A 72,089-nucleotide genomic window follows, 5' to 3' on the forward strand; every position below is an offset into this window, starting at 1 on the left:
AGCCATGAGCAGAACAGACAGCAACACATTATTTAATGCACAAGGAATAAACAGAAGATCAATAGGGGAGTTAAGACAGATAATCTTGGCTACATTGTAGGGGTGATTGTGGGTGTCATTGTCTGATTCCTCCACACCAGTGTCCCATGTCACACAAGATGGTCTAAGGAATCTCACCCAGCCCCAACTGCTGCTCCAGAAGAGACCACCTTATGTAATAACTTACTGATCTGTAGGATATCTTGATCACCTGAAGGAATTTCAAATGGCTATATGTTTATTTTTAAGAAATAGAACCAAATATTGGTTGCAAAATTCCCATCAGAAGAGGAAAACAGCTACAGCTGTCACTGGCAAAGTAAGGATCCTGGATCCACTCAGTGAGATCCCCAGAAGTTCAAAGGCCAATACATCTCCATTGACTGACTCTACTGACTCAGTCTGCCCTACTGACTACATCTCTGCATAAAAGATGCTAAAGCATCTCACACAGCTGTAGTCACCTACAAATAGAATCCATGAATTCATTGTCTCACTTCCATGACAAATTGTATTTGGGGAATCAAATCTCCCTCTTCTATGGCACTTGCAGAGGTCTAAGCCCAAAGCAGATATTGGCTGCTTGGGTGTCCTGGCCACTCTTCAAAATCCCTGGATTGCAGTACTGTGTAGCCTCACAGAAGGTGGCTCAGCTGCCAGGATGGTGAATTTGGCCTCAGCCCTCACGTGAATGAGGTTGTACCTAAAAAGCATTGCTGAAGATGATCACACATGGTAAAGAATACAAGGGAGGAGCAAGAGCTGTTACAAACATGCTCCTTCACAATGCAGTAGACTCTGTCACCCCAATGCTCCAAGGAAAGTACCACTGCAACCAGTTAGTGACAAATGCCTCCAGCCAGGCTTCTCATATCCATTTCTTTTTCCTCATACTACAGTCACTTCTCCCCTCATGTCCCATAGGAAAGTCAGTTTCTGTGGGGCAGATGTAATATTCTTCCTCTAAGCAGAGAATTCCATTAAAGTTATGGCTCTAAGAAACATAGAGCACTTCACAATTAAACACAACTAACTTTTGTGTCAGCTGTCATTCCTTCCTATCGCTACAGACCAAAGGAAAATAAATGCAATAAAGTGGAAAAACAGAAGTATGAATCTTACCATAAACAGCATTTTTGTTGTCTTTTTTAGAAGTCTTGTATTCTTGATGAGATCCTTCTGTAAAATACAATGTGCTAGTATTAATTAATCTAAGAAGAGGAAGGGAGAAAGAGCTTTTAGTCTAATTTGTACAAAACTTAACTCTGTACAGTAGTGTTTCCTACCAGGGTGTGTTCTAGTCATGGTAATAACAATAATCTTATTCAGATGTAGGATGAGGATTCCATAAGTCTGTGTTCCAGTCCCAGTCTGTCTGCCTATGGACTTCTTCCATGACCTTGGCAAACTCATTCCACCTCTTCATACATCCTCTTTTTTCTCCCCATCTTTACTAAAGGAGTAGAAGAAGCGTTATCCTTTCTCTCAAGACCATCATTCAGCTTATTGAAGTGTCCAGGTGATCAATAACGAAGCTGCCAAAGAAGCATCCATAAATAAAATAAACTTCAGCTAGTGGGATCAACTTACAGGAACAGATGATTTTAAACTAGATGCCTTGGTATATAGGTTCTCTGTCACTTGGGAGAGTAGTCCTTTCCGGCAGGTATGCTTTCCTGTAGGTAACTTTTTGCCTTCTACAGTGAAAAGACAAAGTAGAACTAACAAATGCCCAGATCTGAAAATAGATTGTACTTTCATCTTCGCTCCCAAATCTTCGTGCTCTACAGTCACAGCAGCGTATGTGATACAGCAAGACTGGTTAGATGACAGAGGTTAACCTAATTTTGTTAACCCTCAATGCAGCTTCTGCACTGAGATGCTCATGTAGATAACCTAATGCTCGTGTGCTGGCTCATTAGTATTGTTGCTGTGCTTTTTTATACGTGTTGCTCCACTTTCAACAAGTTTTACCACAATCATCTGTGACGTTTTCTGAACGATATCTCCATATTTACTGGCAGCAGGGCCAAGGTTTCCAAGAAAGTAGAACTTCCCTCTCATGTGAGAAGTCTTTCTTTTAATTGGTGGTCATTTGAAGGAAAAGTACTTGAGCTGGTTAGTTTGGTTTCGTAACAAATTATACCAAACATGAATTTTTAAAACTTATTTTTTCCACAAAACCTTTTGGCAGCAATTTTCTAACAGGTAGTGGCCCAGAGACAGAAAATTATTTGCTTGTTTACATTAAAACATTTTAGAAAATTGGTTATGTATAAGGAAGCTGGATGACATTGGTTTTAATTTTTCATTGTCTGGTCCATTTTTAAGTGCTTTTTTTCAGGTATACAGCAGCTAGTAGTAAAGGATTTTGCTACTTATTTTAATGGCTTTTATGAATCTTTTGCTAGGGCAAGATTTGAAATTGTAGTGCCAGCAGGTTGCACATCATGGAAAGCAGGGCTCCATTTGGGACTCTCCTCATGGACCAGGGCATGCCTGGCTACCAAGCTGCCTTAAGAGCCCACCAAGAACCAAAGGAAATGGCATGAAAGGTTCCAACTCACCCACCAGGAAGGTTATCACACTAAAACCATGGAGACTGATGCTTGCTTTTCTACAGTCATGTCCAAACAGATATCGGGCAGTCTGTATCTGCGGCCTGCTTTTGGCCTGCCAAATGCTGAAAGGAACAGAGCTGCCCATCCCAGTTGGATGGCCAGGAGCAATTCACCTCAGGTATCACTCCATTCATAGAAGGAACATCACATCAAAGATAGACTTGGAAATCCTGAAGTGATACCATCAACATGAGGCTCATGAGTTCATGAGTCATGAACTGGTGTAAGTCAGCCATGAAGACCCAATGGCCAGCTGTGTTGTATGACAGAAATAGGAGAAAGCAGCTTTTGGTCCAGCGTACCGGTTCTACCACCAATAGTGACAGCAGGTTTGGGAGAAAGGATGAGACAACCTAGATAATAACTTTACTCCAGCATTGATCCCATTGGCTATTTATGCAGACAAATGTGTATGCATTCTCCAGGTCAAGATGGACTCACATCCAGCTCCAGGGATCTCACTTGTAACATCTCCTGGAAAAGGGTTTTACTACAAGTCCAATCCACATATTCCAGTAGGTTCACTCTATTCTTCTGATGCTCAGGACGAAAGAGAATTGACAAGAGGAGGAGAGCTAAGACCTTTGGTAAGTGGAGATGATAGAGACCTGAAGCCCTGTGTGCACTATAGTGCTCATTTGATCTCTGGTCTGTGTTTAAGCTCTCTAAATGCTGTCAGATTTGTTTTTTGAGATACACTAAAGACCAGCATACAAGGCATGTGGACAGCAGATTAACCACTATCTTTTAGCTTGCTCCTAGAGAAGGATCTCAGACAATACCAGATGAAGTGTCAGAATGCAGAACTGCCTCACTTTCCCCAAGGTGTGGTATTCACTGGTCAATAGTTTTACTCTAGATGGAATAAATGTGTCACGTAGTCAGTCTGTAATGGCTTTTCACAAGAAAATCAATAATTTTAAACATCTCCGAAAACTCCTGTTGTTGCTGGAAAACCCTTGAACCCACAAGTTTCATTTTGTCTGTTCTGCAAGCTCCTACCACCGTGCTATAGTAGTTACACTGCTGAATTGGGCTTTAGAGAGCTTCCATGGTGACTCAGCACACGTCTTGCTGAATCCGGCTAACTTTTCCATAGGGTGGTGTAAATGGATACAGATGGATGTAGATGCATGGTGTCCATATTAAAAAATAATATAGGATATAGGTTTTCCTGGTCTTTCCTGTCATAGGAGGATGGTGGGTACTGTTTAGTATCAGATCCTGTAAAGGCAGTTAACTTTCTGTTACCTGTTCAGAACAAAGATTTTTTTTAATTTGTTTTCTTTTTGAGTGGAGAGCCTCATTTAGTGCTCCATGCACTGTATTTTAATGCCACTTCGGCACCTTATAGTGATGTTATAAATAATATAGAACACAAAAGAACTGATATTACTCAGTGTTCTTAAGTTGTGTGAAGTAGAGGAAGAAAGACATTCAGGGACATGGCTCTTTTGGAGATGAGCACTGAAAAGTACTGCAAAGCTTTGTGTGCATGGTAGAACTGATACTTCCTAAGCTATCCTGAGGACAGCAGCCAAACACACCACGAAGCATGCTGACTTCCAGATGTGAGTAGAGCACTGTAGGAATTTAAGGAGATCACCCAAGTGCAAGTGGTTTCTCACAGTACAGACAAATTTAGGTGCATATCATCATGAATACTTAAGGAACAACACAATACTGATAGAACATGAAACTTACTTTCATTCATTACTTTAATACAAATTATGTAAAGTTTAAGGTCATCTGAATAAAAAAGAAAGAAAACCACTAAGAACAAGAAAAAACTAACAGAGTAGACAACATATTAGAGAAGAAAATCTTGCCCAATTTGCCCTGGCTAGGGACTGAGTTTCAAAGAGGGCTGCGTGTAATTTACAAATGCAGCAATCCACTTGAATGCAGGCTCAGTGCACAGGAGCATCACTTTTTTTCACCATTTTATTGTTAACCATGGAACTGGCTCCAACTATATGAGTTAACTAAACATTATTAATATTACATTCTCTTGGTCTGTGTAAAGCGAACAGATGCATCTACCACTGCTACGAAGTTCCTTGTCAATTTAAGTTAACAAAACACATCTCATTGTTTTGCAGTTTAGTTGGCTTTTTGATCTGTATCCATAAAATACCCTGTCTAGTTTCTTACTTCTGAATCTTCTCATCTTTCACAATTTCTGTTCATTTTATTTCCTGTTAGTGTAACTAGAACTAGAACTAAATTAGTTGTATGCTTCCTATGAGCAATTCTTTTTCAGTTAAGTTTGGCCTTGTGAAAAATAGTAGGTCTACGTGAAGAGTTGTAGTATTTATGCTCCAAAATGTGTTTTGATGAGTAATGATGAAGACCGTTGAGATTTTCCCAAAACTGAAGGTTCCAATACCTGTAGAATACAAAAAAAATTAAAATAAAAAATAAAATTAAAACAAACAAACAAACAAACAAACAGCATTTATTCACTCTATGACTTAGATGAACTTAATAAATATTTAAGATATTAGGTAAAGCAGAAATCATAGTCAAACCTAGGTGGAAAAGAAAAACCAAGCAAAAAAATAAAATAAAACAAAAAAGAAACCCCAAACCCAATTACATTTCCTCTGGGCATTTGCATCTCTTTGCACAGTATGAGTAACATCTCATGAATAAGTCTCAAATGTGAATTGCTATAAAACATACTGGTAATGTCCTCTCATCTTCAGGAAAAGACACAGACCGGCTCACATGCTGGGTCTCTCTGGGCTACTGATCTGGCTCTGTATTTCAGCTTGGTGGCAGCCAGCAGTCGTCTGCCAAGCAATTCTTACTTCAACCGCATTTATCATGCTCAGTCTCCCCAGAGACAGTGCACAGAGGGTCCAGTTTGAAATCACCAAGGTACTAAAACTGATCTTTTCCCTCTACACACAGAAAATAAACAAGGGTATTAAACATATAAACAAGATTTCATAGCAGTTGTGAACCACTGCACCCACTGGTTAGGTACCTTGGAAGAATGCTCAGCACTCCGTGGATATCTCAGGATGCTGTTCAGTATCTCCAGCTGTGTAACTAAAAATCAGTAATCACTTCATGGCTAGGTAAGGATCAATATTTGCCATAAAACCTTTATATAGATAGTGTTAACCAGTTATGCTCTTGTACTCTGATGGACAAATTGCCATTTGAGAAAAGCGACTACAGAATATAAGGAAATGTTCAGACACATTCACATTGCTCCCATCAACCAGTTAAGTGATCTTGCTTAATAACAAGTTTAATTCAATCTCTAACCTCATTCTAAAATGTTAGTCTGATGCCATCAAACTCTCATTAGAAAATTTCAATACAGAGGAATTATTGCTTGGTTTACAGATATACTGGGCATTAACAGACATCTCAGCTTCCCCACTTTGGTAGATGTCTATTCCAAACTTTGCTTGCTATTGCACATAGAGGAATATTCACACATTTGCGGCTTGCTTTCTCTTGCAGTGTCATCACAGCCTTATTAAAAAGCTGTCCTAATCTTGTAAAAGGAAAAACCAAACCACGTGGAAGCCTGGGCATGGCTTTGGGAGAGGAGGATGCCAACAACCGCTAGGCTGGTGGAAGTGGGTTGGTTTGTACAGTACCACATTCACACTGAAAATCTCTCTCCTTCTACCTTTGTACCTCTTTTTTCAGTTCTCTCTTCTCTTGCTGCTGTTGTTGCTCGTTTGTTTTTTACCTTTCTTGCTTTGTGTAATTTTTTTTTTACTTCTAAAATTTAGCTTTTAAAGTGGTTTCTCTCTGTTCTCTCCTCCCAGTCTATCCGTGATCACATTGGCAGTGCCAATAGATCGTGCTCAGAGGGCTCTCTGAGCCGTGACAGCTGGGAGCTGGACTAGAAGACTGTGGGCAAAGGATGTTGTTCAAGGTGTGAACTCCAGTTGCTGTTGAACTGACTGCCACTGCATACCTGCTTTCTTTGTGAAATATCACTTTGAATGAATCTCATCAGTAGGGTTTTTTTTTTGAGGGAAACATATATATGTAGATATGATTACATCTGGTGTTTATTTTCCAGCAGAAGATATAGGAGCTGAATAATGAATTACTCACACTGAATTTATTTACCAAAGCATGTAAAATCCTGCAGGCATAGGTCATATGGATAAGCACAGATAAGTACCTGGAGGTGGAGTAAAATCTACATTTCTTGTTGACAGTATTTAAATAAAAGAGTTTGTTGTAGAAATTCTATAAATTACAGATAAAAATATCACAAAATATGAGTATCTCATACATGGATGCACCAAATATCAAAACATACATTAAGATTTTGACTTACAATATCCTATTACAATAAGTACAACCAAATCTAAATTATGATAATAATTAGATCTAAAAATCAGAAGATAATGCATTTCATATTTCCTACAATATTTAAACTGATTTTAGAAAGTTGACATAAAGTAAAACGTGGATTATATCTAACTTTGCTTAACTCTGTTCTCTGAACTTTTCTGTTTATTTCACTATTTGGTGTGAAGCCCAGTATTTCAAATGGCAAATGGGGTGATTAATTCATTTAAGAAATCGGAAATATTCCAAATTTTATTGTTTGTAGGCTTACTAAAGCTTTTAGGGAATCCTTATGCTCAAAATGACAACAATAGACATGAGCCTTGGCTTTAAAAATCCCATATATTTTATTAACTTTGTATCCGTAACAGAAGTTTGAAGAATCCCAAATGTTTGTAGGACTGAATTTGAAACTAGTTCAAAAATTGTTGAACTTTCACATGAAAATATTTTCAGTTTAAAAGAATAAATATCCACCTTTTACTGTGAACCATCATTGAAAACAGGTTGGCTTTTTTTTTTTTTTTTTTTTCCATATTTGAACAGCACTATGTGGTTTTCCAGGAGAAAATCAATGCTTCAGTAGAAAAGTAGCAAAAACTCATTTCTTCACAAAACCCGTCTTCTACTGGTGGAAAATGAAGTAAAATATTCCAGTGGAAAAAAAAAAGTCCATTATTAAACAAGCATTTAAAGAAGGAAAGAAAAAAGAAGAAAAGAGTAATCCTTTATCATCATTCTTCTTTTTTATACCCCGATCATGCAAGATCTGAAAAGCACCCCAGGTCTGAAATATTTGACAAGAGCTCTGAGTTCTACTGAGGTTTGTTCTTACTATTCTGTCACTTCTGAAAGCAAACATTTAATTTATCCCTGCAAAGAACAGGAGATAATTTGTCAACTTGCAACCTCTCTCTTACCTCAGTTCTGATAATGAGGTTACAGCATAAACCCAGCCCTCTTGGCCAAAACTTCAAACTGCATCTCTGAGGCATTCTCTGTTTTACTTTTCAGAAGCCTAGAAAAGATGAGTTGCTCTATTCTTCCTATTTTCAGAGAAACTTGCATGTTCTTCTAGCCTAAAACATATTCTTTATTATTAAGTATATATTTCCAGCATCACTAGGCTACCAACTAGTAGCTGGCTAGTTTTCTGGCACCCAAGGTAAGGAACATGACTGATACAAGGTCACTATGAAAATGAGTAAGCCAATTGTACTGGCTTGCTGGATTGTAGGGTTGGCCACTGCTTTGTTTTTAATCCCAGTCACTGACCAGAAGTTCTTGTCATGTAACAGTTGGATCACTGACAGTTTGAAAATGCGAGCATGAAGCCATCACTGAGCAGATTCCTGTTTTGGAGGCTTCAACCTTATGTCAAGTTAAATCAGACAGTTGGTGTTGTGGTTTAACCTGGCATATGGCTGAGCACCACACAGCCATTTGTTTGCTTACCCCATTCCCAGTCTGATGGGGAAGAGAATAAAAAAAACAAGTAGAACTTGTGGGTTGAGATAAAACTATTTACTAAGTTAGAGGAAAAGAAAAGGATAATAATTATGACAAATATATACATATATATATGAACACATATAACAAGTGATGAACAAGGAATTGCTCACAGTCCCCCAACTAAAGCTCAGCAGAAGAGAGCCAGATGAACTCCCACCCCCTTTAAAACTCCTTCTGCATGATGTCATATGGTATGGAATATCTACTTATCTAGTTAAAGTAAGTTATCTGTCCTAATTCTGTTCCTTCCCATCTCCTTGGGCCCTTTGCTGGAAATGGCCTTGGCTCAGTACAACACTGCATAGCAGCAGCTATTAACATCAGTGTGTTATCATCATTGTTTTTCTCCTAGAACCAAAACAGAGCACCATGCCAGACACTGAAGAAAACAGTTCCACCCAAGCTTAAACTAAGATGAGTGTCTAAGTAACAGTCTTGCATTTTCTGAGAAAGGCATGGATCCCACCAAACCAAATGCTTTTCTGAACATTATTTATCTTCTCTTATGTGCAACAGCAATGACCACTGTGTTGTACTTATCAAGCTCATGCTTATAAACAAGACATGCATTTTTGCTAAATTCTGTGCATGACAAACAAGTGTTCTCCATTTTTTACCTATCTGAGAAAGAATGAATATCAGATCTGATACCTCTAAACCTGGGATTCTAAATCTGGGATTATCTATCTAAGATGTCAGTTATTCATTTTGGGGGGGGATAAAACACAAGAAAGAGAGAGAATCTGAATCTTCTTCTGCTGTTCAGGAGTGGCAGGAATTACATTTTAAAGAAATGCAAACCAGAAATTTGGAGACGTGTGATGAGAAGTATTAACTTAAGACAAAGTCTAGTTAGCTACATATATTTAATGTCGTGCCTTAATAAACTTTATAACCAAGAAAACATTTACATTTAGGTTTCACGAGTCAATTTGTTGAAAATAAGTTGATTCTTCTTATTTTTTTTCTTAGAGAAGGAAAGATGCAAGAATACTTTCCTTTCTAAATCTTTTATCAGTGTATTACAAATGCAAAGACAGATATCAATATATTTGGTCAGAGATTTGAAATTTAAAGGTTAAGCAGAGAGCAACTGCCTAGACTTCAGAATAAACCTTTTCACTTACACAGAGGTTTAGCACTTTTGTTAGTGCTGAAATTCGTACAGTTCACCTGATAAGATCTGGCTATTAGTTATCTCAAAAAAGGTTGCTATAAATAGATACAATTTTAGAGCCACACGTGGCCCCAGAAATATCATCAGCCTCAGCACATTTTGTATTTAACCATTTATCTCACCCAAATAAGTCTTGCTAACAAATTCTTGAACAACATGGAATCATGGTCTGGATCTCACAAGAGGCTGCACTGCTTTCTAATCCAAGTATCTTGTTTTATGTACCATGTAATTGGGTAACTGCCTCCCAAATATCCCCAGAGTCCTACAGAAATGTGTTTAGGTTTTTCTTCTTTACATGGCCTTCATCTTTTTCACAAACAGCTGTAATCAGCAACATCAGTAATGAGCCTGAGACTGACATCAACGTCTCTGCCAAACCTGCTTCACAATAATAGGCCAGTTCTGCTCCAGATCACGCTCATTTAACAAACATCTATTGGCTACTGGTTACAGTTACGAATGAAAGGATTATCAGGCATTTATGGTTGTTCAATGCAATCCATATGCAATCCATAACTTCTTTAAAGTAGAATTTATTTAGCTGTGCTTTAAAGCACAGGCTGCTGGATAACCATTGGGATAGCTTCACCTCTTTGCATTCTCTAGAATACAGTTCCAGCAGCAAATTGGAAAAACTTTCTTATTCTAGGTCACTTAAAGAGTATATATTCAGACACAGAATATGTAAATCTTGTAACTGAGTAATGCTCAATATGATGTATTTAAGAGAGGTTTCCTACCATGTCACCAATACTTACTGAGCAGGATGTGGAAACTTCTCTGCATTGGGTTCCCTTGTTTTCTCTACATGAAGTTTCAGAGTTAGACAAATGTTTTATAGTTATCTATTTAGCAAAAAAAAGTGTCTGTTCCGGTCCCCAGCTGTGAGCAACAGGAAGGAAAAGTCAACCAGAAGCAAATTTGGCAGTAGGTAGTTCTGTCCATTTTGTGCCCTGTGAGAAGTCCATCACCATCTGCAGCAGAGGTGTTCTCAGTGGAGGATGTGGAGCAGATGCCCTCCCTAACAACGTTAGGTCAAGGACCTCTTGGAATCGCAAACTGTCCGTGACTTGTCTTGGGCAGGAGTGAGGAGAGGAAAATAGGGCAACGGAAATTAGAATTGTGTGAGCAACAGAGTTTCTGTTGGGTGACCCAACTGAAAAATCAAGACAGAAAATTAATTTGGAGTCAACCCAAAGCACTCATCCAACTCAAAATGAAACAACAAATTGTGCTTTCAAATCTCTTTTTATCATTTGAGAGAAAACGTAGGTAAAACTCTGAACCGAAGCACTATTTCCAAGTGCAAAACTATTTTCTTTAGAAAACGTCAGAATGAAATATTTCAATTCTATTTCCCTTTTCTGAGCTGTAACTATTGATTGAAATGAAACCCAGCATGCCTGACTGGAAGTACATCTTTATTTTCTTCTGGTCAGTAACTGTCCCAGACATTTCCCCTGCTGTAAGGGAAATCCTACCTGCCATCTGTCACACATCCACAAGCCACATGTGTCCTGCAAGAAAAAACTTAGTAGGACATTCTGCCTATCCTGCTGTGTGACATTTTCAGGGCTCCAGCTCATTAGGTTTCTGCTGTAGAATCTTTTAGCTGTTGATTTTCAAGATTAGAGAAGTTAATAAATAGATGAATGACTGTCTTCTGCACTTGTGGACAAATGGTTTGTTTAGGTTTAGCCAGAACATGGAAAGTTCAAGAGATGCATCTGACATTTCTGGGTAGTGCAGCTTAAAAAAAAGGACAATGTAGAAGGGGAATAGAAAAAGTAGAAAAAAGAAGGAAGTTAATCATCCATTGGTAAAGAGATTATATCAGTGAGCAATAGCGCAAGTAGTTCTTGGTCTAGTCTTTCTAAACAAGGAAGAAGACAAGTATTTCTAGAATAATTCCACCTCATTCTGTTTGGTGGCATTATCTTTATAAACTTCTAATGGAGTTCAAACAAATCACACCTGGATAATTCTTTTTACTTTCCATCACCTGTAAAGGGAGTCAAGTATATCTTTGGGAGAAGGTCATCGATAGTCAGTGAGATGAATTCCCTAATTTGTGTTTAGCTTCCCTCTCTTTGCTGTCAGCTGTTGCAAGTTTGAATGATAAAGGCTGTCAGCCAAGAACTCATGACAATATAATTTCTTATGTCACAAGTAAGAAAATGAATATCCTTTTCAATATAATAAAAGGTTAAATCCCTAAAGCTGTCACATGGTAACAAAGCCTAGCTGGCTATCTCTGTTGGGTCACTTCTTCCTTGCCTGTGAACAGGCACATAATTCCTACATTGTGAGATAGAAAGGAGAGTGTGGAGCAAAGTAAACCATGCTGATTGCACCTAGTTTGACAGGTGATGAACATCGTTACCCAGATGGATCATGTATCAGTTTAGAACGTGAGTTCCTACAAGTGTTATTTCAGCTCTCATAAAAAATTTCCTTATTGGGTATGGATGGTTGCTTTTGTCTTGAAATCCCTCTGGATCACAATCAACAAGGCATAGTTTAATACTGCTTTAATGCTAATTCATTACAGCACCTGATGTAAGACATTGCAACTACAACTGGATTAGTTTTGATTTCTCTTTGAGTAACTGAGGAAGCTACACAGGCAGAAATATTTTCCTGCCAGTATTTGTAGCACATCACAATACCCACTCATGAGGAGTCTTAAAGATATCTCTTTAGAACACTTTTTTCTTTCACTATTTGGATGCTTTTTGACCTCTTTAACCTTCATGCAGCCACTAATGATCCTGGGTGTACCAGAGCAACTTGTTTGCCCAGGGGACGCTGCTGAAGGAACTGATAATGACACCAAGCAGTTCTCTTCTGAATGCTCCCAAATCCATGGTGCTGCTGAGCACTTCTTTGTCTTAGCACTATGGGTCAGTGAGTTTTCATGTAGTTCCTGCTACTTGTCCATTTATCTCTGTCTCATCTGACTCAGGGGCGGACAGTCTGAAACTTTCTGCCAGTGGCCGTTCAAGATAGGACCTTACCTTAGGAGAACTACTTAGGCAGATTGAGTGAACCACACCAAAGATTCTCAGGAGTGCTATTTTTCCAGCATCTCCCCACAAGAAAGGCTGATCCACACACTCCCCACAAAGCCCTGGCCTGTGGTACACTGAAATTTCAGATTCAGTGAAGAATCCTGTCCCCAGACTGAGTTTGCACCCTTTCTGGATACAAGAATACAGTGACTCAGCCCAGCAGCCCCCCAGGCACGATACGCCACCTCCCTTGCCTTTCAGTAAAAGAGAAAAGCTCTGTAAGATGGCAGTATTTGAAAACCAATATCTCTTTATTATAATAAATTAAAAAAAAATAAGCATTTATAAAACAATCCATCTGCATATAAATATTACACAGCAGTTTTAATTTTACAGCTCACTCTGAAGCCTCTGGTCTCCATAAATACATCCCTGTGGCTATGTTTTAATTAATCTGTATAAATACAAGTACCGTAAAATTACTACAAAATTATTACCTTAAAATAAGTTACCATTAAATATCAGCAACAAAACTAATTTCTGAATGTCTAAAGTTCCAGCTTTTCAGGTAAAGGTCAGAAGAGGGCAACATACACAAGGGAGATTTTGAAGTCAAAGGCTGAAAACTTCCTGGCTACGGGGCACTGCCTACCTCGGCCAAAGATGACTCAGAGGTGTCAAATCTCAGCCTATGATATACAGAGAGTTGTCTTATTCCGGTGCAGATGAGCAGGATAGGAGCATGCCTTTGAAAATAACCAGTGTGCAACACTGAAGTGGAGCAACAAACGCTGTTCTGCAGTCTTCATTTTCAAAGAAGGCGGTAATATGTGTCCATCTATGCCCACCTGATCTGCTACGTCTGGTACAGATTGAAAAATGTGCTACATCTATGGGCAGGATTTTTTGCGCAGTAGTTAATCAATGTGGGTAATAGTAAGAACTCTGGGAGACATTCCGTCAAGGCTAATCTGATTGGGTTTTTTTCAGTTTTTCTTCTTGTTCCCTCCCTTCTTCGGGGCATCAGTACAAGCATTTTCTATGTAGTCAAACAGTAAATCCAGTTCTCCGATGGCTTTGTTCTTTCCGTTCTCTCCCAACTAGAAAAGAGCAGAACACGGTTCTTAATATCCCTCCATTTCTCAGAAGACTTAAATTAGTCTTGTTGCAGAAACTGCACTGAGAACTTACTCTCCTCTTTCTCACAAGTAGTTCTATTAAAGTCAATATATCATCAAATATAAACTAGCTCATTCAAATCCGGTCTAGTATATACAGTAGCTTGCAGCTCTATTTCTAAGGGCTAATTACTATAAGATATGCAGAGTTAACAGCACACATGAAGGAACTCTGGAAGTGGAAACATCACTCGTCTCCTCTTTAATGCCCCTTCAAACTTCACCTCTTATATAAATTCCAGAGCTGGCTTCTTAACTCTGTCAGCTTTACTTTAGTTAAACAACTGGAGTTTTCAATGGCACTTCTTAAAAACAGGGGAAAAATATACCTCTTTCATTTTGCTCTTCATCCCTTCCAGGTTCTTTTCAATATGTTCTCTGTTTCCTGAGTGTTTCTAAAAAAAAGAGAAAATATCCAGAGGTGACATTGACTGTGACAATATGCTGCTTTTCTTTTTCTTTTCTTTTCTTTTCTTTTTTCCCCTTTTCACATGTTTCTATCAACCTCCAGTTCGATATCTTAGATCTGAGGTTTCCTTTCATATCACTGTCTCTTGCCACTGTTTGCAGCTTTCTGAGATTCAGGAGCAGTGACAAGAATCACAGCCAAGGGAAAGAAACCCAACGCTACTTACACATCTGCTCAGCTCCGAGATCAGGGATGCCAGGAACTGTGCCACATCCTCAGCATACGGGTACCGCTCCTTGGCCTCTGTGAGGACATCCTTCACTATAATCTCTGCAATCCTCTTCATCACGTAGCAGCGGTTGTTCTCCTATGCATTTAAGTAAGAGGTCATGTTAAGTTGTGGAAAGAGGCCAACGAGTGCTGCAGAAGGACAGGGGATCTGTCTCTAGCTGGAAGACTCACCCTGATGTTGACATAGATTTGCTGACCAATGAGTCTGTTGTCAGTGTCCTGATCTGAGACCCTGGCCTGAGGGGGAAAAAAGGAAATGTCAGGTGAGGATGGGAGACTTACCTAAAAATTAACAGTGAACCCTGAGGTTTCACCAATAACAGTTCCAGAGACAAAAAGAAATGGACACTGTAAGCAGGTAGGTAAGGTACAGGAAGGTAAGCTTGGAAAATTCAGCTGTTTCTTTCCACTTCTGCATAAGAATCAAGGTCACAGGAAAGTAAATAAGCAGAAATCTGAATTCCTGTCCCTCTTGTAAACATCAGAGGCCGTAGTGGTTACGATGACTAAACCAGAACCTGCGGGTAGCCATCCTCAGCATCTCCCGCAGTGCTGCATCATCTCCCACAGTGCAGCCCTCGATGGTGTATGTGGGGGGAGATCCACACATGATAGAGATGGCCAAGAAACCTGTCCAGGCATAGAGCTGGAAAGACAGACATGCCCAGCTCTGAGAACAAGAGTAATTTAATATCATATCTCACAATTGTCCCTGTGTAGCAGCAGCCGCTCCAGAGGAGCTGAGCAGCTTCCCTTGGCCACAGCACCAGTGGGCAATGGAACTATTTCACATGTCAACCTCTGTCCCACTGCAAATGTTTTTGTTTTTGTTTTCTGTATGAGTGCAGAAGAAAGAGAGATAAATGATGAAGGCAAGAAACCAGGGCAATGGCAGAGCAGGAGGTCCTCACATCTTGCCATGAAGGGAAAGTGAGTTATCATACCATTTCAGCCAAGGTGTAGGTGCGATTCCTGATGAAGGGCTGCTGGAAGTTGGTTTTCCTTAGCCTGCAGGATTGATGGGCATTGGAAACCATCCCTATCCCTTTTGGAGGCAGAGGGCTGGTGAGAAGAAGGGGGAAACAGCAACAGCAGCAGAAGATGACCCATCCTGAGAAAATCCTGGTCAGGGTATGCAGGGTGGCCATGGCTCACGTCTGTCCCAGGGGCTGTAGTTACAGCACTCAGCACTGATGAGAGAAAGCAGTGTTAGCACTGGGGAGAGTGAGCAAGGGCAAAGGGAGAGAGGCAGAACAGCTGCAAGCCTTACCTTTGCTGTGATTCTAGATGTGCTGTGAAGGAGGTGAGGTGTGCCTTATATAGGGACATCAACATCTCTCTCAGCTTTTTTTGGGGGGAGCATTGGTGGTGAATTAAAAATGACATCAGCAAGTCTCTTACTTTCCTGTATCTTCTTCTGAGAACTTCCTAACCACTACAAAACCCACAAATACAACTTCAAGGCAATTGTAACCTTCAGGTTCTTATAAAGCAAACCGATTTTTAATCCAGGGACAAAGCAGGGGCTTTTACTGGGACTGGGATCCTGAATCCTTTTCTCATAAAAACCTCTGAGAAGTTCATAGATTTGTGCCTTTTGTGCCGATTGTGCCATACTAATTGCATTGGTAATTTGATGGCAAATAACATCATATGTATTTATTTATATTCATCTCCTGTTGTATAAGACTAGTGACCCACTGGAGATGATGAGGGTACACAAATGGTCAGAGATCGCTACAGACCTAGAGAACTCTGACCAGCTGTGGTTCTCACCCCAAAAAATCCCTTCCCACACTGGAGCCATAGGCTATCTGCCCATCACTGTGCATTTCTCTCTGGGACATCAGAAACTGTATAGGACCAACACTGAATTTATCACATTCCTTATCCTCACGCTCCCATTTTCCAAAAAATGATCCATATTTTAGTCTGTAACCAGGGGTAATAGCCAGAGCTGAGGCCACGCACTTACACTTTATCTTCTTCTGACACATACACATCCTTCAATTCTCCATGCCTCTGTCACCCCAGTTACCTCCCATCTCATCTCTGTGTGGCTCTGCAGCCTTTGGATCTGCACCTACCCACCCTGAAGCTGCTTCCAGCAGAGCCACCATCACCATGATCCTTTCCGTGACTCTCACATGTATGCCACCCATTCTCATGCCTGGCCTTCAACAGCAAGCCTGGGTTCAGGATGCTGACCACACAGTTCATATCCCAGATGAAAAAGACTATTCAAGAACATGTTTACAAACTCTTTTCTGTGAATTTATCATTTGCCAGGTGAATAAACCCAATAAGAAGATGGGAGGGTGCGTTATAGGTAGACAAAAACAGGCAGTGAAGAGCAAACTGGGAGAAATACAGGCAGAGTCTGTTTCAAAGGGTTGGCCTTCTCTGAAGTGCACTCCCATGAACTCCTCTTCAAGGGCTAACAGTCTGATAACCACCGCCTGCTTTGAATTGTAAGCTAGGTTTCTCTCACTTCTCTACCAGCTCATCCAGCAGTTCAGATGTCCCAAGCCCAGAACAAAAGCCGTGAACAGAAGTTCTGACCCTTTCCAAGGGGAGCAATAGCCCCTGTCTTGCCCCAGATCCTGTCCTCCTTAGCTTCTAGACCCCACCTCACACCCCTCTGATCTCACACTCTCACTTGACACAGTTCCAGTTTTGCCTGACCTCTTCTGGCAGCTCTGATCTCGTGGAAAGTGTTTGTGGCCTGTGTAAGCACATGCTGTATTACACACATCTGCCCAAATTGTGGTGAGGAGACTACATGGTCTCAGGATTCCCATACTGATGGATATCTAAATAACATCAGGCATATGGAGGAGGAATTAGATGCTGGATCTGCCTCCTGCCCTCTTTTATGCAGTGATTACAGGATCTCTTCTATCTGGCTTTTCTAGTATTTACGAATCATAGACTGGGATGTATATATTTTCATAGGAAGCATTAAGTCATACTTCACGAGCCTCTCTCCCATTTATGCTGTAGGAAATCTCTCTCTCAGTCACACCTCATTGGCTGTGCCATGCCATCTTCCTTCTAAGGCTTGCAAAATGTCCTTATTTCATTTGTTTGCTGCTCATACTTTTATTTTCCAGGCATCGGAAGGACAATTTTAAGTTTTAATTAATTCTTACTTCATGAATTTCCTTTTTATGATGTTTGTAAAGCCTTTGCATTACTTAATCTTTTGCATGCCATTGTGAGTTACAACATCGTCTCCCCTTTTTAGCTTGCTGTGAATACAGCCAAGCACAAAAATGAAAGTTCAGAGTCTTTCTGGACACAAAGTTTAGCAGTTCGCCTGGTTCTTCTTGCACATCGGTCCACACTTGGCCATTTCCTGACCAAGAGACTGCTGGTTCTTGATGTAGCTCTGAGTTACGGCATAGCCATGGTCACTGCTGCCGTTATTTCCCTTAGCATGTCAAGCTGTTCACAGATTGCATTTTCTTCTCCATGACGTCCCAAGAAGCAAGCATCTGTCCTACCACTGACCTCACTAATACAATTTTAAAGCTTAATTACGTGGAGTTTCCCTAATTCATTAAGAAACCATAGCGGTTGAATATTCTCGACAATGACTTCTTGACCCATATTGAACACAGAGGATTTTTTGAGGAGGACTGGAACTCTACATCACATCTACCTCAAAAGCCACAGACACTTCCTTCTTGCTTTGAATGAGGCCACAGGTGAATAACCAATACTGTACTTCCATGTCGTACTTCAATCTGTGTATCACTAGCACGCTGCCATGCAGGAGTTTCCTTCAGCTTTAATACATTTTCAATTAGATACGTTTTATTGTATTATTAGAAACATCCTCAGGATCAAAGCATTGGACTGGAAATATTGTTAAAAGCAGAGATGTTGAAGACTTTCTGTGTTGTCCTCTTGGGTCTTTCACCCGAAATGTAATTCCCATTAAGTATTTGTACGAATATACTCTAGATGACAAAGTGCTCAAAACTGAAGAGATAAAACCCCCCAGCACAAGAAGGATGCAAAACTCTTGGAACAGGTCTAGAGTAGGGTCACTAAGATGACCAGAGGGCTGGAGCACCTCTCCTATGAAGAAAGGATGTGGGAACTGGGCTTGTTTAGCTTGGAGAAGGCTCCGGGGAGACTTCATTGTGGCTTTCCAGTACTTGAAGGGAGTGTACAAACAAAGGGGAGTATGACTGTTTATGTGGGTGGATAGTGATAGGACAAGAGGGAATGGTTTTAAACTGAGACAGGGGAGGTTTAGCTTAGATATTAGGAGGAAGTTTATCACCCAGAGGGTGGTGACGCACTGGAACAGGTTGCCCAAGGAGGTTGTGGATGCCCCATCCCTGGAGGCATTCAAGGCCAGGCTGGATGTGGCTCTGAGCAGCCTAGTCTGGTGGCTGGTGACCCTGCACACAGCAGAGGGGCTGAAACTAGGTGATCATTGTGGTCCTTTTCAACCAAGGCCATTCTATGATAAAATGATTCTATGAACCTATCTGAAAACATCTCCAACTTTCAAGTCATTCTCATCCCCTTCATTTTGCTCTTTTATTTACTTAATCAATTTTGGATTATAATTTTGTTTTATTCTGATGAGTATTTTAAAAACACATTATCCCCTAAGTGAGCTAATTCGTTGCACTTTATTTAAGCTCTTCTAAGCTAAGATTTTTCCTAGCCTCTCCTCATAGCAGAGGTGCACTGGACTTTCCCCAGCGCATCCATGTCTCTAATGCGCTGGAGACACAGAACTTGGCACAACACTCCATGTGTGGCTTCACCAGAACTGAACAGAGGTGAAGGAGGTGTGGTGATGAAAGTGATAAAGCTCCAGAGGAGCCTTATTTTAGTCATCTCTCTGCCCAACAGTGAAAACGTCAGTAGTGAAAATTGCTCCTTCTTACACAGTACACATAATATTTGAAATTTATATCTTTGCCTGTCTCCATCAAAGGCCTAATGATGAATTAGACGGTGAGAATTTGTTGGAAGGAGGCTTATATTATTAAAATTGCTTTGCCTGGGAACATTAGTTGAATTTGGAAAAGACCACTGTATGAAGACACGCCAGTTCTCAGAGCAGATACCACTGACTCAGGCATTTTCCAGAGGATGTGCGATTCACATAGCTCCCATGACCGTGACACTTCTGTATAGTGAGTAACATATTTCCTCTGTCAGTAACACTTTTGCTTGTACATCTGATATTCCATCAAACACTTTTTCTGATCTTCACTCAGCTCTTTTATATAATCTCTGGATCTATTAAGTGAAGGATTTTACATGAGAAAAACTGTAAAACTGGTATTTCATCTCATAGAAAATCTACGTCGATGAGAACTAATAATTCACTGTGCTCTCAATTTTCAATTACTTTCTACAACAGAGAATCCTTCCTGGCATAAAAGCCTTTATTGTCACCTCAGAAGTGCTGACGTAGTGGAGCTCCAAGGTAAGGCCAGCCAGAGCCACAGTGAGACGACACTTACGCAGCTGTTTCTGATAGTACCACTGCTACCCCAGGATCACTGATGCTGTAACTTCCATTGCAGTATCAGGACGGTTCTGTGGTCACAAAGAAAACAGAAATTAACAGAGCCACTGGAAGGGCAAAAGATGTTAGCCCAGAGGCTCTGCTTCTGCACAACTGTTGTTGACATCGATAAAACATAAAGAAAACTTTAGTTGGACTTCTCACCAGATCCATCAATTAGCCTGCGTGGATGGGAGAAAAGAGAACTGAATCTGTCTCGGTGCACATGGCTTCATGCTCCCAGTCACCACTATTCACCCTTCCACCAAAGAGCAGCTCTCCTGCTTCAGAGTGTAAAATCAAGCACATACTCTGTCACTTTGCACAGTGACCTACATATCCAGCTGTGGCTCACAAAGAGTCAGATCAGGTGAACTGAAACTTCTGTTCTTCCTGTTAATGTGGTGTGCTTGCACAGCAGTGACTCAGTGGCATGGCAAAGTGGAATTACTGACATAGTGTGCATTGAAGAAAACCACCCTAACTGGGAACAGAATTATGCAAGCTGGCTTATAACCTGAAATTCAGTGATACGCAGTTACTTAGGTGAAGAAATAACCTCAGCATCATGTACCTTGATTTACCAAGTAAAGACTTACCACGTAACAATTCCACATCATTTTCAATAATTAAATACGTTCTGAAGGGAAGCAACAAATTCAAGGTGAAGTAGTTCTATGCAGACACTGCCCATTCTGGAGAAGTCCTCGGCTGCTCAGTTACCCTGTACAACAGCGAGCTGGAGAAAGTCACAGCTCCTATCTCCTTAACAGTAGCCTTCTAGTTAGCATTTGTCTCTAGGAAGACAAAAACCCGTGCCCCAGCCCTTCTCCAGCCCACAGTCATGCTATTGTCCATCCCCAAGAGAATATCATAGCCAGCGAGCTTCCTGTTGAAGTGGAGCCATTGTCAAGAACATAAGATTTATGGAGCCAAAAGGAGTCCCAAAGAAAACAACTGCTGCCTAGCACTTAGGATGCTGTTTTCCTGGGTTATCCGTTTTTAGCTGCATGTCGTGTAAGCTAAAGAGATAAACCAGCCAAAGCCAGCTTCCCCTGGAAGTGTACTGCACACTCCTCATGAGAGCGCTCCTCAGGGAGCACACAGCCCCATATGGCCTAGCAGGACAGAAGCAAGGACTGTCAGGACAGGAGCAGTCTGCTCATCCCCCATCCTCACTAGACAGCTGGGCACACAATGTCCCAGGACAGGGAGCACACATTCTGTGTGATGAGCACAGTGACTGGAAAGAGACCAGGGATAGGACTGTCCCACAAGGACAGGTTTTCTGGATCCTGTCAGCCATTACCATTCAGCTTCAAAGATGATCAGGGGACTGGAGCACCTCCCCTATGAAGACAGGCTGAGGGAGCTGGGCTTGTTCAGCCTGGAGAAGGTTGCAGGGTGACCTCATTGCAGCCTTTCAGTACCTAAAGGGAGCCTATAAACAGCAGGGGAGTCAACTCTTTGAACGGGTAGATAGCAGCAGGACAAGGGGAAATGGCTTTAAGTTGAGGGAGGGGGGCTGTGGATGCCTTGTCCCTGGAGCTGTTTCAAGGCCAGATTGGATGGGGCTCCAGGCAGCCTGGTCTAGTATTAGATCTGGAGGTTGGTGGCCCTGCCTGCAGCAGGGGGGCTGGAGATTATACATATGTGCACACATATAGTATGTGTATACCTCAGATATAAATACAGTTAAAAGGAAATGCTTTGAGGCCCATTCAAGAGCCTGCATAGGCTATGACTTTCATTACCTCAGGAAAGGTAAGCTAGCAGAAACGTAATCAGTCACGTTTACAAAGCAAATGATTGTTTTGTTGTATTTTTATTCCAGCCTCACACTCTCTTTACAGCTTCTGCTCCTGGTGGCATCACTTCCACATTAGACAACACCTTCCTACTGGGTTTCAAAGCCAGGTAGGATCTGCACCAAAGTGCTGTCTGTGCCCAGTGGGTTAATGGCAGCTCCACAGCCCTCCCCGTTCCTCAGCAGATCTGTAAAGGTCTGCGCAATGGCTGGAATTGGGGCATTTATTTAGGTCGCTTCAAATGAAAGCTGCTGTTGGAAACAATTTGTTGGCTGTCGTGGTTTTCTTAATTGGTGAAACAACTTAAATACTAATTAGAACTTTTTGCTCTCTCACATTTGTGTTTCTGTGCCCAAAGGAACTATTTTGCTTCAGGCTCTGCTAGAAGTCAGTTGACTAGAGCATAGCAGAGCTCCCACTTGCAACAGATGGCGACAGGGCTCTTTGCTGACAAAACATACCATGTGGTAAGAGCTGTTCTGATAGCAGAGCATCAGCTGCCTGCCCAGCCTTACAGAGCAGGCAGCTGTAATGAAGCACTATGGCATTATGCAAATAAGAGTGCACTGGATTTTTCAAAGAAGCTGTGCTTTTTACTGCATCTTCAAATACTATAAAGTAGTTCACTGGCTATTATGGATAGCAGTAGGGGAAGAAAGAAACTCCCGGTGTTATCTGCCAACAACAACGCTGAGTCAGATAAAGAGAATGTCTTAGTACACGGACATGAATTTGAATGAAGGATAAAGTGGATGACTGGTAGTTTCACGTCCCTTGACCCTTTCACAACAGATATATTTTCAACCTGTGGCCCTTAGTCCCAGGGAAAACTCAGACTATTTGTAAGGATCAGCAAAAGCAAAACCATTTTTGGGAGGCTATCACCCACTGCATAGGGACCCAGGTAAGCGATACAGAAACACAAGTCTAGTTAACTACTTATTGGCATGAATCATAGAATGGCTTGGGTTGGAAGAGACCTCAAAGATGACAGTTCCAACCTCTCTGCAGCAGGCAGAGCTGCCAACCAATAGATCAAGTGCTAGATCAGGTTGCCCAGGTAAGGGAATGCCAGGTAACCAAAGGCGTTTTCCCTGTTAGCAGTGGACCATGAGAAGCTGGCTTACTTACTGCTGCAAATGGTGGAGAGCTGTGAATCCACAGCAGTGAGATCCACAAGATACAGGAGCTGGAATTGCATAATTCAACAGTTACTGACTGGGTCCAGTGTTAGAGTGCTGTATTTGTAGATCTTGCTTGCAAAGCTGTTTATTCCTCAGATATCTCATCTATTAGCATCTGCCTTCCTCCTTGGCCTCTCCACTTTAAGGCTTCTACAATTCCCTTGTCAGAAAACAATACACATTTACCGTTTAGCACGCATTTGTAATTATTAATAAAGTGTGCACTTCTGAACTGGAAATTGTAACAGGAAGCCTGTCTGAAGGTTGGACGGAGACGGTAAGGATAACAAAAAAAAAACCAACACAACTGAAAGAACTAGATAAACAATAGTAGAAAGCAGGCATCAACAATTTTGTGCTTGTCTCAAAAGCTTCAGAAGCTTCGCACTAACACTATCTTAAAAGGGTGTTTTGCCTGTATTTCCACTTCTGTCCAAAAGTAAATTCACTTAGAGTATTTGAAGCAAAGGCTAAAATCTGTTCACATGAGAAATGCCATGACGACACGTAGCATGCCACAGGCTTCCATTTTCATCCCTATATCAGTTTGTATGCTCATGCAACAAAAACATCTTCCTTCTCATAGTGTCATAGTATTGTGCAAGTTGGAAGGGACCTTAGAGATCATCGAGTCCAACTCCCAGGTTTCGAGCCCCCTGTGTAGTGAAGCGGCACTTCTACCCCCTGCGCCACAGGGGGGATTCGAACCCGGGCCCTCCAGTGCCACAAGCAGCAGCTTATACCACTGCGCCACTGGGGGCACACTCTTCTCTACCATTTCCATTGCCTGCTTGCCATCAATCACTGGACTCACAGTGCAATACTATAAGCAAAATTGGCACATAAGCTGTTAAAACATTTTCTACTTCCAGGCTTCCAATTGTATTTGATTTTTTAAGGAGAACAGTTAGTAAAACTCAGATTACAGGTATCACAGAGAAGTAATGGGATATGGGAGTTCTTGGCTTCTACATAAACAGAACTGTAAGTAAAACATGGACAGAAGGCTGCCAAATGAATCCTGCCATAATGTATTGCAGTAACACTTCCATCTTAAAAAAATATTTCCAGTTTTAGACATTATGTTTTCCTGTAAAATAATAGTTCTACAGTGGAAAACTGGCAGTTGCTTCACAAAGAAATAAGGTTTCATTTTCAGAAGAAACTTTCTGACCAACTTAAATATTAAGTGTGTCCCAAATAATAAGCCCAGAAGTCTTTGAGACAAAATAAAACACCTTGATTTGTTTCAAACAACTCTACTGGTAGGAAGTTATTGCAGTGCAGAACATCTGGGAGACGTGGACACTGATTTTGAACACAATCAAAGCTGAGTATCATCCTGTTTGTAAGCCAACAGCTCGTTTGTTGGGGTCCAGCCCTTTGGGCATTGCAGCCCTTCAGCTTGTGCAGCTCTCATCTGCTATGAACATACCTGGTTTAATAAACCCTTCTTTCCAAAGACTAGTTATGAGGAAATCTCTTGTCTTTCAGAAGTTCACCGACATTCCAGCTGAACAGCTGTTCCACTAAACGGAGAAGGACCAACATAACAGACTAACAATTTATCGGGTGTAACTCTAAAAGAAACAAAGCCAACAAAACCATTTTGACCTTTTTTAATTTAAAGCAACACATGGACATTCATTGTGTAGAAAATCCAAATGTATACAAACTTGTACAAAATTCAAATCATTACTGTACAAAACTTTCAAATTCAATATTAAAAACTGAAGCCATATAAGAAAAACCAAACCATTGAAAGAATTGGCCACCAGCTGTCCATTTCTTCTATTTCATGTTAACTTGTCTGCAACACGTACAAAGAAAAAACAGGCTCTGAGCATGAATCCCAAGTATTTTTTGCTCTGACAATCGTAACAGAATTCCAGTTTCCTAGAAACAGGCAACTGGAAAGAGAGGTAATTAAAACATCAAAGTCAAGAAAACGTTCTTCAGAGTTTACATAAAAGTATTGACTACTCCTAAGTACCTGAGGTTGAACCAATGCTGGGACAGACCACAGTTGAGGTGGTTAAGGTCGCTTTTTCTAGAGAAGCTGACATTAAGACTAAATATGGATCTTGCCCACAAAACATCAGCACATCTGATAAGCTGCAGAACTGCATGCGCTGACCTTTAATAGTCATCCTGGCAAGAAAACAAAACAACAACAGCAAAATGTGGACTATCAACAAACTCTGAAGCTTGACGTCCTTTTCTCAAATTCTTTTATGTTCCATGTCAGTTTTCTTATGAAGTAATAAGGATTTTTTGGTAACAGGTTAAAAGTAATAAGTAGCAAAAGCAACAGATTTTGTTACAGCACTGTGTTGTACCCAAGTTCATGAAGTAGCATAATGAAATATACCACAGTTGCCTTTAAGATACCTGGTTAAAAACGTCAAGCAACTGAGATATTCTGTGAGTGATAATGCTGCCCCTGACTACTGCCCCACGTCATAGTGCCTCACTGCAGCAGAATATCTTCATAATTATGACACAGGTTACACAAAAATAATGGTCTCAGTTTCAAGAGGTTGCATGAAAAACCAGACAAAAAAAAAACAAACAAGTTTTTCTGTAACATAATTTTCAAACATAAAGGATCCGCATTTTCAACACCGGTTTGAATACTGAAATTTTAAATCGGGATGGCAAGTTCTAAAGAGGAACTGTGTCAGTGACAAGTGGAAGGATGCTACATGATATCTACGATCACAACTCTTAAAATTATACAACCTATAAAAATAAATCATTTTACAAAACAATTTGTAGAAAACAGGTGAGAGAGATTAAGTCTTGCCCCAGAAATCCTCCTTCCTCTTCTGAGCTCGTTCCAGTATCTGTGATGCAAGTGAGCTAGAGGCTGCTGAGCGAGCAGAAATCTGAGACAGCCTGTCGTCTGGGGGAAGAGCAACAAGGGAAAAAAATAAAGAAAAATTAAATATGCATTTAAAACACAGTTACGTTCATGGCAAGCTTGGAAGGTACAAACTCCAGAATGAGATCTGCAGCCTCACCTGGAGAATTTTGACATCACTGCCCAATTCTCCAAGTCATTTTTACATACAGCCTCCTTTGTCAGGAGACCTCACAATCATCCCTCTGTCACTGACTGCTGTACAGATTAGACTCTAAAGAAAACACACTCGTGAAAGCAACTCACCACTTCAAGAAAGCAGGACAACCTCAGAATGCCACAACTAAAATAGCAGAACCTACACTGCCGAAATGTCCCTTTGTGCCAAAACCAATTTGTGTGCAACAAGCTGCTGAAAGCAATGCATCTTCTGAAGAAAACAGGAAGTTTAACACAACAGTAAGCAAGCTTTACAGATGTACTTTTGAAAGGTCTTTTTTTTTCTTAATACGAGATTCATTTCACACCCAACAGAACTTCTAAAACTAAGCAGCCTGGATGATGCTTCTGTGGCAAAGCACAATGTTATATTTGCATAACAACATTATAAAAAGGCTGCTACGGCTCTGTAAAGATGCTCTCTACAAAACATGATCTCAATTACACTCATTCTATTGCAATGGATTTAAAAAAAAAAATGTAGCACTGCTTTTCAGCCCCCTGTCACCAGAAAACAACGAAGATTTCACGACTAAACCCTAATAGGATCTGTACTTTGCCAGTGTTTCAATTAATTTTTTAGTGGCATGTCTTAATCTTTGAAATCCATTGAAGACAGCCCAGAACAGACTTACACACTATGCATAACAACTGCATTCCCATGTATGAGAAAACTGCTAACTGCTCTTGTGCAATCAGGCACATCATTGGAATAACTCCTGCATTTGTACGTACATGAACAAATACTGGCATACGAGATACCTGTGAGCTGGCACACTGCAATGTTTCTGAAAGCTCAGACATCACCACTCTGATCATAGTAAAAAAGTTTAAAAAACAAAAGGTATTTACAGCACTTAAACTGTGAACAGAAAAGCTTGTGGAAAGCTGCAAAGTACTATAGGATTTTGCATGTTTTATGTAGATACATAGATGCTTGGCTGAACCATCTGCACAACCCACACATTTTCCAGCCAAATGAAATGACTAAAACAGAGAATCGGACTGAACCTTGGTTAAAACCAAGGAGAGAAAAAACGTAAGGGGTACAAAAAAGAGCGCATGTTTATTCTGGGGTATACTTATAAATAGCTTACTGTCAGATATAATCTCACTCTGCCCATACTCTGAACCAAAGGCAGGTGATTGCAAGTAGCACAGCACCAAACCAGTGTACACCAAACACCCTGCTATGAAATGATGCAAAGTGGCACAGACTGTTGAAGCTACAGAACCTTTGCTTGATTCATTCTACTACAAGAATTTATGTGGGGCTGCTCACAAAAGGGACAAGAAGATGCTCTGGTGGCCCACTCACACACCATCTGCTCCTCCACAGTAACTTTGCAGTAAATGGCCAAAAAAGGCCAAAACAGGAGTAGCAGGATGCCATAAATGTCCCAAATGCATGGAGCAGAGGAATAGGTGTGAAAATTCAAGTCAGAGAAATCATTTTATGTACGCTACATATTTGCTGGTGAAGTTTCAAGCACATGCGGTACCTTTTAAGCTGCACCCATAATTACTGAAGCTGCAACCTGAGCTGTGATCATTTTGAAGTTTGCATCTGTTGCTACCAACACAAAGATTTAAAAAAAAATGTGTGGGGAGGAAATGATTTAGGTATGGAGTTGAGCAAGCTATATTAAGCATACTGAACCACAATGGTTTGTTTGATTTTCAGCTGCGTTTACAGTGCTTGTTTATGCTGGAACATAACTCCATGTTCTTACTTTACATTAGTGGGATGAACGTTTTTCTTTCTATGAAGCCAAGAAGTATTTATGTATAACTACCAGTATAATAAACCAGTATTAGACCTTCCACATTTGTGCAAAAGTTAAAACCAATCTAGATAACATAGACATGATATGCAATGATATTTTGTGATGATAAATACCTTCATTGCTGTAGTTTCTTTCCTGAAGAGGTAGCTGGAACGATCTCGTTTTTGGATTCCCAACATTTCCTAACAGAAAAAAGTCAAGTTGCTTTTCAGAATAATTTCTAAGTAGACAAAGGATTTTATTTCAGAACATTTTAAAATGCTACAATATTATTACTTTCATCAACGTCAGTCTTCCAAATATGCCAAAAACTCCATGAAACTCCTTTACCGGAGGCTACGGTAAAATTTATTCCATTGCATTCTCCTCACCTGTCTTTCATAGACACTCTAACAGTTACTTTGTGAACTTCACTCCAGGTGCACAGATAGAACACAGCACTGGTTCTAACTCTGCAGGGAAATTCGCTGGATTCCACCAATCCACTTAACCTGACCAGTAGTTCCATTCTAGAATGGAAATATTACCTTTGTCTAACAAATCTTTATAACACAAGGACTGAGAACTTCTTTCTGGTGAGGGTGACGGAGCACAGGAACAGGCTGCCCAGGGACGTTGTGGAGTCTCCTTCTCTGGAGATATTCAAGACCTGCCTCGATGCCTACCTGTGAGACCTGGTGTAGGGAACCTGCTTTGGCAGGTGGGTTGGACTTGATGTCCTCTGGAGGTCCCTTCCAACCCCTATGATTTGTGGGACTATTGAGGTCAGCTACTGAAAGCCTTACCACAAGGGCAATGTAAGCAGATAAGCTTTATTCTGACTAAGGGGTAGAGGACTCTTCCTTATCAGATGTGCCCTCAACAGTTGTTAAAAATCACTAAAACACTCCAGCACAAATTCCTCCTAAGCAAAGAATATTCACTGAAGAGTATAAAAATACTTTTTATGGACTTTCCTCAATATCCAATAATTTAATGTAATTTAATATAATTTAATGATTTGTTTTGTTCTGTTTCTGAGAATAGAAAATAGTTAAGGAGCTTATTTCTCAGAAATTCACCACCTCTGCAATATAATGATATGCTCTAAAAGTTTTGTTATACATCTCTGCTGGCCAGTCTAGCTGGATGGACTTACAGAGTTACAGCCTAACGATTAAATATTACAACTGTTTGTGGTAAACCAAATAGTTCTCATAATAAGTGGGTACTTACTGAAATAAAATAAAATAGAACAGAATTAGACAACAAACCACAGAACAGAATTATATTAGTGGAATCTGAAACTAGGGTGGATAGTTATGCACACCTTTCCTTCAGATCCTCAGCAAGACTAAACATATGTACAATCTTTTGTTTATAAACTCTTCTTTGTAAAGTTTGTAAGACAGCAAGCTCAGCACTCCCTTGGCCTGAATACTGAAGTGTAGCTATTTCCATCTTGGGACAATCTTTAACACAGCCAGTTAATAAACAATACGCACCATTATGCTGGAATTCAGGATCCTTTAGAGTCCCCTGAATACGAGGAGAGGGAGTCCAGCAAGGCATAGGGCGGTTTCTGATTGACTTCGGTGCAGGAGGTGCAGAGGACTGCTCTTGATATGCTGAATTAATAGCAACTCTCTCACCAGAAGCACCATTGGGATGCCACTGATCCTGTCTAAGTGGCAGAGGATCCACAGTTCCAAGTCCAGCGGGTGGGGAGGTAAGGAGTGATACAGCTTTCACATTTGCTTCAGGCTAAAACACAATAGAAAAGGAATCATAGAATAGCTTGGGTTGGAAGGGACCTCAAGGATCCTCAAGTCACAAAAGGAAGGAAAATAAAAAAGCACTCTATATACACTAACAGCCTTCCTATACAGTCCCTCACATACACAGCTAATGTTTTTAAGGGGAAAATGAGCAACTCCTGATTACAACTTTGTTTTTCCCCCCATACATTTAGTAGAAATAGCCAAAACAGAGCTCATCTAATCTCACTCCTTTGTTTGTTTAAAAAATAAATTTATATTTTATTCAGACATCAGCCCTTCTAGTCACAGATGCTGAAAATTTTACAATAGCAAATGACAACTCAAGAGGAAGTGATTATTCTTATTCTTAAGTTATTATTCAGAATTACTTCCAAAGCATATTCCTAAAAAGCACTACACTAAGTCCCTTTTCTCGCTCACCCGGAAGGACCTTCTTTGCGAAGCTTCTCTTGCACCTTGCTTCACTGAGAAAGGATCTGTTCCTAAATTTCTCTGCCGTGAAGATGAAGACTTCAATTTAGGAGGAGACACTAGAACCGCACCTCCTATTGTAGTGAAGATAAAAAATGCAAACTTGCTGAACTAATTCATACACGCCTGTTTTTCTTTAGTTCTTGATTTTGTATTCAAAAGACTCTATTACCAACTGAAGGGGTAGTGAGATCATGGTGAGTTCTCTGAGCTCGGCCAAGTGCTCTCAGCTTCGGAGTAGGAAGTCTGCCGCCGGGCTCTGAGGATACAGAAGAAGAATCTGACACAGCTGCAGGAGAATTCAGCAGGCAGGCATTCTCACTGCAAAAATGAGAAATGATTCCAGGATTAGCTAAGGCGCCGGGCATCTTGCATTCAAACGTTTTGCTATTAATACATTCCTATGATGTAAGCAAGTCAGTTAGGGCCATAAAACAGCAACATCCTGTAGCTAAAACATCCTGAATTCCAGCCTCTGAGCCTCAGTTTCTGTTGTGCTGTTGTTGTTGTGTTTGTTTTTTTTTTTAACATGACTGGCTAAGATACATAAACAGTCTCAAGCTTCAAATTCAGGCTCTTTGTTTTCTGATAAACTTTGAATACTTTGCTGCACAGCAGCACAGGTGTCATCCAGCTTAACTTTGAACCTGAGTGCTAATAAACACCTCCGAAGTTAGAATGTGGGTTTGACTTTTCAGTCAGCATCATGAAACTGAAACCAAACACAATGGAGAATACAAAATGCTTAGGTAGTGTGATAAGGAGGGCCAAAGTTACTCAGATTAAATACATACCAAGCTAACATACTGTTCTACCAAAAATGTTTACAAAGGTTGCACAGTAAAAAGTCAGAGATGTCAGTAACTAGATATATCAAGGATCTTTCGATGGACAAATACAGTAACACACACTGTACTATGCACACAGAATTGACCTCTTTTTTTCAGTTCCCCTACATATCTTCCTCATTTGAGCTCACTGTTGATTTCTGGATGTTAGTAAATTCTTTTCTGCCAAGTCCTCTATATTTGCCCATGAGTTTTCTTCAGGAAGGCAGAAACATAAGGGCAAGATTAGAATGGACTCTATCTTTTCAGCACTACACTGTCAACCTGAAGCAAACTGTGAGCTTTGATTTTCACTGCACTTTGCTATTGTGCAATGAACAGCTTCTTCTGATAGGCCTATACTGCAAATTTTAAAGCTCTTGGAAAAATTAATTACATCTTTTCACACTTCTATACAAATTACAACTTAAGTCTTGCAAGCTAGAAATCCAGTATTCCTAATTATGGACCCATTTCCATCATCCAACTCAGAGTTCTGAGGTTTCCTATTCATTATTGAACTATTAAAAACAAAACTAGAGCAACACCAAACTATACTCGCATAAGTAAGTCTGCTTTAAAATCAAAATTAAGTTAACCTACACATTTCTGAGATGTTAGGGGAGAAAAATATATATGCCACAAGAACGGTCAGTTTTACCCTTCAATTTCGTTATCTTCATTTATACCCTTATTGTTCTTCTCTAAATTCTGTGTCACAACTGCAGCTTGCTCGTTTTCTTTTTCTTCTTCTGCTGATTGTTGACTCTCTTTTTCTTTAGTGCCTTCTTGTTCACCCCAAACTAAACGTCTTTTGACTGGAACAGTTGGTGCATCTGACAAGCCTTTCTTCTCAGTGTCATCCTGGTGAGACTGTTCTCTGGAGCTGGGCTGCTGCAGCATTTTTGGCCTTGGTGCAGTCTCCTTTTCAGAAACTCTGGGTAAAAAAGAGAGCACTGTTTCATACCACTGGTTTGCATAATACGTATGCATCTATACAGAACACACTCATCCAGTTCAGTCCTTCATAATAAATAAAGCTCAGATACTAAAAAGTAGAAGAGTTAACATAATGTATATGCATTGAGAATTTAACTGATGATTAAGCAACCTGTTTTCAAACAAGGCTATGAAAACTCTGAACTACCATTTCCAAAAACGGACTGTAAAATTTGGGCTCTATTTCCAAACTGCAAATAATAAAATTATCAGAATACACAAATAGGTTTTCTTCCCTCTTCATTTGGGTAGTAGCTGCCTGTACGTTTCAGTAAAATACTATGTCTGAATTTTCCTAGCAAAATATTTATTAATCTACCTGGTATTGAAAGAAAGGACCATTCCAGTTTATAAGCCTACATCTCAGAAGTAAACCATGTCTAAGATTCAGCCACCAGAACATTAATTAATCCCAACAAGAACACCGACAAAACCTGAGCAGGCAAAACATACTTCACACTACTCCAATGGGAAGATGAACATTACTTCAGTATGACTCAAGAGATAAATTTCTCCATGCTTGACAAGACTACGGTTGCCACACTAAATATGCATATGTAGTTAACCATAAGGGAGTAGCATTTCTCTTCTTTTGGAAGACTTGACCATTCATCTTTTTAAATTGGAGCACATATCAACCTATACATCTGTGAAACAATAAATGTCCACACCTGTTCCAGAAAATATATATATCGTCTAACTAGCAAGATTTGAAAACAAAGCCAGTCTAAAGCATTTTGCTCTGTTTCAGAGCTGCAGAACACAACGTAGGAATGACTACCTTACCCAGCAAGATCTAGTGCTCTGATGTCATTGCTGATGCTTTCTTCTGAACTGGAATTTGAAGATACATCCCACAGACTGTTATTATCAGACAGGAGCTGGTTGAGATGGTATCGAGAGAAGTGCGTTCCCTCTATTCGTTGCCTGTAAGCCTTTGCTCTTGCTCGAAGTTCTCTCACCTGCACACCAAGGCTACATAAGCTGCATGCCAATTCAAAGTTCACTTACATATTACTACCAAGTACTCGCATTAGCTAATGGCAGCTAAAAGAGAAAGGCAAATTACTCGTAACACAGTTGCCCACAGCGCAAACACTGCATGCGGCAGGTAAGTGCAACAAAAGGAAAGCAAAGACAACAGAAGTTTGTGTTTAGCAAGCATATTTGAGCCATTAAGCCAAAGCAAAATTACCAATTACTCATTCAGAGAGCACAAAAAGTTACGCAGTGGCTACAAATAAGCTTAGTACTGGATTCTAGTTTTTCCATCAGTGTTCAGGCACAGCACAGTGCTCCAAACTTTAGAACAAGAACTTAGATGCAACAAACCTCCATATACCACATGGAATTTAGGGGGTTTTGAGATGCCTAAAGAGAGGAATACAGAATTATTTCAAGATTTCTTAATTTTCTCTCAACACTGTATTAGCATTGTAAATTTATCAGAATCTAAGTAACAAAGTAAGTACACAGCTCTATGCTGCCTCCCTGAGATTCAGTCAAAAGCTGTAAAACAAACACACCAACACTGCCATTACACCAGTTTTCACTGAGCTCGAGGAAACTGATTTACATTCCTAGGCCTTAACATGTAAAAATACATCTACCGTATATTAATTTGTAGTTCAAATCAACCTATGTGCATGTGTAAGACCAAGTTCATAAATTGTGAACACTGCACCTGCTTCTTGCTACGCTAATCTCATCTCAGTGAGGAGCTAATGACTGTGTGAGATCTCTTGGTACTATTGTAAGTCAGAACATCAAAATCATTCCTTCTAGGCTAGCACTAACTATATAAGTGAGATGTTATACTGTTAAAATGTCAGCTTTGGTTTCAAAAGGTAAAAATAGCAAGCACTCTCTTTAGATATGATACTGTTGAAATTATACCGATATAATGGTTAAAACTGTTTCAAAACTCCCTGTCTTCCATCTTTCAAACACAATTTAAAGAGTAGAAATACAGAGCAGCAATAAAAATGTATTTTATTTTGAAATGATTCAGAACAAGTTCCTGATGCTGTATGAATTTTGCCTCATTAAAAACGGTTCACGGGAACTATGCATTTTGTCAAAAAGAAGCTTCCTTTAGTACATATTCTATCATTTATTTTAATGTCACAAAGCTCTTCCTGCAAGGAAGGGTTATAAGTGGGCCAAATTCCACAAATCTTACTAAAAAGCAATTGGGTACAGAAGATGGACATCCACTTAGCCTGCACCAGCTAATATCCCAATAGTTGACCCATTAAACTTCCAAAGAATAGTCCATTAAAAATATATACTTGTCATTTTACAAAGAGAATTTAAAGGTGCAAGTGATTTACTGGATTATTCACTTTAAATAGAAGAATGATAAATTAATTATGATAGTCACAACAGAAGGAATACAAAACCAGAGCAACAGGACACTGCAGGGGGAGGAAGAATACTATGTCTCCAATGAATTGTGAAGAAGTACAAAGGACAACCGACTCCTTCAGCGACTCGGCAGGCAGCGTTATCTCAGCAGGACACTGGCCCCAGAGAGTCCTAATGTGATTATGAATTGTCGGCATTAATTTTTCAAAAGCATAATTCAAAGAGATCTTTTCATTCTACTGCTGAAAAGCAGCCCTTAATAATATATTACAGTGCAGCAGTTTAGCAATAATCACTACAGTTAAGGTCACATCGGGACTCTATTACAGTCCTCGCCTGTTTGAGCTCAAAACTTCAGTCTATTTTTCAGACCCAAAGTTATTCCATGAAAGGTCTCAACTGGGAAAGCAGACTGGAGCAGCCAGAGCTCATCATCTAATCACACTACAGAGAAATGTCCCATAAGCACCTTCAGCAGGGATGAGTCTCAAAGAGCAATCGGAGATAATGGTTAAGATGGAGGACTGCAGAACAGTCACGTCAGTACATTATTATGGGAGGGGGTATGGAATCATTTAGAAACCAGAACAACTGCTAAGAAACTGGTAGGGCAGCCTGTACTGTGAATAACAAAAGTACTTTTGCTGCTTCCAGTAAAAGTGATTAGCTTCCAAGTTCTACGTTCCTGGAACAACCTGCAGAAACATTCCTCTCAAACAGATAAATTCTTTCCCATATCTCAATGCTGAAGGAAATATTTTATTCAGTTATATTAATTCAGACACACTGGATTTCATCCTGTAATGAATGAATTAAAAAAAAAAAAAAAAAAAAAAAAAAAGCATGGCAAAGGATCTACCGGGATTTTTACTCTTGTATTAACAGAGGCTTTAATAATTAATCTTGGTTTTCTCCCAGTCTATCTCTACAACCGGAAAATTCCAAGCTCTAAGCTTGTTGTTTGCCTCCACTATGCCAAAAAAAACACCTTATTTTTGAGAGTGATAAACCCAGGAGAATTATATAGAAATGCTAACCAGGCAGTAACAAAAAAAAGAAAGAAGAAAAAAAAAAGATTACATAGAAAATCCCACCAAATAACACATTTGCTAAAGGCTGTTTGTCTCCCAGACAAACTACCGTGATATGCCCACAGACATATGTACCTAAGTGTAACAGAGGAAAAATTCAGGTAATTCCAATTCTAAAACTCTCTCTATATGAAGTTATTCTTAGGTGTAATGTAGGTATATATATATATATATATATACACACACACATATATATATGTATATAAGTGTGTATGTATATATATATATATATATATATATATATAAAAGTGTACGTTAAATATACTTGTAATCAATAAAACTCTTGTTACTATTGTCTTAAAATTTGGTTCTTCCAGCTACCCAGCACAACTCCTTCACTTAGAAGGTCCCAAAAATCCAAACATTCTTTTGCATGTTGACTGTTTTCCTGTTCTTCTGCAAGAAAATCTCCATCAAAAAGTCAGATACATCCAAAGCATGTATCCTTAAACGTGTGAATTGCTTCATTTCCAATGCACCCCAATTAAATGTTATATATAAATATGCAAAAAGGATCCTGCCTGGTAAAGCTTAACACCCAAAGCTGGTATCAGCTCCAGCTTCAAAAACTACTGACACAACACCCAGTCTCCAGACAAAAGCCCTAAATTCCATAAAAATTATATATTCTATGGAAACATTCCGCATGCTGCTTTGGAGTCAGGCTGCATGCAGTAGCTTGGGTTATTCTACAGCCTTAGTGATGGTGTTCATCAAAATTAAAATATTTCTTGGTTTTAGTTCTCCAACATCCTTAAATGGCTGTTTTTGCATAATAGATTCTCTCATGACATGTATAACTGCTTCTCATTAAATGTTCAATATATATATAGTTTTGCCTAAGAAGAAAAGTAAAACAACTTGCATGTTCAAGTCTAGTAAGACAACACAGAACTGAAAGCCACCACACTATCATTTTTCCTAGAGAGTGCTGCTTGCTAAAGCTCAAAGCCCAACACTCTAGAGTCATTCCCTCCCATTCTGACTTCCATGTCAGCTTGGTCCTTACTCATGAGACAATTCACATTTTACAAGTGTTTGCCACATATTTAGCAGCACATCACATCTCAAGAAGACTCCCCCTATCAGATGAGAAAAGCTTAAGTCAATTTAGTGACATTTGACAGTTGCAGAACTAGCTCTAACAGTTTCTTACATACTGCTAAAAGGTTTTGTGAGGAATGGCCGAAAGAACTGGGACTGTTCAGTCTGGAGAAGATATGGGGAGACCCTACAGCTCTCTACAACTGACAGAAAGGAGGCTGCGGTGACGTGGGGGTTAGTATCTTCTCCCATGTAACAGTGATACAATGAGAGATAATGGCCTTAAGTTGTTCCAGAAGAGGTTCAGGTTGCATATCAGGAAAAATTTATTCTCAGAAAAGGTAGCGAGGTACTGGCACAGGCTGCCACTGTGGTGGTGGAGTCACCATCCCTGGAGGTGTTAAAAAAATGTGGAGATGTAGCACTGAGGGATGTGGTTGGTGGGCATGGTGGGGATGGGTTGGTGTTGGACTGGATGATCTTAACGGTCTTTTTCAATCTTAATGATTTTATTCTGTTCTATACTCAATAAATCTGCTAAGAAATACTATGCTCTTGAAGCTGCTGAGCAATTTCAGACTGTCAAATGAGTTACCATAGGGCATAATATTGATTGTAGTTGCTGAATTAACTACAAGAAAATACTCAGATTCAGTGAAACTTGCCAGAGAAATTTGTATTCTATATTGTATATGACTGAATTCAGCCATCTGCTTTGAATAGGTTAATCTTGGCAGGTAACAGAGTTTAACTGCCAAACTGACCCAGGTTGATGCATGAATTGGTCTTTTCTTTTTATTCCCTTGAAAACTGCTACCACCTAATTGAACATTCTTTTAAATTCTGCTAGGTTGAACACCAACACTGCAATTATCAGCTGAAAAGGCCCTGTTGTGAGTGATTCTGATTTGTAAGGGAAAGAGTTTCTCCAGTATTTTCCATGCCATGTTAATTAATTTATTTTTTAAATCACACTGTCTCTTATTTTTTCTTACTACTGGCTTGACAGAATCAAACCTTCTTTGCAGTCACCTGCAGGAGCTCGAGTTGTTCGCATTACAATGTCAAATCACAGTTCAAATTATTTTACATATAAAAAGCATAATAAAACCATACTAAGGCCTCTGATTTAAAATAAAAAAGAAAACAACTCACCTGATTGGGAACTTTACTCCTAATACGAGACCAAGCTCCATCTTTGTAGAAATACTGGGCTGGAGACAAAAATTTTGACCTATATTCAGTGTTCATCTTCCTAAGATAGCAAAAATAAAGAGAAGAAAATACAAAGAATTATCCTTGATATCCAAAAGACTCCTGAAGAGCATTTGTTAAGTTACATCAAGAATGAAAAGTATTCTTGTACTTAAATCCCTGGGCTCAGACGTGAAAACATGCTCTTTTGAAACACAGCTCACTCGTACTAACACAACTAGGAAAGACCTGAAAAACTCCTTCAGTTGGTAATTATTCCTGAATGTTTTTCCTACTAGCAATTCTGCCAGAAGCTTTTGCCCTCTCAGCAAATCAGAAGAACACAGTAACACACACAAGGCTCAATTACTTTGATATAAAATGAAATACCTTGGTTTAAATCATAGATGAAGGTGCATTTAAGTAAAATGCCTGGTTTGGCGCTAACACAGCCAGTATACTTCCTTCTATGAATGCTGCTGTAAAGGCAACACACTCTGCATATGAGTGGGGTATGCTTTGGAGGCCAATCCACCTGACTACCAGAACAATTGCCAGAACAATGTTCAGTATTAATTCATCTATCTCCTTCTGTTTGGGATTTTCAGAAGCATTCAGTGCTCCTAACGACAGCCATTTTCCCTTCCGCCATACACACAGAGAAAAATGAGCTTAGACTAACATAAAGCAATAATTCCAGTCCTTTAACCACTGGAACTGTGGACCAATTAGCTCAAATCTCAAGTTCTTTTCTTTCTAATCTTGCTTTAGAACATTGCTAACTTTATTTTCATATACTCAGTATCAAGTGAATAAAACCTTTTCTCAGTCCTTCAGAAACAGATCATAGATCATCAGAGAATATGATGCACCTTGTGAAAATAAAAGTGTCAGAGGAAAAAAATATATTCAGAACTTCTTTCCGTATGTCCCTTTTTTGTAACTCAAAGAATTTCTTATTTTATTCAGAAAAGAACTGATCAGCTCAAAAACACATCAACGCTGTGCCTTAGTCCCAGTAGTTCTGTATCACAGGCAGGTCACATAACACAGGTTGCATACAAAGTGCAAGTCTTGCCTGCATACTGAGAACCTGCACATTTTCCACCATTGCCTGCCCAGCCATTGCTTTGGAGAGTTTTGTTTGTTTTATTCTACTAGACTGAAGGGGTAAGAGGCAGAAATCTGTCTCTAAATGGGTAACAAATGATCAAGAACTTTTCACAGAGTTTTACACTAAAAAAATCAACTAAATCATCTAAAACTTCAAAGAACTACAAAATCCTACGAGTTTAAGATTTCAAGTGCATTATATCCGCATGCTTTTACACAAAGTGACACTACCTCACAGTATCTTATCATTTTGCCATTATCTCCCAAGACCTCATTAAGCCTCACATCCCACCTCCAATCAGAATGCCTTGACACTGCCAGAAAATTACATGAATGCAAGCAATCACTGGGAGATACATAAAGCATGAACACTGCAGAGATAGATTTCTGCACTTTTAAACGTGCGTTCATTCCGGACTTTTATTTCTCTGACAGATCTCAGATGTGTGGAAAATGAGAATAGGATTTCAGTTTTTACAGTGAAGGCATGTGGCAGATGAAAAATATGCTTAGATATCTCTCAGCAATATAAAATGCTGTTTTCTGTGCATGTCATATTACCCAGTACAGGACAAATTTCTTTATTGCCTTTTACTTCATGTGTTTACTTGCACTCCTCTATGGTACAGATGGTTGTATGGAATAGAAAAAGAAGGCATCAGGTACAATCAAAACAGTTTAAAGGCATGTAGAACAAGCACAAGAAAGCAGTATGCAAGGTGACTACAACTTCCAAAGCACTCACCGGAAGTGCAGCAGCAGCACTACAGCAATTTAATTTCACGCATGTTAAATTTATCTATTTACAATCATATTATTCTCGTATCAGGAGGTTTAACTGAAGCAGCATGTTTAAAAGCTTCCACTTCCACTGCCTGGAGAAAAAGATGCAAATTCACACTGGGTTTTTTATGTACCAAAGGAAGCTCAGTCCCAGAGCCGCAGGGGACAGACACCACATTTGCTTCAGTAACAACAGGACTGCATAGTTAAAGGTCAGCATCCACCATTCTAAACAGGCTGCTGCACACCTATTCACGAGGCAGGTATTCTCATTTTATACATACCCACGATTTGCTTGTAAAGAAAGGGGCTTCTGACTGATCCGCTGCTTATTTTTTCGCTTAGGATGTTTCTGCTCTGATTTCCCTTGTTTTGATGCATCTTCTGCTGGCTTTTGTAACAGTTCTTCCCTCTTACTCTGAAGCAAAGATAATTTTAAAAATATATTAGCTAACAAACTGAAAACCCTCCTATCCCCTCCGACACCAAACTTGCAAACAGTCCATGGTTATTTTAAACCATTAACTGTTACATATTTCATAGAAGCTAGAATAGCATTCTAACTGGAGTTAACGTGTGAATTTCCAGAATTTATAATTTAAATAAATAACTCAATGGTGTCCCCAGTCTTACAGTGAGGCAATGGAAACTATAAGAAACAAAAATGAGAACTTCTCATTTGCTGCCATTCTGTTTTTGAAAGGGTCAGAACTGATCTGTTCAGCTTTCACAGCAAAGACTTTTTTCTCCTGCTTATGTTATGCCCTTGGAAATCTCAAGTATTCTTTCTGATTCTACTGGAGATCTTTACAGAAATTCTTCAAATTCAAGAAAACCAGAATGGAAAGAAAGACAGAAAAAGAAAGAAAAAAAACCCAAAGCATCACAAAATCTTGTGGTTTTTTCCCCCCTAAGATACTCATCAAAGAGAATACGTGGGTATAAACCAAAAGTGTTTTGACCACTTTTGCCAAACATCATCTCCTCATGCCTCCTTTGTCTGACACTTTCACTTTATCAGTTCTCTTGGGAAAACATAACCTGAATTTTCGATACTAGAAGAAAAAGAAACACTTCCTCAAATCCTCCCGCCCTTCAGGCTCTCTTCACATTTGCTACAAGAGGCAAAAGAGCACATAATGTCTGTCCCTCTCAAATGAGATTTAAAGCACCCGAAAAACCTAGGTTCTAAATGATAAAACCTCCAAGCTAACAATCATTTTTAAGTACCAACAACTTAAACTGAGCCAACACACTCTATGTTAAGCACATGTTTTGCTTGGCAACAGTTCTAGTGAACATCTTGCTTTACAAAGACTCTTTTATCAATAAACACAGATGTGTATTGAAGAGACTCACAGGTGGCCCCTCTACATGATACATAATGTCCCATTACAGCCCTCTACTTGCCTTTCAACTTGCAGTCAAAGAACCACTGAAACACAGAATGGCTTGGGTTGGAAGTCACCTCAAACATCACCAAGCTCCAAGTGCCCTGCCACAGGCAGAGCTACCAACCTCCAGACCTGGTACTAGACCAGGCTTCCCAGGGCCCCATCTGACCTGGCCTTGAACACCTCCAGAGATGCAGCATCCACAACCTCTCTGGGCAGCCTGTGCCAGCACATCACCATTCTCTGTGTATCTCTGTAAGTAACTTCCCCGACATCCAAAAAATTACAGCAAAGAGAAATGAATGATAACTCTTCCTCCGTCTTCCTTTACACTACAACTGTTGTCTAAAAATCAGCTCCATCTGTGTTCACACATTATTTCTTTGTTTTTAATCCACACGCTATCTAACTTACCCAGAAAGTTCCAGACCTTTGCCCACCCAACCCTGCTGAAAACTAAGAGACTACACTGGTAGCAATGAGAGAATAAAGAGAAGAATTAGAAAGTTTCAACAAGAATAAATAAATAAATACATACATACATTGAAAACTAATAATCAAATTGAGGTGGCAGTTCAAGGGGGAAAAAAAAAAAAACAAAAGACTTTGTAAACAAAACAAATGCATTGCAGAAACTGCTACTGCAAAGAGAGCTGTAACTGTGCTATTTCCAGTCCTTTACAGCAAGCAAAACCATTATTGACTGAGTCCAGTGACATTAATAACAGCCATAAAATGTAACTCCAGAAAATGTTTTTGAAACCCATTCCCACATTACTGAAAAGAACAATCAGAACTATTAAAGAATATATAATATGCCTTTCTTTTAGGGAAATATTTACTTGCTCATGAACCAGAAGTTCTTTCTGTTCTGAACATTTCTCTTGTGGACCCTTCGCAGCAGGAGAACCTTCGAAATTTCTGACATTTTCAGTTTCAGAAGTAACTGCAGGAGGTTTAAATGGAGGTAGAGGCTTATTCACATTGTAAAGAGCCTTTAGGAGAGAGGGGGAAAAAAACAGTAATAACAGCGTTATGATTTGCTTTAATTTAGGCTAAATTTTCAAAATCAGCTAATCAATTCACACAAATGCACTCACACATCAGCAGAGAGGCAGCCATGCGTAAATATATAACACGTGCATACTAAGTAACTGAAGAGCAACTTATTTTCACAACAATACATTACAGGAGATGGAATCAGGTTAGGCTGAACCTGTACTCAAGTACTACCGTTACTGAATTCCATTAACAGAGGTTCTTCTTTAGCTCTCTATAACTTCCTGAAGGGAGGTTGTGGTGAGCTGGGGGTTGGCCTTTTCTCTCGTGTAGACAGTGATAGAACTAGAGGGAATGGTTTCAAGCTGCAACAGGGGAGGTTCAGGCAGGACATTAGGAAGTATTTCTTCTCAGAAAGGGTAGTCAGGCATTGGAATGCACTGCCCAGGGAGGTGGTAGAGTCACCGACCATGGGAGTGTTCAAGAAACGTTTGGATGTTGCGTTGAGAAATATGGTTTAGCTGGGAAGTATTGGTAATGGTTGGACTAGATGATCTTCTAGGTCTTTTCCAACCTGAAAAATTCTGTGATTCTGTGATTCTCATTTGGGAAAGCAGTGGGGGAATGTTGCAGTTCAGACTTTTATACAGGATCTTTTCTTTTTCAAATATATGCCAGAGAACTCCCTAAGAGTCCTCAGTACATGCTCTGTCCTAAGCAAAAACTGTTCTCTGATTTAGAACTGGATACTTAGGGCTTGGTGGTTTTATCTAAGCAGTTTTCCAACCACTTCTGCATTTACTGTAAGCCAAAGTACAGAGCTGTCCTAATATGTCTTCTGGTGTCGTCCCTTCACAGGGTGCTGAGAGTTAGAAGATGATGCCGTAAGTCACATGTGCCATACATTTTCCTCAGCTTTACTATGTGAGTTTGCGTCAGACTTCTAACCTAACTTAAGATAACTTGATCATTTTCACACAGCTTTCTTTGAGAGATTGTTCCTGTCATTATTCAATATCCAGGTGTGCTTTTCTCAGCAGCAATCAGAAGAAAAACAGACTGTTGATGTTTTAATTTTTAATCACAACATTTTAGCCTTAAGCACAGAAGCTGCAGTTACACATATTTAGATTTTCCCTAAACTCTATTTATCTAAGCATTTATATTACTTACAGACTTACTCTTAGGGTTTCCTATTCTCTATAATCCGTGTGGAAAAAAAAAGCTTGCTGTTTTAGTTTCTACATTCTTTGCTGTGAAATAACACAATATTCACAAGCATCAAACTGACATTCTGAGACCAGACTCTTCCTCAACCAGTCTGTACTACTGCTATGCTTAACAGTGAATTTTCCTTGCACAAGGGACTGCTGGAAAACAGGTATCTCAAAGTATGTCCACCTGCTTGGTACCACAACAAGAAAAAGACAGAAACGGGTTTTGGAGGAATTATCCCTTGTCATCACTTACTGCATTTGAAAGCTGCTACTAAGCAAATCTGCAACATGTAGATAAAACCAGAGCTAGCACTATCTGTAGTAATCCTATCAATGCAAATGCTTCTTGTGAGAAAACAGAACAGAAATTGTCTTTTACAGCAAAGTTTAAAATACCAAATTCTGCAGGACAGCCTCCACTGTAAGAGGGCCAAAAGACAGACTGGGTCTCCCCAGTTCTGACCTCAGTAGCAATAAGTTGAAAACTCAACGCAGTTTTGCAGTCAGAATCATTCTTTATGGCCAGATTAGAAATAGCAGTATTTCCAGTCCTACAGAGTCCAAAAATGGATGAGATACACCGAAATGCCACAAGAGTCTTCTAAAATCAGGAGATTCCACTTCTAAATATAAGCAGATCTCCTGAAAGAAAACTATAGCTGAGTAACTGCAGAGATGCCTTTTGGGGCCTAGGAGCTTATGTGCACAGAGATTGAGAGTAAGAAACTGTGGTAACCCATAAAAGATCATGAGAATAAATACTGAAACTTGCACGATTTCAGTGGCAAGATGTTATTACAACACAGAACACCTGAACATTCCTTTGCTGATCAGCTGTATACTAAACATAAAAATCATGAAAATAAAGAGTAAGACTTAGAGCACCTAAAGTTAATTCCTGAAAACTGAAGAAAATGGTCTTTGAAAGAGTCGAATACAAGCAGGAAGGAAATGATCAAGTAGTTATACCTGGTTACAATGAAGAATCCTAGGGAAACATATCTAACCATACAGCACTTCAGTATATGGTAACTGAGGTGAAAAAGATACATGTAACAGTGTGCCAGATTATGAAAGGAAAGAGGAAGACAGAAAGAGGGGTGGGGAGAAAAAAGAGAGGAAAATAAGCAACTTTCCTTATAAAAGAAATTATTCATCTACTTTTTGAAACTTTTTTGAGTTACCTCTTCAGCTGCAAGGATTGGTGACTTTTCATGAGGACTCTTCCAAACAAACTGACTTTGATATTCAGAATTTCTAGGGAAAGTACTTAAATGGGAAATATTCAGGCCTGCTTTCCTCTGAAGGACTCTGTGAAGCTGACAACATAAAAAAAGCAGAAAATTTTACACCAACTTCTCCCTTTCCTACCACGTTTTGCAAGTCAGAAATCTTTGCAATTCACAGCTTGAAACCAATTTTTGTTGTTGTTGTTTTATATGAATTACATGAATGCAAAGCACATTTTCTCATCAACAACCCCCAAAAGTCTATACGGCATTAGCTAAATCCTTGTTTAACTGAAGTCAGTCCAGCCTGCATGTGAATGGAAGAAGCCCTATTGACCTACACAGAACCAAAATCTGGTCTCAAAAGTACTGTTCTCCCAACAGAGAAGCTACAGTAGAAGAACATCAAAATACAAAGCTAAGGAGAGTTAAACAACAGAGGATGGTGTATTAAGTTACTGTAAATAGCAGACGAGTAATTCTTATATCAGCCAATTTAAAAAATTCTTCTCTTACCCCATTCACCTTTTCTGCTTCTTTTTTTTGAGATACAAATGCTTCCTTTTGATTAGGTGGAGCTACAGGTGGTGATTTCTTCATATTATTTTCTGCAAGGGCAAGAGCAGTTTCGACTCCAGGATCTGAAGAATGCGATCGAACTTTTGGGGGGAGCCTTGGTCCTTCTGGTGTTTCAGTGTTTTCCTGATTCACATCATTACTGCGGTCTGTATGTGACTCTGCAGTCTTGAGAGCTTCTGTTTCAACTGGGTCATCCAAATCACAGTCCCCTGTCCATTCAAAGGACTTTGAAATCTGTGGGTTATGGTAAGGTACTCTTCTCTTTGAAATGAAGTTTGGTTCTCTGGTGATTCCTAAAAAAAAAGGCATACTAAGTATAACATATATAAAACATAATCTTGAATATATAATATCACTGTATTACAAAAAGAAACTGGAAGTTTATCATCCAATAGATTATTAGAGGAAAAACTATTTTCTTTCAGCAATGAGTGCCTATGAGTTATGGGCACAACTGTAAAATCGTGGCTGTAAATGCCTTTCCACCAAACAAGGACCATAACACGATGCTCCAGGACCACACTGGATAAAATTCTATAAATAAAATACAGCCAATGAACGATCTTCTCCAAGTTGATTCTGAGAACAGAAGAACAGAGGTGGTGGTTTAAAACAGATACAGAATAACCAGTCTACAGCCACGAAGTACCTCACAAGCATTTATACCAACACCAGCACTATGTACCTGCTAGACAGGTTCCCACAGTGCAGGGACCATGACAGACCCTTAATACGACTGCAGACCATTAAAGAAGAGATACTTGAATTCATTTCCATCGTTAAATGTCTTGCAGGGTTGACTTAAAACTTTTATCTCTGATGACTGGTGAAGTGTGAAAACATAATGGAAAAATAATTGAAGGATCGTAACTCTTGAAAGAAACAGCTTCTTGGAGGGAGTGAAACTTCTGTTTTGTGAGGTTAATAAATCAATAAAAATCAGTGTAAAAAGAGACATCAGCCTGCAGTGAAAAGTATACAAAACGTCCAACAGGATACAAATGTTCAACAGGACATTCTATCCAGTTCTGTCCAACTTCCAACTACACACAGGTACTTGAAAATAACTCCAATGGAGAAACACCGGAAAAGGTACAGGAAAAAAAAAAACCTCAGAGCATCTGCACCTATTTTTCTGGTAGTGTTCCAAGTCATTCTTAAAACCGTCAACTGTGCATTTCAACAAAAACAGCGAGTGAATTAACAGCAATCTGCACAGATGGTAAAGTCCTACAGAGTGTCAAGAGAGACATTCAAAGATACACACTGTTAAGTGGCCAGAAAAAAGGTGGGAGTAAAAATGAATCCAAAAATATAAGAAAACTAAACCAAGCACACAAAATCACAGCTACAACACAAGGAGAAGAAACTGCTGTATTGCTAACTGATGGCTTTATTGCAAGCCTTGCAATACTTGCTGTATAAGCCTCACCATCCCACACGACTGGACTTGATTCATGACTTACAGTTTTCAGCAGAGGTTAATGTGTTTGCATGTTCTCATGTTTCAGGATTTGTGGAAATTGCTCTCTTAAATACAGGTACCCATACATACAACCATGTGTTAAGGAAACCAAGGCTAAAGAAACACATATTTTGTAGTAAGTGTAAAAAAGTAGTTTTATATATAAAGTACAATTTTTGGCAAAGTTAAATTAGTTACTGAAACAACTAGAATCTCAGTCAAAAAGAAACTGTACATCCAGCAGCTGGTTCTTAATTACTAGCTCATAATTCAGGGCACTTACCATAAAGAGGATGAATACACTGGACTCTAATTACACAGACTGCATAGCACAATTGCACACAACTTTGTTAATTTTGTTATTTTGCTGCTCCTTTTCAAAGTACTGCAGTTGTTGTCACTACAGATCACTCCTATTCCTCTACTCTATATGGGTCTTTCAACCCAGATGCAATTTCATTTGTTTCCTACGTTCCAATCCCACATTTTCCTGCCATAATAACATCTGTGTATGAGGCTGAATCCTAGACTGTAGCATTGCAAGCTTTCTCCTTCAACGCCCATCTTTTTTTGAGTCTCCCACTTAGCTGCCCTGGGAGTCGTCCTAACTGTTTTAATTTATGTTAAACTTTGACCTAAGTTAGTCTCTTCTTTAATAGAAAGTTTGTTTTTGCACACCACAGGTAACCCAATCTCTCCTTCTACATACGCTGTGTGGGCTAATGCTGCATTTGTGCTTCACATTTGGGATTCAGATGATGATTTAGATATTTATAAGCATTGATAAGTTCCCCCTTCAGCCTTCTCCTCTCCAGGCTGAACAGCCCCAGGTCTCTCAGCCTTTTTTCCACAAGAGAGATGGATGCTCCAAGCCTATCATCATCTCTGTGACCCTCCACTGGACTCCCTCAAGAAGTTCCCTGCCTTTCTTGAACTGGGGAGCTCAGAACTGACACAGGACTCCACGTAGCATCGAGGGGTTAGTTTGGAGGTGCTTACCCAACTGATCTGACCGAAGGCCTGCCCACAGGGACTTCTGCTCTTGGGATGGGCTGCAAAGCTCGGGGGTTTTCCACCTGAAGTTTCTCTTGTATTCGCTCAAGCCCTGCAGCAAAGAGAGATGCATGTCAAGCGCCTGACGGCTGTCCCGCTTCTCTGCACCTACAGGTAACTTATTGCCAGAGGGAAATACAGAAAGCCGCTGCAGGATTCACTTAAACTCGGAAGGTGTTCTTCATCCTCAAAACGAAACCCCATCCAAGAGCATAAACCACCGCTTATGAAGAAACAAAATTATGAAGAAAAAACAGAGCACAAAAAAATATTTAAACGGAGCTTTAAAAGACGTCTTCCGTGAGCACGACTGAGCTCTGTCTGCTTCTACAAGCTCCTTAGCGCAAGGGTCTTCCACCCCCGCAAAGCCAGCGGCACCCGCGAGCGGCTGCGGCCGCACACCCAGCTGGGCCGGGCCGGGCCGGCCCGGAACCACGGCGGCCGCCGCCTCCGCCCGCCCAATGCCCATCCGGCCGGCCCGGTTCAGTTCGGCCCAGCAAACCCGCACTCCCCTCCGGGCCTCACCCTGAAGCGCACGGGCATGGCGGCCCACAGGGCACAGGCCCGCGGCCCTCAGCACCGCCGTTCCCTAGGCAAAGCCGCCGACCCGAGCGAGCCTGCGCGGCGCTGCGCAGCGGGGCGGGCCCCGCCGCCTCCTTCACGGCGCTGCCGCGGGGCTGTGTTCGCCGCCTTCTCGGCAGGCCGCCGTCGCTGCCCCTTAGTGCGGGTCCTCATCCGCCTCCTCGGACTGGTTCACCCACAGGGACCTTCAGCCCCTGTTAGAGTGCATCGAGTTAAAAAGAACAGGGAGGGTGTTTAAAAAACAAAACGTTATGATTTATTGATTGATTAAACTTGAGATTCTTAGGTTCACCGAATGAACCAGTTGTGTTATTGCAGTGACTTGTTTGTGATGTTCGCTCAGGTCCTGCTCAGTTCGTTTTCTCTGCAGTAACACACAGATTTGTTACAGACCATGCAAAGCCAGCTGGCGTGCGCCTTGTTCAACACACAGACTCCAGGTTTGCCAGGAATGTCTCTTCTTTGATATGAGGGGAAACGTGGCCAAACATAATTTCAGTGTGTTTTTGGAGTGTTTTGCAATTAGCCAAATGCTAATATTTATAGCTGGTTTGGGGCTGTCTGCTTTCAGAGGTTGATTCTGTAATGCAAATACATGACACTGCACCATCCTGAAATACCAGGTATTATATTTCTTAACTATGTCCTCCCTGTTTTCATAAGATAAAGCAAAAACAAATTATCCTGAATCAGTGGGGTATGCACAGATTGCTTTAAGTCGTCTTTTAACTCTCCTCCTTTCAGCTGAGAAATGTCATTGCCTGACGTGGAGGAAGCACCTCAGTAAATACAGTGGGATCCTTACCTGATGCTCCTTACCGCTGCTGATGCATACTGGCTACTTTGAGTTCAGTGCATATACATTAATGAATTCACAGTTGTTGGAGGTAAGATGATGTAAGAATGCTAAAATGCTTAAGCAGGTAAGAGTATTTTCACGTGTGCTGAATACATAATGCAAGCATAAAAATGAATGCATGTGTAGAAAAAGTCACAGCATACTCACAAACTGATGGCACAGAAAAGAAGGAAAGTATTGTGTCCCAAAACCTATGAAGAGGTTTCTGGAAAATAAATGAGCTGGGACTGATGTTAACGTACATCCTTTGGTAATTGGTCTCTATTATTTATTGGATCCCATTGTTTAAAAAAAAAAAAAGAAAATTAAAAATAAAAAATCATTTCAAATTAGTGCTTCTACATAACACATTCAAATAGTTTTAAGTGCAATTCAAGTCACTTCAGATTTCCTCAACACTTGGGAGGATGACCATCTTCCTCCTTCATTTCCTATGAAGCAAATATCAGTATTTCATCTTGCTTTAACTGATTTTTATTCCGGATTTTGATGTTGTTGCTGTTCTTCAAGAGAATTAACAGATGTATTTTCTCTTTCTGAATCACACAATTCTCTTTCTGTTACATGTGTAATTTCAAATAGATAATTTGTGACGCATATATTTTTATTTTCAGGTTGACTGTTTGCCCATTTGCTTCAATACACCTCACCTCACCTGCATGTCATGATCTTTATCTTTGACCTTCTCTGTCTCTTGGCACTCAAGTTCTGACTTCAAGTGCATGATTAAATGAGATTTTCCCTGAGCACCTTTCACTTGAACACTAGCCCATGAATAGCTGTCTACTCCATCTAAGTAAATGGAGACCTCCTTATGACCTATTGCTCATGCTCCTTGAAAACTACAAGTAATGCCTTAAAGAATTGGTAACCCAAAGTCTTTTTCCTTTCTTTTGCTTTAGCACTGATGTTCTGTCCTGCCAAAACACAACACGCAATATGTCAGCAATCCTCCCTCCAGCCAGGGATGGCTAGACGCAGCTTGCTGTGGAGCCCATCAACTCTGTGTGTCAGCCCCAGGGAATCAAATGAGAGCAGTGAAACGTGTTCTCTACCTCCAGTGTCTGTAGCCTCTGGCATCTCCTGGTACATGAGTAAAGAAGGAAAGCACAGCTGTCCTGGCACAAGTCCCATGGTTTTACCCTTAATAGCAAATATTTCTAGTGCAAACTTGTTCCAGCTTATTTTACAACTCATTTAGAAACTGCAGTGTCAAAACTACTTTAACTTTACTACTCATTTCAATCCCATTTTCAACACACAGAGCTGATCCAGCTGTTGTTAAAGGGCAGTGTTTTGTTGCTTACAGGGATCTGGATTCCAAGATATCCTGGCTTTGTGCCACAGTAATGGTTCTTGAGCTTGGCAAACACATCAGGTGTTACCTTAAACTGGTCTGTCAGTCTGATACAATTTCATTCTGAATTGCAGAAAAGCCTGCATAGTTTGTCTTTCTAGCAGAAAAAGAAGTCAAAACAAATGTAAAATGTGGACAGGAGGTTCAACTCTTAGCTCACCATCCACTTTTTTTGTACACTGTGAGCTCTCTTAGGACAAAACACTGTCAAAAGTGATTGCTGCCTTTGAGAACTTCATTTTTTAGCCATTTGAGGCCAGGTCCATGCTGCAGCACTTCCATAACCAAGAGCTACCAGCCTGCATGTCAGCCCTGAGTGATCCTGAATCTCTGAAGTCTCTCAGATCAAACTGCTTCTGAAATCAACATCTTTACGCTTTCTGAAATTCTCCCTTCTCTTAAGTGAGAACAACATGAGATTTGTAGCCATGGTTTGATATGTATGTGCTAATTGTGAACTTGTTTTGATTACAAAAGCATAAGATTATAAAAAAGGATGGAATTCAAGTTCAAGCAGAACAATCTCAAATGTGCATTGCTGATGCTAGGGTGACAATGGTTAACTTCATTTCTTGCTTCAGAAGAAAGAGCAAAGTAGTAAAGCATGTGTCATTTTGATCTGATTTTGTTCTAACATTTGCCCTGAGAGCAGAATAAAACCACAGCTGCTCATCCTCTAGTGAAGAAGAGTATATCCAACTTGTAGCTGTAAACAAGTGATCTCTGTTTCTATAGGACCATGAGGCATTACTTGGTCGTATTTGTGTGGCTGCACGCACTCAGTCAATCCCAGTCTACGTGACTGATCATAATGCAGTAATAATCTTCTTTCTGTTTTTAAAGACGCATAAGATTTACACACCACAGTAGCAAAATTGTGCAATGCTGGCATGAATAATGTGTTATGACAACCCCTCAGGGAGTAACTCCTGTTGGCAGCATGTGTGTAATCCCTGGATGGTCTGATGCACTGGTAACGGCCCCGTAACAATGGGAACACAAGCGTGGCCTCGGGTGTCTCAGGCCTGGACTTGGTGGGCTCAGCTGTGTTGGCAAGGTAATGCAGTTCAACCTCAAAGAGGAAGAAGTGGCTAATAGTCACTGCAGAGGGCCGTCTGCTAGGTGACCAAAACTATCTGATATATTAAGAAAAAGTTTTATAAATGACTTGCTGAACTTTCTGCATAATGAAATTTTGTCCTTTCTCAATTGGCTCTGTACGCTCTCTGTAACAATAATCTGCTGTCACACTACTGGCACTGTGTACAAATACTAATAACAAATCGCTTGCATGGCACTGACTTCAACAGTCACATAACCATTTAAAAAGGAAAGTTCATCAGGGGAGTGGAAAGTAACCAAACTGTACAGAGGACATTGCCTTTTACATTTTGGAATCCAAATGTGTACAGCTCTGCCTCTCACCCCCAGTGATGTCCTTCAGAATGACAAATCTTTTCCAGCACCAAAGATAACAGTGTGAAAATGTTCAAACTCTGATTTTGTATACCTAAACCAACACAGAGGCAGATGTTTCTCATCTGGCAGAAACTTGTACAAATTGTTCTTGCTTTGGTAGTAACCATCTATCAGTGCAATTTGCCAGTGGCTGTCATGTGTGCTAAAGTCTGTATCTTATCTGTGATCTATAAAACAATGATGAAGAATAATGTTCTGGGTAAAACGTATGTAAAACTGTTTTTTATAATGTCAGTATTGAAAGAGATGGCATGAATAGCTTGAAATACACTGTGCCAGTAGCTTTAATGCTGTTCTTGCAGCCCAGGCTAGGAGCTGATGTTGCTAGCTTTGGCCACCACCACTGCTGCTTGTAGTTGTCTCTGCCACCATTGTCCCTGCCCATGGTGGTACTTGGCTTTAAAAGCTTGTAAAAGTCAGATTTATAAACTTGTTTCCCCTCAAAGAGCAAAGAGAGTGACTAGGGCATCTGAAAAAGCCCCATTCTAGCTGCCTTCCAAACTCAAACCTGCAAGTAGTGAGCATCTTGTAGTCCTGGGCTAGTACAAGCCTGAACAGCTCTTTGTTTGCACCAGGTACATGCAGGAGGTCATGTAAACGTCTCTGCTTTATTTAGCTATTGAAAGGAATCTGGTTTACTGTGTGCCTGTTGTTGATGGGTTGTTCACAAGGTCAAGAGCTTTTGAACTCTACATAAGCTTTTCATTTCTACAGCTCAGCATTTCAGCTGGGATTAAGTTAGGCAATACATAAGAATGTTTTAGGGCACTTAATACAGCAGGTACAAAACACTGCAAGTGCCAAGTGCTGCAAGTGATTTGATGGTGCTAAAAAAATAGTCTGTGCTTTTACTGGTTTGAGTATATTCTGCACATACCACTCCAGTTTTATGTCAGACTAGGTATCGTCAGCTCCCTGCAAGCAATGTAAAGTTAGTATAAATACCATGTTGTGCACTCTGGATAATTCAGAAGCAGCACAATCGTGTGCTCTTGCCCAGTGCTAGATGATAACAGTACCACACTAACCAAATCCTAATGGTCTTGTCAGCATGTCCTCCCTAAAACTGAGATTTCTTTATTGTCTCAGCCTCTCTTCTGTCTGGTACACGAGAGCACAAAGAAATTGAATATTTACCAGCACAACTGTATTCTACCTTCTTCCCTGCCAGTAGCCCCCTCAGGACACCATTCTAATAGAGTTCTGTGTAAACAACAGTTGGCAGAACTGAAGTACCTTCAGAGACAGATACAACATCACTGTGACACGTCATCTTGAATTTCTTAGTAAAATTACTTCTTCAAGACAATATCCACTAGAGAAATCGAGCAAGTTGAGGGTGTTCCTGGAGGGCTTCATCCATGACGGTATCATCCCCAAGCCCTGACAGCTAGGCCTCCTGGTGGGAGGATGTTCTCAGGGCCTTCACGAAATGAGTGCAGTGGGCTTTGCCATGTTGACAACCGGTTTGAACAAACACGGTGCTTTGTAACATTTTATTTGTAGCAAAATCTAAAGCTCCCATTTACTGCTGGAAAATGCCACCCAACCAGCAGTCTGGTCCTTATCACATCTACTCAGTCTTGATGCCCAGGAGTCCAGTTTCAATCAACTTAATCTTGCACGCCTTTTCAATTTCAGACACACCGGAGCTTTCAGTACTCTTGAGAAAATCTGTGCCACTAAATATGATACTCTGGATTCATTTCAAAGTACTTGACTTGCAGAAGTTATGTGTCCAAAGATAATTTCATTAGGGTTTTTCTTTCCATAACAGTACCTAGAAACAAGTCCTGCAATTTCCTTCTCTTACATTTTCCCAGTAAAATCAATGGAGCAAAGCTTTTTCAATGCAAAAGCTTCAGATTTTGCAAAAGTCTTACTTTGTTGAGGAAGAAAAAAAGAAAAAGAAAGAAAGAAGTCTGCCCTGTTCTTATCATAAATTGGACTTAATAATAATAATAATAATATAATATCAGAAAAGTGTTTGAAAATCATTGGACATGTTAATTGAGCAATTGCAACAGGATCCAATAAGGCAATCCAGCTTGATTCCGTTATCACAGCTGCCATATTAGTCTGACATGAGAAAGTGAGCATTTTTGGTTTTCTCAGCATTTTGGGTCTCTCCTTGAAGCACGGGTCTTGCTGGCAGTCTCTGTGAAATGGATGCCTTTTCAAGTTTAAAAAATTATTTGAATGTCAATGTGTTTGGTATCTTTTTCAGCTCACAGCCTTATCACCCTCCCAGACAGTCATCTTCGCATAAACAATTTGCTCTTGGAGATGTTACATTAGTTCCTGTTGTAACATGCTGCATCTGTTCTTACTATGGCTTTACAATACAACTGTAATGCAGCAGCTCTTCCAAGTGATTTTCCTCCTACTCTTTCCCCATCTACTTACTCCACTCTTGACATGTACTCGACACTGAGAGCGTGGTATTAAGACTGCTTAAAGAAGATGTGTTTCTCACATTTCTTCTGTCTATACAATGCTTAATCCTCAATAAGCGACTCTTTTCTTATCCATTTTGTTACATTCGTTGAGAGCTGTGGCTCATCTCTCAGACGTACTTTTTGTTGTGTTTTGAATTGAATTATTTAAGAGGTACGAATGAAAATGCCTGAAAAACTTACTGGCATATTGTCAGACACAGAAGTGGTGTTTGTTTCCTGGACACTTGGCTAATCCCCATAGCAGAAGCCCTGCTGGAAGGAGGAGGGCAGGGCCTGCACATCCCATAGGGAGCAGAAGCAACTGCTGACGTAATGGAGTGAGGGTTAGGTCCAGCAAGACCTTTCATCAGCAGTTTCTGTCAGAATAAATCATAGGGGATCTGGGTTTGAATTTAAAGCTCATCTCCTTATATTTCCCAGAGCAACACCATGTCCTCCTGTCTTCCCCCGGGGCCTGGCTTCTGCAGCACGTGGGGTGTGGGATGTCTCCTGCCTGGCACCAGGCAGGGCAAATCTTCAGTCTCTGGATGGGCACAATGCAGATTTTGTGGCATGGCAGTTCCTGTGAAGACTTGAGTGCTGACTTTCTTTTCAGGATTGGCCTGAATCCATTAAACTCTGCATGAACGTACAATACGAGAAATTTTCCACTGCAGTCTATTTGTTAAAGCTGCAGTCTGTAGTCTGGCTTGTTCTGTGCGGAAAGATTGAAGTCAACAATTTCTTCTGTTATGTTTTGGTCGATAAATGTCCTGATGCGAATTCTTTCCTGGTGTAACTCCAGTGCCACAGCGTGGATAGACACTTTTTTTCTCACTCTCTGGGTAAAAACACACAACCAAAAGGATGACAAACCTTCAACAGCACTGCTGCCACTGTCACTGAATGAAGATAGATGGAAAGAAATGCAATGAAGAATTTGCCGGAGGTTTGCTGTCAGCCCGTTGTTAAGCAGACCTAGTCAGAGCAAAGTCTAAATAATCATAAATGGACGTGAAATACAAAATCAGTTAAATAAACATTTCTCCTGAAGCTGTACCTTCCAGGTTTCTAGGCAATGTATGGACCATTGACAGCTGTATTATGGCTTGGGCAAAGGGGGAGAGCTGCAAAAGTGTCACTGGAGGGCTGCATGAGTCTGTATTCTGCTTTCTTACAAGTATGTAGCCTCCTGCTGCAAGAGCCAAGCAGGGGCTGCCTGCAGTGGGCAGGCAAAGCTGCAGATGTCAGCACTTGCCTCTGGCATTTGCTTTCAGCGGGGTATTATCTACAGTCTTCGGAGTGCTAACGTGCAGTTTGGAGGCAAACTTACGTGAGCATAAAGGGTACGAACAGCAACGTAGCACACTGCGGCTCTGCAACTGCAAGCACGCCGGTCACTGCTGTTTCCAAGGAAGAGGTTGGCCAGGACGCAGCACGGTGTCGCTGTCTCCACTAGGTGGCACGACCTGCTGCAGCAGGCAGCACCGGCTGAGCTGCTGGCATCCAGCGCGGAGAAGGGATCGCTGCCTCACCAGGCATCAGCGGGTAGAAAAACAAGCCAGTCTATTCTGATTTGCAAAGCGGTTTTAAAGATGGAGGGGGGAGGCGTGATATGTTTGTAACAGATCGTAAAAACTCGTTGCTGTAATTTTTTTCTATATTCCAGCATGCACTTTTTCCCTCTTGAAGCTGCAGTGACAGGCAAGGGTCAGGCTGCCCATACAACCAAGGCCAGCGCACTGGTGCTGTTGTCCCATTGCCCTGCCACAACCATGCCACTCACTGGGTACAGCCCTGCTCTCAGGCTCCAGGGCCTGAACTCAAAGCTCTCAGCTCTCCTTGGCTTCCCAGCCAGCACTGCAAGCCTGGGAAGAGCTGCTCTCTGGGGCAGGTGTCCCCTGGCACAATGTCAGCCTGCAAGCCCTGGGGTGGTCATCCACCTCAGCAGGACAGATCTGCTTGCTCAAGGTCAGCAAGACTTCTTTAGAGACATGCGTTCTCACATACAACTCATTTTTAATTCAGATTTGGTGATATCTGACCCATCTGGATATGTGCACTCTTTGATGGGTGAAGAACTGTCTGGAGAGCTGGGCCTGCATGGTGATGGTGAATGGAGTTAAATTCAGTCAAGAGTGGTGTTCATTTCATAGAATCATAGAATGGCCTGGGTTGAAGGGCACCTCAACCATCATCTAGTTTCAAACCCCTGCTGTAGGCAGGGTAACCAACTACTAGATCAGGCTGCCCAGAGCCACATCCATCTGAGCTTTGAATGCCTCCAGGGATGGAGCATCTCAGAGGTTGGATCTGGGGCCTGTCCAGTTTTGTATCTTTATTGATGAGCTGGAAAAGGGCACTGAGAGCGCCCTCAGTAAGTTTGCAGATGACGCCAAGTTGAGAGGAAGTGTCAATTTGCCTGGGGATAGGAAGGACCTTGAGAAGGATCTGGGCAGGCTTCATCTCTGGGCTGAGGACAACGGGATGAGGTTCAACAAGACCAGGTCCCAGGAAATGCATTTTGGTCACAATAATTCCAGGCAACACTACAGGCTTGGGGCAGAGAAGCTGGGAAGCTGCAAGGAGGAAAAGGATCTGGGGTCGTTACAATAGTCAATCTCTCTGAAAATTCAGGAAATCTGGCCTCACTGCTTATGACATAGGAAACCAAGAGTTACAGAAATATGTTCTCATTAGCCTCACAACTCTTAATTAAGCTTTTGTAACAAGAAGGTATGTCTTTAGCATCACAGACATGGAAAGCACAGCAAAGAGAGACTACAATGGCAGGCCATCTTTCTGAAATGATTCCTTTAAATGTGGTATCATATACGTAGAAGGTACTTGAAATAAAGCAAATGGAAGGTCCTCACACTAAAGCACCTATACTTTTAAATGAAATTAAGTGCGGGATAAAACAACAATAAGCAAAGGGCTAGATGAAAGGCTGGCAATGGTGAACAGCCAGACTTAATAATAAGACCATATCTTATTTCCCCGAGATTTTTTTTAATACAATAAATTTATTGTAAGAGGATTTCTGGACAGCATCCACTTTGAAAGCCTGTGTAGAGGTTAGCAATGGAAGATTGGCTGAAAAAAAACCCGAATCACAGCAAAGGATTTTAAGGGAGTCTGGGGTTGCAGGAAGCAAAAGATCAGAGGCTATTTCTTTGAAAACGCTTTTAACAATTCCTGTTTCTTATACAAAGAGCATGTTTTAGTACATTATTCTTATGTAAGTTCCTGAGTCATTGGTGTCAGATGTGAATTTGGTTTGATTTCCTGGAAGTGTGATGCTGCTGCATTCAGACACTGAAGTGATGAATGTTGTATACATGAAGGCAGTCAGAAATTGGACACACGGATAAGAAAGAGTTTCCTTACAGGAAACTTGATTGTTGGCAGAAAACTAGCAGTGTTCTCAGTTTTGCTTCAGGAGTTAAAAAGAGAGACAGAGAGGGAAAGAAAATACCTTTTTTTTCCTCTTTTTTTCCTTTACAGCCATTACATGTACAGGGATAGTGCGGGGGGGGGGGGGGGGGGGGGGGGGGACAAGGCATAGAGTCACTGTGAGAGTTGGTCATTGACAAAGTGAAAAAATAAAAGCATAAAAGCTCACATCAGCTCCATGTAATCAAAACTCCACAAACTGAAAATATCCTCTACTCACGCTCTTCCTTTCTAAAGTGAGTCACAGGCTGTTGCAGCCAGAGCCTGAAAAGCGCAGCCCTGAACTTCTTTGTAAATTCTGCTTTGCCCCTTTCCAGCCCAGCTCTGCCTCCACTCAAAGTGCAAAAAGATGCAGCGTTTCTTTTCTGCACAAATTTACCAAGCTAAATGGATTGCTTATTATCAATGGGCCAGTTAGATTCTGTGCTATAATAAAAGGAACTAATTTTGACCAGTTCTTCTTAGGAGAATCTCCCTGCTTATTAGATCTTCTTTTTCTCTAATTCCTCTTCCTTCTAAAAATAAATCCAGATCAACAACTGAAAATCTACTGTCCTAGTAGCAACTCTTGTATTATTAGTACATTATTTTCCTGAAGGAAAGTGTTTTCTCATGTCAAAACATTGCATGGGAGTGCTGTCTGAGGTGCTACATGAAAGATCCATGCTTATTTCCATTAACCGCTTCCTTACCAGATCAGTACTCAAACAAGTGCCTGAAAACTCTCTGTAAAAACTGGGTGGTTAATGTGAGCCAGGCATTTTTAAAATAGATCATCCAGCCCACCCATGATTATAAGCCTGAGCATAAGGGAGCGTGTTTTACAAGGTCAGTTCCATTTAAAGCTCCTCTCCCAACCCAAATATCTGTAATCTCCAAAGACTACTTGTATGCATCATTTCACTTATGTAAGTCTGTTTTGTGATTACTTCCAATTACTTCCCTGCCCACATAGCTCTCTCACCCCCATCCACCACGGTTACAAATACAGAAAGATGAAGCCAGCCCCAGGTTACTACAGCTGCTTTCCCAGGGAGCTCTTTGTAGGGCAGTGCTCTTGCAGTGATTTAATATTTTGCAACAAGCAGGCAAGTGGGGGAAGGGGGGAACTGCTCAGATGATGATGAGACTTGGTAGCTCATGTACCAGTTAACTGCTACTAGCTTGGTTACCAGTTTGATTTTTTACTATGCAATTTATATACAAGCACGATGCTGCAAAGATGCTGAAGAAGAGCACAGAGGAAGGCTTTTTAACAGACCTAGAGTGAACAATTAGTTTGGAATCTATCAGAACCAAAACTTCTGGTCTAAACTGCAGGAAGGCTCAAATGTCAAGGGCAGATTCTGATCTTGCTTCTCTGAAGTGGTGCCACATTTTGTCAACTGTACTGCGTTGTTGGAAACCTCACTGAGAGCACAGCTCCAATCCAAGCGTGTGCATTCGGTCTTCAGCGTTCTCATCCCATTATGTGACAGAGACCCACCTGTGATCTCCGGCACAATCCCAGACCAAGAATGGACATTTGTTCCAGCTCTTTTTAATTAAGAATGCATGTTAAAAAATGCTAACACCACAAGGCTTAATTGGAACACAGAACATCGCATTATTTGAACAGAGCAGAAAGAGATCTTACTACTAATTCTACCATAACATTCTGAAGTCTTTCTAGCTTTTCAGCTGGCATAAAAAACAATGGGCTTCAGCAATGCTTTAATCCTGGGAAGAAGAGTGACTCTCTCTCATCCAGCAGAGCCTCATACCACCCCATTAGCACTAAGGGAGGAGAAAGACAGCCTCCTGGGCTGGCTGTGTATCCCATGGGGAGGGGAGAGGCAGCAGGGAGGTGACCACCTGTGGTCCTCAGCCCCAGCAGTGTGGAACAGCCTCCAGGCTGCAACTGTCTTTTCTGATACAGCTCAGCCCAGCCAGAAAATCAGTCCCATGGAGTCACACCAGCACACATGAGAGCAAATTAGGGCCCTGGCTCCTTAGTTTCATTGTTTCTGTTTTAGTGATGCAGTAATAAATGTATGTGTCTCAGCTTGAGAGAGCAGAATGGCTCTTTCAATTTCGTATACTCATATGCACTCATTTCAAACTGCACCATCTTCCTGATGGTTTAAACAAATGGTTTAAGAGGTGCTGTGCTTTGTTTGGATGGTGTTTTAGGATAGATTCTTTTATGTTCCCTCTGGTGCCAACACAGCATTTGCTAGCTACAGAGTGCATAGTTTACTTTTAGTGCCAAAACCTTTCATCTCAGGTAGAGAAAGCAGATATTTGACTGAAAGCAGACCTCAAAGATGCACTAAACATTTCTGACCAGTGCCCAGAAATACAACTGATGATGATAAGGGAATCCTGCCTTTGAACTCATTGTTCCTATTGGATTTTTTTTTAACTGAGTTCAGAGAGTTGAGTTGTAAATAGTTTTTAGAAAGGAAGCAGTAGTGTGTAGAAAATATCAGTGTTTGTGCAGTTCCAGTTGGGAGCAGAGGGGAATTCTGACACTGTTTTTCTACAGTGTTTCTCTGTTTTTCTCATTATAGTGTTAAGTATGGGGATTTCTGATGTATTTTTGTTTCTTTGGAGTAGGAAGACAAGAATATCTACACTAGTGGACCTCAGTTATCCTTACACACTAGTGTCCTACAGGTTCGCTCTCCATGATTTCTACAGTTCTGGCAAATCTAACCATGGGTTTTAAGTGTGGGTTTCCTAGGAACACTGAATGAGCGTGAATAAAAATGGCATAAAATGGAAAGTGTTCTGGTACAATATCAGCCTCAAGATAAAAAGGAATTTCCTTTGAACATGGAAATATTTTGGGAATGCCTGAGGGATTTTCCATTGCCCTTACAACTCTTCATCTGTAATCTTTGCCTCGTTGCTTCCCACTGTATTCCAATTTGAAAGACTTAGAAGGTCATAGCAGAAGACAAGAGGTACAAGGAAAGATGTCATATTAAATCAGTGCATTTCTTATACATACCTACACAACGAGTTTAGGTTAGGAGGAGAAAAAAGAACAAACATATACTTTTAAACAGAGCAATATAGTGTACTTTATCGGCCAAGTTTACTGCACTGAGCATGTATTTTCTACTTATTATAAAAAATCTTCCAGACAGATCTTATCTTTTTTTTTAGGATTTAGTACAGTAAGTGTATTATATAGCAAACTATACCTGAAACATTATTTGCTATAATCACATTTGATTAGAGAGTGCACTTGGCTTACTTTCTGCAGGAGCTGGCCACGTTCTGAGAAGTCAGGAGTCATACCAGTTTTCACTAAGGTAGGCCTTGGGAGCAGATGTTGTATTGATCAGACTTCGAGGACACACATCACTGTAGCATTCAAGTCACCTTAGGCAGCATATTTCAGAGCTATGCATAAGGAATATTGATTTTTGGCCACCTATTTCTAAACGCAGCAAATGCAACATCTGCATCTTTCTTCTCCCTGAATTTGCACCTGGTGTTTTAATTCTTTCTGTGCAGAAAGGCTGTGAAATGCTGTCTTGTGTCATTCCTTCTACACTTTTCTAATATCTAATCCCTCTGAAGTCAACAGCAGCTGTCTTCATGTGGACAAGGCCATATCTTGCTAATGTAGATTAAGATCAAGGTGAAGGAGAGAGATAACAAGAAACTTCTGCTTCTTAGTTTCACACTGAATATCTCTTTCCATTGGTATATTTTATATTAAAATGCTTTATCCAGGTAAAAATTCTTTGAAAGAAGACCTGCAAATAGAACATATAGGCCAGCAAGCTTCTGTACATCACTCTTTACCCCTTATCAGCTCACTCTCAACTGATATTCAGGCTAAAAATTGGGGTGTTATTATAGGAACAGAGAACATGATGAAACATAATAATGGTTTTGTGAGAAGAGAGGAGACACGTCTCACATCCCAACCGCTTGGATCCCAAGGCAGAAGGAAAGAGTTAAGCTGTTACTGATACTCTTATGGCTTTAACCACCAGTATTCAAGAATAAAAAAATGCTTTCTTCACACATCTTTGCACGTACAGCTGGCAATTGTAAGCCTTGTTCACAGCTGGGCATAGCACACCACGATCCAGTTCTCTGAGCAGCATAGGTGTGGCCCTGTCCTATTAAGTAGACATAGTTCCAAAGATTAGGCCTAGTTCACCCCTCAGAGATATGCAGCATATTTAATCTTACATCTCAAATGTTAATCCAGTGTTTAGACAAATTATTCTCGTAACTTATACTGATAGATACAGGAGTCTCATCTAAAAGTGTTGATTTCATGGACAAATGCAGGCTATTAAAAATGTCTGGCTTTAGTAGCACTGTAGTTAGATGATGTATGATCAAGTCAGGTGATTATGGAGAGACAGTCCTTATACTAATTGATTGGTTGTGCTCTCTATTAATGTAGAGAGCTCATCCACTGTGTTTCAGCTAGACATATGGAAAGTTTTCAAAGTGCCTTTGGTATTAGGAGCTAATATGAAATATACTTCAACATAAAACTTCCTCAGAAAATATAGCCCTGTTTACCATACCGAGGTTAGGAAATCAGTGGAGGTTATTTTACCAAGTAAAAGTGCAGAAGTTGGCCCAACTTTTGATATACTGCCTGTATGGTTCTGTACAATTGCTTCTGCATTTGTTTTTATTCTTAACTAAAAGCAAGTTATTTTCTGTGGGAATTTGAATTATGCTTTGTCTTCCATTTACATGTGCTGAAAGAAGCAATGATGTATACGATAGGAGCCAGTATGACACTGTAGCAGATGAAAGCTATTAAAACGTATACATGCTGAACTCATTAACTAAATTTATCTTGTATTATTTTTAGTAAAAGTCCAGATGACTGTATATCCCCATTACATCTCCCTGAGACTGTAAATGATCTATTTGTAAAAGAGAGAGAGAAGGAGAGAGGGGGTAGGCTTAATAGTAATCTATCAAATTATCTTTCTATCTATTCATCACAGAAGCTGCCCCTGTGGCTCAGGAATTGCAGCAATAGGCAGACCTACATTGCATCCCACCTTCCCAGCTGAATTAAGTGCCTTTAATGAAGGCACAGTTATTCTGTGTAAAAGGGAGCTTCTGCAGTAAAATAAGCTGAAACCTGGTGCCTTGCTTATCTCCAGCAGAGGAAGCGTAGAGCCAAGCATCCTCACGCCAGGGAAGACATTCACCGTCTTAGAAATGTTTCACTCCAGGAGAAGAAAAGGCAGCAGAGACAACTCAGCAAGCAACCCTGAGCAGAGATGCTTGCACCACAGAGTCCCTTACGAGGATAGACTCCTCAGTCACACTGGTTTCTATTACTCTCTGTCTCTGTTCCTTATTCTCCTCTAGCCCTGTGCAATGCCATGCTTCTAAGAGGTGACAGATGATAGTTTGCAGGGCATTTCATCCTGATTTTTCTGTACTGCAGTGAAAGTCCACACTCAGCTGCAACAGAGAACACTGCTGCTTTCTACCCACACCTCCCACCTGAACAAAACCCTCTGCACCAGCAATTGCTCTATTCCCACATCACCTCCACACTCATCTTCTCCACCACTGGAGTGTGAAGCATCCTCAGGATGCCAGCAAGCCATCTTCTCGCACCCTTTCTTCTGCACATAAGCTGTTTGCTATTCGTCATTCAAAACCACAAAAGCAGGGAGATCTCCCTGGCTAATTGCGCTCTGCCCCACTGGCTCTTGACATCTTTACTCTTGGCAAACAATGAGATGCTGACTGTGGTGGGGAGACTGGGCCCTGCTGTGGGAGTTATACGGCAATTATATCTATGTCAGAATAATTCAGGCACACTTCATTACTTCGGATGCACCATCGATTTTACTGCAATTAAATCCTGAAGATTTCAGACTTGGTTGAAATGTCAGATATCAATTCAAAAAATAAAAAATAAAAAATATAAACCCTCTAACAGCCACAAAATGAATAATTTCTAAAGATGTTTTAGCAACACTTTACTCCTCCCTCCCATTTTGATCATCAGCTCCAATATACTTCAAGTACAAATCTTCATCTGATAGTGTTGAAATGTTGGCCAGAGTAGCTGGGAATCATGAAAGCTTCTACCTTACTAGCTCAGTTCCTGAATATTAGTCAAGAAGAAATAGGTACCCAGTTGCCATTTCAGGCTCAAGGATAACATGGAAATGAGAAAAACATTGCTGTCATATGGAAGCCAATACAAGGTAAAATTAAAATAAACAATGGCAGGCAAATTTTGACACTGGACAATATAGCACAGTGGGGCTGATGCACTACTGTCCCTCCTAACCACATCTGGTGTCCTGTGAATGTCCCCATGCACGCTCTGCTCCTGATGGCAGGACCAGCTGTGTTAGATGGAGTTGGTGACTCAATGCATAAAGCCATGTTGATTTGTGCCAATGTCAGGCTCTGGGACAGAGGTTCTCGAAGTCCTTCTTTCCTGTGCTAGGTGGCCATGTCTTCCAGGCCCCTCACTGTCAACAGATCATCTCATCTTGTTTATTTACTCAAGAAGAGCTGATTACACCAATATCCCTATCGTACTCATGCAGGAGTATTCATGTTTGTTTTCCCCATTGTACATTACCCTTACCTAGAAACAGCCCCCTGTCTTCCTCTGCTGCTATAGTGAAAAGGGGGAGAGAGAAACTACATTTTCATAATGGAAGTGGTAAACATCACTTGTTACACTTCAGAGATCTGGAGGATGAGCTTTTAAAGTATGATGCTCATTTTGCTAGATACGGTTTGAAAATATTCTAGATGGGGATTAATGAAAACCAATAGCTTGCTAGTTGTGTTTATTGTTTTCTCATTTAATTACTGACTTAGCTCCGTGTTCCAGTGTCAACAGAGCTAGCAAATATTTAGATGAGGTTGGGATACTCCTTCCTTCATTGCATTGCTTCAGAGGAGGGGGTCACTTTGTTCTCTAGTATTTTATTGTGAAGAAACAAAGCTTTTTTCATCATACATATTGTATGTTGAAGACAGAGGTGGAGAACACAAGATGCCACTGCTTCAGGGGCCAAAACACATTATACAGGAAGGCGGCTGGGTTATGGCAAATTGCTGCCCTAGGCAAAATGTAGTGTGGAGTTCCTTGTGCTTCCTCCACACTCCCAAGGACACACAGTGTTTCCCCAGCAGAGGACTTTGCTTCCCTGGAAGGCAGAATCCAGCACTTCCCTTCCAGCCACTCCTGACAGAAGCCAGGGGACATCTGGTAGCATTTCCTTGAGCTTGTGGCTGGGTATGCCACACTTCTCCTATAGCACCTCCCAGCTGGGATGTGGTCACTCCTAGTTTGCAGGGTTTGATCATAAGCCTCAGGCTGGTCTCCAGGTGCTAGCAGGTTCAGGCATCACCACAACATCAAACACTCCCTGAGGAGTTTTCCCCCTGACTATGAGATGTCTAAACAGGTATAACCTTACGTTCAGATGCAGTCATGCAAATCCTGGGCAACGGCACTGCTGCAAAGCTGAGATTTCTTCACTCACACCAGCGTTCCCCTGGCACACTGAAAGACTGGGAATGGAAGACGGCTTCAACTGAGAAAGCAGCATCCATTTGTATTTAATAGCTAGCATTGATTTCCAATTTCATATTTGCTGAACAGTAGCCACAGGCCACAATAAAATTCATCATCGTCTTCACTGCAGCCTCCAGTTCAGGCTCTACTATCACCTTTAATGAATCAATCCATGTCCACGTACCATGTTTGTGCTTTTGAACAGTTCTTAGTGGCATCACACAATAAATTCGACTGGACTCTGAGCAGCCTGGTTTCAGTCCTCAGGGCTACAAGAATGGTTTAGATATAAAACACTCAAGCAGTTAGAGATGCATGGTCAGTCTTTATTGAAGAACTAGGCATCATACTACTCTCTGTCTTTAACACACATTTAATACACAATAACAGCGCTTATCCATCATTGTGAATCTTTACTGCTTTTTAAAGAAGCCAGAAAACACCAGATCAGCTGTGTTATCCTCTGCCAGCATTGAAACACAGCTCTCTTCATGACTTAACCCATGTGCACACCAGTGAGACCATTCTGGGGTTGAATATTTTTCAGTGCAGGCTGCTTCTCTTTGTTGCACATGACCCGGAGCCACCCCAGTTTTTCACCTTATTACAGAGCGGCAACGAAGCACGTGTCAGTGGTTGGCTTCCTCAAAGGCCTGTGCAGCCTTCTGTAAGGAAAAGGCCCATATATTTAGTGTAAAGGCCTGTAAAATGCTCTGACAGCTGACAGCATCAAGCTCATGTCATTGCTCAGTGCCACATACAAGTGGGGCTTTTGTTTGGGGAAGGGCAGCTCTGCTCGTATTGCATTCTCCTTCAAGAGATTAGCTCTCTCTAGACCTAATGTTAGCACAGTGAGTCCACACATATTACTCATCAATTAAAAATTCAATAAAGATAAGCTGTCGTTAGCATAATCCTTCTTACTTGGAGATGTGGAGGCGAGAGCTTTACCAGCCTGGCCTGTGACAAAAGCCCCAAAGACGGCCGGCTGTGGTGTTAATTGATTGGTGTCATTTATAACTAATCTAACAGTGCTGAATAATTTATTTGGGAGTGACATGTGATGAAAATATACAGCTGCACGGACATGTGCGCAGCTTCGGAAGACGTGGTGCTAAGCAGGGCGTAAGGCAGAGATTAAGATGCAGTGATCTCCTTGGGAACACTTCCACATGTGCTCTGCTCGCCGGTGCTTTTATTACGGCAGAGGTGTATAGATCTGCCAACAGGAGGGTATAGATTGGGTGGCCAAGATACACAGCCTCAATATTCTCCTTTACAGCAGATTACCTGAAATGAATTTTAAAAGCACGCAATGTGGATGCCTACCAGGAAACATGCAGTGCTGAGTACAGCCCTGCTGAATGGTCATAAAAATTGACCACAGTGTTTCCACACTGAAGATACTGCTGATGGGAAAAAAAAGTCCAGTGATTTAATCGCTGTCTGACCAAAACTGATTACAAAATCTTGCCTTCCAGTGTCTGCAGAGTAGGCTTTCTAGGGGTCACCTGGTAGGGAGTGACTCTCATTAATCTGCATTGTTTTTATGACTGCACGAATAGTCTCAGTTCATATGCTTTGAGATCAAGAGAAATCACCCCAGAGAGCAAGCACCATAGGAGAGGTCAGCAGTTGGAGCAACAGCTCTGCTCTTGAAGATGTATGAGTGGACAGTTTGTGTTCACCCCACATTCTGTGAGGCAAATCTCTATCTGAAGCCACTGGCTGAACAGCAGGACCCGTATCCAGCCCAGGTCACAGAGGCAGATTGGGTGAGTCTCACATGAGGCATCCACCTCCACAGGTCAAACCGCGTAGCTTTGGTTCTCTGGGATGCAGGATGACTTTCTGTAATTCCAATTCACTGGAAAAATTAACTGCATTTCTGAGAGTTGTGTTAAAAAAATGTTCCTACACGTAGTAACTTCAAATCTTGTCCCACTTGGGTTTGTAAAAGAACATGGGGGTCAGCTCCAAAGGGAAGGATGGTCCCCTTGCTGCATAATTTCTACGCTGTTGAGTCAAATGTAAAAAAAAAGAGATAATTATATTCTTTGGGCCTTATTCACGTTGCTAGCTTAAAATTGCGTGTTTACAAAATATTGGTATTTTAACAAGGGTTGCAGGGTGGGGTATTTCTTTCTGAGCGTCAGTTTTTGAAGTCAGATGATTATGTGGAAATCCTTACTTTCATTTCACAACGTTTTTAGCTCTTCTATCTGCTCCTGGAAGCAAGCCTAAGAATAAAACCAAATATAGTCAAATGCCTCAGAAATGAGAATGTTAGTAAAAAGCATGCAAACCTCTATTTTAATGCTCTTTTTCTTTTGTTTCGTTTTTGTTTTTGTTCTCCCCACCCCCTCTGCAGTTTGACGTTGCTTTGAGGCCCTTCTAAACACAAGCTTGACAATCACTGCATTCTCCATGGGAGGATTTTTCAGCCTTCCCAAAGCTGTGCTTGTCAGAGGGGAATGATGTCTATGGACAGCAGACCCAGCCTTGCTCCAAAGGAGTCCTTAGCAGAGCTCTCACTGACTTCAGTCAATGCTGGATGCTGTCCAAAGAGAGCAAGGGCAGGAGGGAATATACTTGTTTTCATTACTCATGTTGGTTGTGTAAACAGCACTCACTTCTCACTGAGAAATATGTGACTTTATTTCCATCATTTTTAGAAAAAGCCTTTGCTAAGAAAATAATCATTACTGCACACTGATTGCTCATTTTTTTTCCATTGCTGAGCACGTCAGAGCATGCATTGGCACAAATACAACCGATCTGGTTAAGTGTTTTAATACACAGGCTAGTAAATTGTTTGGGATGAAAGAAATTCATTATCCACAGTTTGTAGGGCTGAAAGTCTGGCTGTTCTAATGTTACTGCAGAGCAAAAAATGTGAAAGTGCATGCTGTGACAAGATGAAGGCATCTTTAGACTCCGTTATATTAGAGTAATCATATTAATTACATTATTGTTTGTTCTTTCAGTAAAGCTGAACCCCAACACAGCCGGTGGGAATACGAAAGGTAATCAGTGAAAGAATAGCCAGTTTCCCTAGATTCCTTCCTCATTAATTTCATTCACAATGGGAAAACTCTCGGTTCCCTCCCAAGACAGGGACAGGGAAAGCCTAAGTGGTAAAGACAGAACATCTTGGAAGGCTACATGTGAACACAAGGGTGATGCAGAGCACAGCACAGTGTGTGCTCTTGCTCCTATGGCTCTGATCAGAGCCCTGCTGCCCTGCAAACAGAGGTCTCCACACACAGCAAACATGTCTGGGCGTTACACAGAGCTATACTGTTTGGAGAAGAGATTTTACAATAAAATTAAATGCTAAAGGGCCTCCTCAGTCAGGCTTTTCATCAGCTTTTTTCCTGCAGGACCATTGCTTTTATCCCTATTACCTGCATGATAAAGGAGGGAGTAGACATTTATTTCCTCATTTGTTTATATTTCACCCCTGCTCTGGCAGAGTTCCATAGTCCATAAAACTCACCTTATTCTCCCCGAAGCAATTTTTCTTTGTGTACACCATAGCAGCAAAATGTTTCCCATTCAGGCTCTGCAATGGGGCTGCTGCCGGATCTCTCTGAGCCCTGAGGTTAAGACATTAAAGCAATTTCCAACTCATTATTGAGGGCAGGATGGACCAAGGTTCTGCGCAGAGCACTTTTGGTAGGGCTGGGTTTGCAAGTGCTAGACCATCTGGCTTCGGAAAAAAATACCTAGGATCATTTAAATATGTATACATATATTAAATGTAGCTAGAATATATGGCTATAAAGATACAGCATTGCTGTGCACAGTATGTACTTATAAATTTATGTATTTACTGGGAAAGTAACACTGAAAGCTGTAGGCAATCCAGGAGGCTCCTGGAAGGTATCAAGGATAACTTCCTGAGTCAGGTAATAGACAACCCCACTAGGGGGAATACAATGCTGGACCTGTTGCACACCAACACAAGTGAACAGATTGGTGACGTCGGGATTGGAGTCTGTCTGGGCTGTAGCGACCATGCTATGGTGGAATTCACACTCTTGAGGGACATTGGACAGACAAAGAGTAATATCAGGAAGCTTAATTTAGGAAAGCCACATTCCAGCTCTTCAGGGAATTAGTCAGTGAAATCCCCCCTGGGTGTCTGTCCTCAAGAACAGAGAAAAAAGCTGGAAGATCATTCAAGAAGCTTTCCTTAGGGCACTAGAGCTCTCTGTCCCCAGATGTAGGAAGACAGAAAAGGAAGGTAAGAGACTGGTATGACTGAGACAGGACTTGCTGGTCAAACTGGAGAAGAAAATGCACAGGCAGTGGAAACAGGGACAGGTGATCTGGGAAGAGTATAGGGATGCTGCTAGGCTGTTTAGGGATGGGGCTAGGAAAGCCAAGGCCCAGCTGGAACTGTGCTTGGCAAAGGGCACAAAGAAGTATAAGAAGCCTTCTATAGGTATATCAATTGGGAAAGAGTAGTCCAGGAGAGTGTACCCCCTGCTAGTGAGCAACACAAGCAAGATAGTAATAACAGACAAGGAGAAGGCTGAGGTATTCAACAACTTTTTTGCCTCAGGCTTCACTGTCGACCACTCTACACACAGCCCTTGAGTGGATAGTTCAGAAGATGTGAAACTGGGGATTGATGCCTCTCCCATATAAGCAAAGATCAGGTTTGTGACTGCCTGAGGAACTTGATCATCCATAAGTCCATTGGTCTCAATGAGGTGCATCTCAGAGTCCTGAGAGAATTGGCTGATGTGTTCACCAAGCCATTCTCAATAATATTTGAAAAATATGATGGAAAAAAGGCAACATAGCACCCATTTCGAAGACAGATAGAAAGGATGGCCCAGGGAACTACTGATCTATCATCCTCACCTTAGTCCTGAGGAAGATCATGGAGCAGATCCTCCTGGAAGCTATGCTAGGGCACGTGGAAAAGAGGAAGGTGATATGGATTAGCCAACATGGCTTCACCAAGGGCAGATCCAGCATGACCAACTTTGTTGCTTTTTATGATGGCATAACTACATCTCTGGACAAGGCAAGGCACCGATGTCATCTATCTGGGCTTCAATAAGGCTTTTGACACAATCCCCCATAACATCCTTCTCTCCAGATTGGAAAAATATGGATTTGATGGGTGGACTGTTTGATGGATGAGGAACTGGTTGCAAGATAATACCCAGAGAGTGGTGGTTAATGGCTCAATTCAGTGTCTGTTTGGAGACTGGTGTCAAGTGGTATCCCTCAGGGGTCTGTACTGGGGCTGATGATCTTTAGCAGCTTCATCAATGACATCAACAGTGGGATCAAGTGCACTCTCAGCAAGCTGGCCAATAACAGCAAGCTGTGAGGTGCTTTTGCAGATAAGGGATGGGATAGGTTCAGAGAAACCTAGACAGGCTTGAGCAGTGGGCCCAGGTGAACCATATGAGGTTCAACAAGTCCAAGGTCTTGCATGTGGATCATGGCAACCCCTGCTATCTGTACAATTGTATGGATGGAGCACAGCCCTGCCAAAGAAGATCTGACCTAGGGGGTATGGCAACTGGACATGTGTCAGCAACATGCCCTCACACCCCAGAAAGCCAGCCTTATCCTGAGCTGCATCAAAAGAAGTGTGGCCAGCAGGTCAGGGGAGGTGATCTGCCCCTCTACTCTGCACTGGTGAGACTTCACCTGGAGTACTGCATCCAGATGTGGAGTCCTCAGTACAGGAGAGACATGGACCTGTTGGAGTACATCCAGAGGAGGGCCACAAAAATGATCCAAGGGATGGAACACCTCCCTACAAGGAGAGGCTGAGAAAGGTGAAGCTGTTCAGCCTGAAGAAGAGAAGGCTCCGGGAGACCCAAAATCAGCCTTTCAATATCTAAAGAGGGGCTGTAAGAAGAAAGGGGACAAACTCTTTAGCAGTATCTGTTGTGACAGAACAAGGGGAAATTTCAAACTAACAGAGGGGAGATTTAGCTTGGATATAAGGAAGATGTTTTTTACAATAAGGGTGGTGAGGCGCTGGAGCTGGTTGCCCAGAGAGGTGGTGGATGCCCCATTCCTGGAGACATTCAAGGTCAGGCTGGGGGCAACCTGATGTAGCAGCAGATGTTCCTGTTCATTGCAGGGGAGTTGGTCTAGGTGACCTTTAAGGGTCCCTTCCAATTCAAAAAATTCTGTGATTCTATGATTCTGTGAAACTGTATGAGATCCATTTTTTGATTGCCTTTGCGAAAACACACCTTCCATCAGAGAAGTCCCAGCTATAATCACCCCTCTCTCTCCTCACCTTGCCTCCTGCCAAGATCTGCCACTTCTCTGCAGCAGAGGAGGCCAGGAGCAGGTCACAGCTTCAGGCTAGCGTGTGGCATACATAGCTGATGAAGATAAATTAGCTGCAAGGCGTCCACAGAAGCTCCCACGGCACCACACGCTCCACTGCCTTGCTCGTAGCTGCCCAAGCCAGCTCCTCTGGTAGGATTTGCTCCTTTATGAAGAAGGCAAGGCTGAAGTGTGACACGTGGCTGCTCACGGAGTGCAGATCTCACCCCAGAGCTGCTCTGAACCTCAGAGCCTTTGTCAGTCGGGAGTGCAGCAGCGCCCTTATCAGGAACCAGCTATTGAGGGGAGGGGACAAAAGCGCAAGGAATTTCGTTTGCTCAAGTAATGACAGACCTTATTATAGAGCAACCGTACCATGCCACACATGTTTAATAATTAAGTGATGAGATATGACAAGTGGCAAACTCCAGCACAATTTTTACATGCCTCAGATTGTGGTATAATGCCAAAAGGCCAAGGAATTTCTGTCAGAGGATCAAAC

At 41.0% G+C, this 72,089-nt stretch overlaps 3 protein-coding genes across 5 annotated transcripts in view; all 3 read right to left on the bottom strand.

Moving 5' to 3' along the window:
- The window catches only part of IL26 (interleukin 26), a 6,494-nt gene extending 4,694 nt beyond the window's left edge, over nucleotides 1-1,800 (bottom strand). Inside the window, exons 1-2 of the mRNA XM_072331651.1 lie at nucleotides 1,630-1,800; nucleotides 1,162-1,218 (exon numbers count right to left, since the gene is read on the bottom strand). Coding sequence (XP_072187752.1) covers nucleotides 1,162-1,218; nucleotides 1,630-1,800 — 228 coding nt within the window. The remainder of the gene's footprint in view (nucleotides 1-1,161; nucleotides 1,219-1,629) is intronic.
- An 11,881-nt stretch (nucleotides 1,801-13,681) lies between these two features.
- On the bottom strand, nucleotides 13,682-15,721 carry IL22 (interleukin 22). The gene is made up of 5 exons (XM_072326953.1): nucleotides 15,518-15,721; nucleotides 14,745-14,810; nucleotides 14,509-14,649; nucleotides 14,203-14,268; nucleotides 13,682-13,795 (listed from the first exon to the last, which is right to left on the bottom strand). The coding sequence occupies exons 1-5, from the start codon at nucleotides 15,719-15,721 to the stop codon at nucleotides 13,682-13,684; spliced, it is 591 nt and encodes a 196-aa protein (XP_072183054.1).
- An 8,989-nt stretch (nucleotides 15,722-24,710) lies between these two features.
- MDM1 (Mdm1 nuclear protein) lies at nucleotides 24,711-48,241 on the bottom strand. 3 transcript variants are annotated; one of them, XM_072339248.1, is made up of 15 exons: nucleotides 48,087-48,241; nucleotides 47,508-47,613; nucleotides 44,990-45,336; nucleotides 44,420-44,554; nucleotides 41,862-42,014; nucleotides 39,910-40,043; nucleotides 37,691-37,790; nucleotides 33,366-33,404; nucleotides 32,820-32,995; nucleotides 31,696-31,971; nucleotides 30,380-30,528; nucleotides 30,157-30,281; nucleotides 29,461-29,719; nucleotides 28,090-28,158; nucleotides 24,712-26,012 (listed from the first exon to the last, which is right to left on the bottom strand). In XM_072339248.1, the coding sequence occupies exons 1-15, from the start codon at nucleotides 48,102-48,104 to the stop codon at nucleotides 25,903-25,905; spliced, it is 2,196 nt and encodes a 731-aa protein (XP_072195349.1). In that variant the 5' UTR covers nucleotides 48,105-48,241; the 3' UTR covers nucleotides 24,712-25,902. The 3 variants fall into 3 exon arrangements, with proteins under 3 accessions (XP_072195356.1, XP_072195349.1, XP_072195341.1); XM_072339240.1 differs by having other exon boundaries at nucleotides 44,981-45,336; XM_072339255.1 differs by lacking the exon at nucleotides 33,366-33,404 and having other exon boundaries at nucleotides 24,711-26,012; nucleotides 44,981-45,336.
- Between the last annotated feature and the right edge of the window lie 23,848 nt (nucleotides 48,242-72,089).

This window comes from Excalfactoria chinensis, chromosome 1 (genome assembly GCF_039878825.1).
Source record: "Excalfactoria chinensis isolate bCotChi1 chromosome 1, bCotChi1.hap2, whole genome shotgun sequence".
NCBI classification, from domain to species: domain Eukaryota; kingdom Metazoa; phylum Chordata; class Aves; order Galliformes; family Phasianidae; genus Excalfactoria; species Excalfactoria chinensis.

Coding starts and splice junctions, on each gene's coding strand:
- IL22 (XM_072326953.1), bottom strand. CDS start 15,721: ATGGCCACCCTGCATACCCTGACCAGGATTTTCTCAGGATGGGTCATC. Junction 14,811..15,517: donor CCTACACCTTGGCTGAAATG/GTATGATAACTC, acceptor TTTCCCCCTCAG/GCCAGGGTCTCAGATCAGGA. Junction 13,796..14,202: donor TGAAGAGCAAAATGAAAGAG/GTATATTTTTCC, acceptor GCTCTTTTCTAG/TTGGGAGAGAACGGAAAGAA.
- MDM1 (XM_072339240.1), bottom strand. Junction 42,015..44,419: donor CAATCCTTGCAGCTGAAGAG/GTAACTCAAAAA, acceptor TCTCTCCTAAAG/GCTCTTTACAATGTGAATAA. Junction 40,044..41,861: donor AACTTCTGGTTCATGAGCAA/GTAAATATTTCC, acceptor TCTTTGCTTCAG/AGTAAGAGGGAAGAACTGTT.